Source organism: Solanum verrucosum, unplaced genomic scaffold (assembly GCF_900185275.1).
Source record: "Solanum verrucosum unplaced genomic scaffold, falcon-dt-bn FXZP01000274.1, whole genome shotgun sequence".
In the NCBI taxonomy this organism is placed as follows: Eukaryota; Viridiplantae; Streptophyta; class Magnoliopsida; order Solanales; family Solanaceae; genus Solanum; species Solanum verrucosum.
The window spans coordinates 1178653-1250741 of NW_026020258.1; the positions used below are offsets into that span (position 1 = coordinate 1178653).

Here is a 72089-nt window from a genome sequence, read left to right on the forward strand (position 1 = left end):
ACTCTGTACTCTAATACCAAGTTTGTCACTCCCCGAGCCTACACCCTGGGCGAGACTGGCATTCAAGAATTATTGTTGGCCCTAAGTGAACCCTTGGCCTGACTTACTTACTCAACGGAAGACTTAGACATAAGAAAGAGAATCCAAATACAAGATAACTCAACATGTCTCAAACTAAACTCAAAATGTTTTAAAAATAATCATTTAACTTAGCCAAAATAGCAACTCAAATCTGAACATAAGCCAATAACAAAATGATGACGAATGAACTAACATTTGATTGACTATTTATGAAGCCTCTAAAAAAACTGAGATGGATGTCGGGACAGGCCCACGACATCCTAATGAACTAAAATCATAAAGTAATGAAAAAAAGGGGTTCCTACAGAATGCAAATAGGCTCACCAACAACTCTGAAGCTCAACTGGATCAACGATGCGCTGGATGCTGATCTTGGTTACCTATATCTGAATCATAATAAGATGTAGGCCAACTGGCATCAGTACATTGAATGTACGAGTATGCGAGTTGGAATGCTAAACACAACACAGGCATGAAAAGAATCTGAAAGGAACTGAAGAACTTACCTGGCTCGACTCAACTCCACATAACTGAACTCATTTCAATATAAAGCAGTTTAAAAACAAGTGCAATATAAAGAAAAATTGTTTGAAACATGATGTCAACTCTGTGTGTATGCAACGATACATATAACTCTGAGATGTATGTAAAAATACAAATAAATTGATGTATATAAAAATACAAAATACTATTGTGGGAGTTTCTCTAATCGACAACCATCATTTAAGAGCTATAGTGTGATACAACACTTTACCTAACACTGCCAAGGACCATCTTATACCTTGCCGGGGGTATAAGACCTAACTCACTAAGTGGATCCACTAGTCTATACTAAAAAACATTAAAGGATTCATCTAAAAAGTATGACCCTTTTCTACCCATGTTGGCTACATGGTTTATGGGGGTTGTGGATTCTCTGAACGCTCCCCCATATCGGTGCTCAATACTACTCTCAAAATATGATACTAGCTCTTTATGTTTAAAAACATATTTCTTTCTGTGATTTGAGATAATTGCTCAAAAACTTAGCTCAAAAGCTATCTTAGAAATCAAAGTTTCCCCTCTTGCTTAATTATGAAGGCAATTACTCTTTTTTGAAAACTAGCCCGAAGGCTCTTTGGAAATCGAGGTTTCCTTTCTTTTTTAAATGTGAAAACATTTTAAACTCTCTGGGAATACATAGTCCCCATATACTTTTGAAGAAATGAACTTCAAGCTTTAATCTTTAATTTTTACTCTTTACTCAACTTGAACTTTAAGTCTTAAAACAAAGTTAAAAGCATTTGCAAAAGACTTCTTGAAAAGACTCTAAGAACTTTCAGACTTGGCTCTTGACTTTCCTTGAATTTGAATATATGGATTCAAGGTTATGATTCATGTTTTGGATGATTTCTAGATGTTTAGAAGTCATTTAGAGTAGTTAGAATAAATGGAAAGTGTTAGTACACTTTAGAAGGACTTAAATAGGCTAAATGACGAAAACTGGTGAAAAACGACGCTTTGGGCGCATTCCAGGCGCGCCGCACCAGCCCCAACTTACTGGGGCTCAAATCTGGCGCACTGCTGGTGTGCCGCGCCAGCCCCTCGGGTACTATGGGGGTGCGTCGCGCCAGCCTCCCTTCAGGCGAAATTCTGACGAACTTTTGATCTCGTTTTCTGATCCTAAATAGTTTTAATCCGATTCTTTTTCTCAAATTCACTTTAGATTCATGTACCCAAATTATATACACAAAATCTAACCCAAACTGTCACCCCCCGAGCCTACACCCTGGACGTGGCCGACACTCGAAGACCATTGCTAGCCTCAGGCAAACCCTTGGACTGGCTTACTAACTCAGCGGAAGACTTAACTCATCATATACGCATTTAAGAAGTAACTAAAATGTTATAAAGGAACATTCAACTGGCCATTAAGGCGAACTCAAGTCTTTAACATATGAAATGAAAAACAAAGACAACTGAATTAACTAACTGACTTTCTGACTATCTATGAAGCCTCTAAACAACTGAGATGGATGTCGGGACAGGCCCACGACATCCTAATAAACTAATACTAAAACTGAAAGCAATGTAAAGGAGTCCTCTAGAATGCAAAAAGGCTCACCAACAGACTCTGAAATGCTCACTGGATCAACGAATGTGCCGGATGCTGATCCTAGTTACCTGTGTCTGCATCATAATATGATGCAGGCCAACTGACATAAGTACATTGAATGTACGAGTATGCGAGCTGGAATGCTAAAACAACATAGGCTCGAAAGAGATTATGAAAGAAACACTTACCTTGGCTCTTCTCAACTCCTGGATACTTAAATAAACTTATTTCATTATAAAGCAGTTTAAAACAAACATAATATAAAGAAAACTGTTGAAAACATGTTGTCAATTCATAATCATAATACCATAAAAAGACAAACGATGCTCCCTCTCAAAGTCTACTTGTGCAATGCATGAATGAAGTCTCATATCCCCATTCACACTAAGAAGAACCCCTTGAGGGACCATGCTACTACTGCTGTGGGAGTTTCTCTAACCGACAACCATCACTTAAGAACTATAGTGATGATACATCGCTTTACCTCACGCTGCCGAGGCCCATCCTATACATTGCCATGATATAGAAAGCTAACTCACTAAGTGGATCCACTAGTCTATGCGAAAATGATTCATCTAAAAAGTATGACCCTTTTCTACCCATGATGACTACATGGTTTATGGAGACTTGAGTTAATATGAACTCGCATCCCCATATCGGTGCTCAACTACTCCCAAAAATATACTTAGTTCTTTATGTTTAAAAACATACTTCTTCTGTGATTTGAGATTAGTGCTCAAAAACTTAGCTCAAAGGCTATCTTGGAAATCTCAGTTTCCCTGCTCGCTTCATTTAGAAAGCTATTTATCTTTTCTGAAAACTAGCCTGAAGGCTCTTTGAAAAATCATAGTTCCTTTCTTGCTCAAATGTGAAAACATTTATAAGCTTCTTTGGGAATACTTAGTTCCCTAATAACTTTTGAGAAATGAACTCAACTCTTTACTCTTTGCTTAACTTGAACTTGAGCCTTAAAACGAAGTTAAAATGTTTGTTAAAGACTCTTGAAAACTTTAAGAAACTTTGCTTTGACTTGCTTTTTAACTTCTAGACTTGACTCTTAACTTCTTTGACTTTGATCTTAACTTTCCTTGAATTGGATTATGGATTCAAGGTTCATGATCTCATGATGTTTAGATGAACCTTAGAGTGTTGGAAACAACTAGAAAACATAGGTACATCGCTTAGGAACAAGTACGAAAAGGTGGGGAACGAATGGGGAGAACTGGCGTCCCTGGTGCTCTGAGAGGCGCGGGGTTCCAGCCCTCAAACTTCAGAGGACCAGCTGGGGCGCGCTGGCTGGTGCGTCGCCCCAAGGGGTGAACTTCAGATCCCCTTTTGGGGCGCGCTGGCTGGCGCGACGTCCCACCCCCTTCTCCAGGGTTTTGACGATTTTTCTTCTCCATTTTTCAACTCTAAACCCTCTAAACCTCAATGGTTCTTTCCCCAAACACATAGAATCACTTATACCTCCATTATACATCAGATTCTACTCGAAAAAACTCAACTAAAACATGAATCAATCTCAAGAAAACTCCAACAACTCAACCCACAAGAATTCAAACGAATATAATCAAGAACTCAAGGAATTTACTTTCAAATCAAACATATTTCGCTGAATTGAATCATGATTGGCGCGTGGGCGAAGTAACCCAACGCTATGTGATCTCACATGCCTTGTAGAGATCACCCCCGACGAATTCCACAAGTTAAACTTCGACGATCTTGGCGATTCTTCTTCTTCCTCCTCTTCTTTCTCTTCTCTCAAAACCCTAACCCTTCTTCCAAAAGCATAAACTGATCTAATTCAGCTTAGGCCCCTAATTAATTACAAAAAAACGAATTGAAATAAAAGGGTAAGGAAAAGACCAAACTACCCTTTAAAATTTCGGATTGGACTTTCCTTATTCTAACAGCCCAACTTCCAAAGGGAATAACTCACTCATACGAACTCGTATTTCCGTAAACTCAGCGGATTTGGAAAGATCCTTCCAAGAGCTTTGCAACCATATCTGGAAGTACACCTAACTCATCCTGAGCTAGGAATTATGGCCGTTTGAAGTTGACCAAAACTCAACTTTTCCTTGCTTGACAAATTTCCAGATTTTTAATTCTTTCCAAAAATGACTATTTCCAATTATAAGCTTCTTCCTAGTTATTTCAAATTGCGAGATGTTACACAAACAACTCAAGGAAACAACACTTTAACATCAAGAAACTCCTTAATCCCAACTCATAATCAAGAACGAAATCAATTCAAGAACAACTATCAAGAACATCAAATTCTCAGTCTTTTTAGGACGAAAACACGCTGAATTAGACATGCTTGGCGTGTGGGTGAACTAACCCAACGCTATGTGATCTCAGATACCTTGTAGGGATCATCCCCGATGAAATCCACAAGCTGAACTCGACGAACTTGGTGATTTCCTTGCTTCTCCTTCTCTTTTCTCCTCTTCTTTCCTCTTCTCTAAAACCCTAAAAAAAGTGTAATGAAATCCCAGTTATACACTCCATTCATTCTACGAACCCTTGTTGATTCTGAACTTCCTTCTCTTTTCTCCTCTTCTTTCCTCTTCTCTAAAACCCTAACTCTTTTCCAAAAGTGTAAAACTGACCAAGTTCAGTTTAGACCCTTAATTAATTCACTAAAACGAATTTAATTAATTGGATAAGGAAAAGACTGAAATACCCTTCAAAAATCCGGATCGGACATTTCCTTATTTGAACAGCCCAACTTCCAATGGGCGTATCTCACTCATACGAACTCGGATTTGCGCAAAATTGGCGGCGTAGGAAAGATCGTTCCAAGAGCTTTCCAACCATACCTGGAAGTACACCTAACTAATCTTGAGCTAGGAGTTATGTCCGTTTGAAGTTGACCAAAAACTCACTATTTCCTAACTTAAGTAAATTTCTAGATTTTTCCTTCTTTCCAAAAATGACTATTTTCAATTATTGGCTTCTTCCTATTTATTTCAAATTGCGAGATGTTACAACAAATATGAAAAAAGTCATATGATTTGGGTAAGATATTTCTTCTTTGTTTTTTTATTTTTTATGCTCTTACCCTCACGAAGGAGTTTCATTCTAATTTTACTAAAACAACGGGCATCAACATAGTCTATTGAATTATTAGATTGGATGTTAAATCCACTATTTCAAAAATAGATTTTAACTTTTACTTATAATATGATAATATAGTCATGATAATAATTAATTTTTAATAGATATGTAAGTAAAAATGAACGGATCAAGTAAAGTTTTGGTGGCAAGAGATTTCAATCAAATGGAACACTATAGTGAATATAGCATGAACATATATTTTCGTCTTCCTTTTTCGTTGGTTATGTATTGTTCCATATTTTGTTTCTTTTTTATATTTATATTGACTATAGAATTTTTTTTGGTTTGAATTTCCTCTTATTTTGTGTTCACTTTAATTTGAGAAAATGTTATGTCACAACATACAGTTCTTGCTAGCTATATAAAAATAGATAAGAAAATAGTGATTGATCATAAAATAATCTTCAATCAAATTAAAGATTCTATAAATAATACTGAATTTTATTCATCTATTAACTTTTATTATTGAAAAAGTTTAATATTTTATATCACGATACATCTCCTATTAGATACTAGATTCTTTCATTAGAAAACAACTATATGATATGTATGCGACAAAAACAAGGAGAAGACTACAATTCTACAAAGATAAGGTAGAAATTTAAAGAAACGACAAAAAGTTCACCAAAGGTGATGTGTGTGTGTATATATATATATAACAAAGAATTGGTCATGATAGATATATGGCATACACTCAAACCTCTATTTAACCACCATTCGTTATAACAACGAAGTACCTTTTTTTTTGTTGTTGTAAAATTACCTCTCTATGATAGTCTTACTCAAGTATATATTAATTGAGTAATAATATTTTGTAAAAGATAGATTGCGTATAAACATAAAATATTGAACTATTTATGGTAATCCTTATTAGTGTCATGCACATACTATATTTAAAGTAAGAATATTTAAGAGAAAAATTGTACTTAAATGGTGCCCATCATTTATGTTCATAACCTCAAGAGGAAAAGCTATTGGTGACATTTTCTGTATTGATATTTTTTTTCTAAATTTTGTTGGTTAGATTTGCTTACAAAATTGAGTGAAGTAAAAATACTACTAAAGAAATGTAACTTTCTCCCCACATTAAACTTTGAATGTATTTTGAAATGTTCAATGATATTTGGTCATATTGATCTAAAAATGCAAGTAACTCTAAGACAATTTGTATTAATTACTTAAAAACACTTATCCTGTGTTCTTTCAATTATAATTATTTACTAAAAAGATTTAATTTAGTAATATTAATTCTATTTTACAGTATTGTATACTATATATACAATACACACGTGCAACACACGTGCCGTGAAACTAGTGTGTGTGTGTATATATATATATATATAAAAGAGAACTCTAGGCCTACCTACGTGGCGCCATCACAAATCAGGATTCCCTTTTAATTTATTTATTTCTAAAACTAGCCTTCTTCTCCTCTCAAAAACCTTCGCAGTCGTCAATACCATCTTACAAATTAAGTCTATCTTCTAAATGTATAAATATGAGTTCCCCTTTGAACTTACTTAAGCAATTGATCGTCAGATAGGAACACTGGGCCAAACTTAATCCTATGTATACTTGCATTATTGCATGCATTAGTTTACCGTTTCTCGATAATCTTACTTTACCTTTGTTGATTTGAGTTAATCATTTTTTTTAATCTTGGGGTGGTACAATATATATTGAAGGTCAATTTATATTTATTAGAGCTTTGAATTGATATTGAATTACACGTTGTTGGATTTAAAAGGTGAGAATGAAATATGAAGAGTTGCTACTTTCATGAAAAGTAATAACTTTTATGAAAATTTACGACTTTTCTGAAGAGTTTCGACTTTTATGAAAGGTTAACCTTTCAGAAGGATTGTAACTTTTCCAAAGAGTTGTGGCATTTTCGATAAGACACAATAAGCATTTGTTCACACTACCATTTGCTGTCTATAAATGGAGGGATTTTCTCTCATTTTAAAACATAAAAAATTCTGAACTTTTTCTTTTTTTGCACAATTAAATATTTGTGTACTTTGCTCCTGTTGAGTGGCTCACTGACACCATTGTTTTTGTACTAATACACTTGTGAATATATAATCGTTCTATCCTCAGGGGATCTATTCCTTTAAACCTCGGTACCAGCGGGGACACTGTGCATTTAGTGGACTCAATTTTTTTCTTTCTGCTTCATTCTATTGTTACAGATCCCGATATATATTTTACAGTCATTAATTTATGCTTATGTTATTAATTGATATTTTTGAGTACATGCTTTAAATTTTATTGTTTATGTTTCTGCAAAATTATTGTTATAAGTATTTGTTAGTATAGTTAATTGAGTATTCACCCAAGTTTTCTCTACTGTAATTGTTGAAGGTACAATAAAAAAATCCCTTAAAGATCTATATTACCATCTCTTGAAGACAAAATTTAAATGTGGTATGTTATTGTAAGGAAATAGAGACCTTAAAAACCCTATCATACATTGATGTGCGAAGTGAACCAGTAAAAGAAGACAAAATTTAATAAATTTTTGACATTGCTTCAAGGATGTTGTGTCGGATGACCTATAGTGGAATATGACTAGCTGAAGCCTCTTTTAATTCCAAAGACATAGATAACTACACAATAAATTAATTATCCATTTTCAATATGAAGTATGGATAGATTCTCAAGTTTACTGCAAGTTGTAAATACTTTTCTTTAAGTAATAAATGTGTTTCTCGACAATGCGATTGAAATAGAAGTGTAGTTTCAAATTGAAATTCATCACTCTGGTATGCTGATTTTTAAAAAGTCACCCAAACAAACTGAATATTTTTGTATAATATTTTTCCTTTCAAGTATATATGATAAGTTGAATTGTGGTCCAATATGATACATTTTTCCTTTGATTTTCTAAATTAATAATTTCTTATGATACATTTAAATTAGGAACTTTAAAATGATTATGTAAAGTAAAAGGTAGCGCTGAACTTTCTACACGTCAAAATTAGAATTTTTGTTTACTTTTTTTAGCCTTTTAAAAATTATTTATCCCATCACCAACAATTATTTATTTATTAGAAAATTCAATATCTCAAGTTGATGTTTGTTTAATTCCCCAGAAATATCAAATGGTAACACTTCCAAGAAGCAAAATGATAATTCATAAAATTATTAATGTTCGTTAGTGCATAATCTTGTATGTAAGATAATATAGTGTTTTAATTTTAATGACCGATAGTTTTAAGTATTATTTGATAAATTTCCGCATGAAGCGCAGGTAATTCTACTAGTAATTTATATAATATAAAGTCTTAATTGATTTTAAAGTCCTAAATTGTAGTACTATGCACAAATAAGACATAATTTAATTGAAAAAAGAGTTAGTTAATTTCAAAGTTTTAAATATTAAGAAATTAATAATAAAATGACTTTTATCTAATGTAAAATCAATTTTAAAGGGTAAAGAATGTGACTACAATAATAAGAGTTCCTCTTAAATTTTGACTTGCGGAAATCCCTCAACAACAACATATCCCATATAATCCCATAAGTGGGGGCAGGAAAATAGAGTTATGTACAAACCTTACTGCTACCCAGTAATAGGGAGGTTGTTTCCGATAGACCCTTGTCTCAAGGAAAAGTATATCAAAGGCCAATCGAAAAAGAAATTTCTTAGGGAAAATTTTCAAAAATAGCAAATATTAGGCACTCTATAGCTATAGTTTGCTTAATTACGAATAATCGCAAAATGTCATGAGAGAGAGGAGAGAGGCGAGCTAGATCTGGGAGAGTGTATTTTTTGCAGATTTTGGAAAAAAAAATACAAAAATAAATTGGTTTGTATCAAAATGTATACTTATTTAAGAGGAGAGAGACAAGCGAGATCAAGCGAGGGAGGAGAGAGGATTATATTTATTTTGCATTGTATTCTGTATTTGTTTTGTATCAATTGTATTCAAAATACAATAGATTATATTTTGTATTTATTTTGCATTGTATTCTTTATTTATTTAGTATCAATTGTATTCAAAATACAACTGTATTCTTCCTCTCTTTGATTGGATACAAATACATTTGAAAGAGAGGATGGATGCATATTGTATTCGTATGAATACAAATACAATTGATACAAAATATAGTTTTTCAATACAATAGAAATAAAATATGAAACTATCACCTATATTTAATTGAATACAATTGATACATAATACATTTGAATGAATTTCTTCTTATCGTTAGAAGAGAGACATACATAGAGAGAGAGGAGAGGCAAAGGAGAGAGGGGGGGAGTTTGCTATAAAAACAACATATTGCTCTTTTTTTTAATAATATTTTTAAACAATAGTTATTTTCCATAAATAAATTTTAAATTTCTCAGTGGATGGTAAATATATTCTAGTACAAATTTTAACCTTGCAATCGTGCTAGTTATATGATAGAAGTAGTATGGAGTTGAGCAATCATTCACAAAAGGAATTTAGGAATGTTAACTGACACAAACAATTGACTTACTAACAAGAGAGTTACATACAAAAGTTTAACAACATTAACATGAGGAGGTTAACAAATACGACAATAATGATACAAATGAGTCATCCTGGATAGCACGTAGTACACTTCCCTTCATTGAAGGAACTTTAGTACTCAAGGGCTTGGCAGAGGTGGCAATGGTATTGGCAACTGTGGCAGAGGTAGCTGAGGTTTGGGAAGTTCTGGCATAGGTAATGGCAACTCCGGTTTGGGCAAAGGTGGCAGCTGAGGGTTTGGAAGTTGTGGCAGAGGAAGATTGGGCATAGGTAATGTGGGCAATCCAGGTTGCGGCAGTGGAAGATTGGGCATAGGTAGTGTGGGCAATCCAGGCTGCGGCAGTGGAAGATTGGGCATAGGTAATGTTGGTAGCTCGGGTTTTGGGAGGCCAATGGGGAGATCTGGCAAAGTTGCGTCCAAAAGATGGCGAGCCTCAACTTGAATTACATGGCTGCTGATTGATGATAAGACAACGAGGAAGAGAAGGTAAAGAGACTGATGAGCCATTGTTATAGAAGATGATTTAAACAGTTTCTTGAGCTTCGGTGGATGAAGACTGAGGCTTATATAGAAAGCAGAGTGTAAATTTGTTTGGTGGGGAAAAAAATTGGGCTGGTTTATCAGTAATATTATCAAGAATATTTTTATGGTCTCTGTTTTTCACCCAAGTACACCTGTATAATTTAGGAGGGGGGGGGGGGGGGGGGAGAGAGAGAGATAAAAGACAGCTCACAATTTAACAGCTATGAGAGCCAATAGGAATACATTCATTAAGCAGACATAGACAAAAGCAACCAAAAAGACAGATAAGGAAAAGAGAAACTGGAAGATAAGTTACAGAAAACGAAAGGCAGGGAGCTTATTGTACAAGTTCAGGAATTTCTGAACACAACTATGTTATCCATGAGAAGAGTCTAGAGGTTAATCAATCGTCCTTTCCCCTTTTTCCATGCTTCATGCATCTTCGCATCCGCAATGTGACGAGTGAAAATTTTACAAAACCAATAGTATTATAGTTGATTCTAATAATATTGCTCCCCATAAAATTGCAATTTAAACATTCCAGGAAAGAAAAAGTGGACCTCCCTTTCCCCAATATTATATCTGCATCTATATGAGAGCAAACAATGTAGCCTGAAAAGGGTATAATGATGAATTGGCTCAGTAATCACTGAATGATGAATCAGAGCAACTCTATTTTCAGAATATTTACATGCCAATCATATCAATTGTTTAAATATGGTATCTTCATAATGTTAAAACAAGTGTTGATTCCTGTACTTTCTTGGGAAACCATCAAGCAGTACTCATCTACTCATCAATGTACAGTGGCCTGAGAACTATTTTAGCAGCTATGCAAGGCCTCGTGAACTAAAAGATTACATGCAAGTTCAATAAGTTTAGACTTGAGGAAACCAGACTTCCCCCACAGGGAGCAAAATCATCTGCAGTGACAGGATAGTAGATACAGATGATTTGTGCCCTAATGCCAAATGAAGATCATTGTTTTCCATCAGTAGGAAAGCAAACAGAACAAATTCTTATATTTAATAGGATCCAAGGTCATTCAATCAAACACAACACCTTAAGAAAAACTGCCCATTCAAATTATGATAACTAGAGTTTGCACCTGACTCCACCAGCAATTCTCAAATGAGCATAAGAATGTTGTCTAAACTCTTGATTAAGTTTTACAATAATTTTCCAGCCATAGTGCAGCAGATTTCAGTACACGAAGCTCACCCGTGAGAAGGTATTGAGCCATTTGTCTCCGCATAGCAATTTTTCCAACCATGCAGAGAGTAGGCAGCTCCAATGACTGAATAGGCAAAAGTGAAAAGTTCAAGAGTGTGCCAAATGAACAGACTGATTATTTCTACCATTAATCACACAGTGATGTCTGCCAGGAAATAACTGTTTCCTATAATGTCATGTATCCAAAGAACAATATGCATTTCCATGACAATGTGAGGCATCCATTATTCAGCCAGACATTGGATGAACATAGAAAATGATAAAGTTATTAAGTAATGTCTTTCCCATATACAGGACACATAGTATTATAATAATGAGCGGAGTAATATGCCGGATTGAAGTAATAAGCACACTTCTTACTAGGGGTAAGCAGAACATAAATACCGAAAACTGAAAACCGGACCAAACCAAACTAATTCGATTCTTCGATTTCGGTTTTTCGGTTCTATTTTTCTAAAACTTCGCTATTCGTATCTCTGTTATAGGGTCCAGTTCACCGAAATTTTATTACAAAAATTTATTATTTCTGCCTGGCTAATTAATTCTACTAACAACAACATACCCATTAAAATCCCACAAGTTGGGTCAGAAGAAGGTGGGATGTACGCAGCCTTACCCCTGCCTTGTGAAGGTAGAAAGATTGTTTCTGATAGACCCTCGGCTCAAGTAAAGCATATAAAAATCAAGTATGTAAAGCAAACACAGTTGAAGAAGTCATGCTGAAAACAACGAAGAAAAGGCTAGTAGCAACAACAAAACAATACGATAATTGAAGCAAAGGAAACAACCAGTATACTAATATCAAAGAATAAGATAGTGGGAGAGTAATAATAACAATATTGAAAAGCGAACTAGACAACGCTCAACCTACTACCCTTCTACCCTAATCCTCGACATCCATATCTTTCTATCTACAGTCATGTCCTGGATGAGCTGCAAGTGAGTCATGTTTTGTCTACTACTACTGCTACTGCTAATACAGGGCAGTGAGGTTATTATCAGAAGCCTGTATATTATTGGCTGCAAAAATGGATGAAAACAGAGGAAATGTGCCAGCACTATCAGAATTATCCTATGAAAAATTATTACTTAATTACGAGTGACATAAGGAGAATGGAGTTTTTGGTTCTTGATGTACTCCGTTGGAATATGAGTTGTGCCACTCCTTTTGCTTTCACAAAAAAAATTGTATCAAGATTCTGTAGAGAAGTTTCAAGAAAACACTATACTAGAATTAGAACTGTTGAAATCATCATGATTGTTCTTAAAAGTAATTAATAAATTCCGAGGTTCGTTAAATTCCACTGTTTTCTGATCATCAGTTAATAAGAGTATTAATTCAACTTTTGCCTTATTTTATTGTTGAACTTATTTAACCAGATGTGAGGTTAATGAATCATAATACACAAACCATCTGTAATAGCAGCAGCTGCAACATTATTAGCAGTAACAGTTTTCTTACTTGCTGCATTTGTAACTATCTTTGTGGCCCCTTATTTTTTTTAAAGGAAAAACACAAAATAATCCATTTGGAAATTTTAAAAAAGAGAAAATTAGGCAAGGTGACCATTCGACCATAGTTCTTACCCAAAATAGCCCAATTATTGCTTATTTCTAGATATAAGCGGATAGCCTTATTTTCCTCCTTTGTTTTCTCCTCTGTCTCTCTCTCTCTCTACCGAACAATCTGACCTCTTCCTTCGTCTCTTATACAAAAAACAAACTCCAGTTCCAGTGTCTCATTCCATTTCTTCTTCTTCTTCTTCAATGTCATCCATTGGAGAATCAATGTTTTGGACGGCAAAAGAAGACATTTGACAAAAGGCAACAAGGGTCGGCCTCGCCACAAGGTGAGGCGAGTGGCGAGTGGCGAGTGGCGAGTAGCGAGGTGTTCACCTTTTTGAAGTGCGGCTCCAATTAATACAAAAAAATTAAAATATTTAATTGTATATATAAATAATCAAAATCTCAATTGCAATAACATATTAGCAAATATTTGAATTGAAAAATTAAAAATAGATGGTACATATTATAAGTCTAGAACTTGAATGAGAAAAAACAGAACAAAAGTCAAATCAGTGAGAAAAAATAGAGGTGGAAGTAACTCTGAAGCCTGAAGAAGGAAAGAAAATAGAGGAAGAAGAAATATGAAGAAGAAAAAGAAAGAAATTAGAAGAAAAGAAGAAATACGTATTGGTTGGACTTTGGAGTTGCTGGAAAAGTCCGCCTGGTCACGGATGACTAGTTGGAGTCGGAGTTGCAGTCGCAGTCTAAGAATGTAACTGTACATTTTGAAAAGAAAACCCTAAATTGGTCGCCTGTTTTTAAGAAAATACAAAAGGCGATGCCTTTGTTGCATCTCGCCTTTGTCGCCATTGTCTCCATGGCATCTCCTTTTGAAGATTGCCTCGTCACAAGCTGAAAGGGGATGAAGGGTTGTCTCGCCTCATTGGCAATGAGGCGATCACCTTTCACAACACTGGGAGAATCTAACCAGAAACTCAATTATTTGATTGGCGATGCCATGGTTGCGATTGGTGGTGAACAAAATTGTAGAAGCTGGCGATGCCAGCAATATAAGAGTCTCGCACAACCTTCGCTATTACACCCATTCCGTCATCCAACAAACCTATAATGTAGTTTCGGTGGTGCCAAGTTATTCCTTGATCGTCTGTATGACAAGTTCTTTTCTCCTTTCTCTCCATGTCTGGAGGTCTACTTTGCGAGATAGATTAATGTCGATTGGAAATGTTTCAAATCGATTTGAGCAGTTTAATAGTTGATGAAGAAGACAGTTTCAAACCAATTCGAGCAATTGAATAGTTGATGAAGAAGACAACCTGGTTAGCATTTGATTATGTGTGTAATAGTGTGAATACATTGTTTATACATAAGTTGCTCGGACTCAGGTGCGGATGTCTCATACGGGTGTGGATCTAAAAGTTGGATCCTTCATGATCTAATTTTTAAGATGCGGGGATATGGATCCATGTATGGATACTGGTGTGGGGATTCGCCTCAAAATAATTAAAGCATCTAAATATAGAGTTATAAAACCTAAATTATGAGATATTATGTGGAGAACTTGAGGAGAATCCAAGAAGGAGATTAAAGGAAAAGGAGTGACACAGAAATTTCAATATAAAAGGTATTCCATTTTCTTCAATTTCACCTTAGCTTTTGTGTTGATTACAAAAATCATTAAAATTGTCCAAACTTTCCCCATCAATTTTGGTCAAAGTGCCCAAAATTGGTTGACCAAATCGAACACGGATCTTACACCCATGTCGTGTCGACACGGGTGCAACACCAAAAGTGAAGTGTCAGAGAAACTTAGATTTATACATCATATATACATGGTTATACACTATTTATACATTATATAACAATGTATAAATATTGTATAACAATGTATAAGTATGCATATACATCTCTTATACATAGTTATACATCATATATATACTACAATACACAATTTATATAAGATAGATACATTACATATACATGCGGCCGTTAGCTGAAATTTTGTTGTGCGGTACCCATGTAAGAATCCCTTTAAAAAATAGCCATTTGACAAGAAGAAAAGTAGCACATTAATAAGACCCATACCTAAGAACCAAATTAGAAACGACCGACCTAAACGTATTCACTATTGAATAACTGAACCAATCCGAAGAACCAAATGCCCACCCTACTTCTTACTACACTTGAAGGCTGCAATTTTACTGAAAAAAAGTGGAAGTAGCAGGAGACACCTTAAAAGAAGAAAAAGTCATCTTTCCTTCGCTAAAAGCTAGAGTCATGAAGCCATTGTGGCATTTTCCCTCACTACTGCATAGTAGTTGTAAGAATATGTCAATCCCATACAAAGGGGGATTGAAACTTATTGTTAGCGCAACCCTTCCTGCATGGGTGGCAGGAGATCCATCTAAGGGCTGCTGTCCCCCCTTTAGCGGCCAAGTAGAAATGCACCTTGCATAGAGAACTCAACTTAGTCTTCTGCATCATTTTGTGCTTGTTTAGCATTAAATAATATAATACAAGTTTTTTGCATTTCATGATTTTCATCAGCAGTGCCTGCAAAGTGACTTGCAACTCTGGTGTTTGAAATATCCACTTCTCTCTCGGTATGGCCTGTCAGCAAAAGTACTATCTAGAGCACTTGCACCTAACAAATTCTTATTTGTGGTTCCGTGCTGAATCTATATGAATCTTTCTAAAACATATGAATAAACTATTATTCTTACCTTAATAGATGCATTATACTCATCTATTAGCCCAGTGATTTTTGAGAGCAAAAACTGATGTGCTTGAATCTCTCTGCTCTTGTCCTTTAGTGGACGCCGAGCCACCCGACCATCATTTTCTGCAGCTTCCATGGCCAAATAATTTATCTCTACATGTTACAGTTTAAACAAGGTTAGTATAATGTGAAATAGGAAATATTGACTGTACAAATAGCTGAACAAATGCACGGAAAAAAAGATGACCCTAGGACCTTGTGGAGAATTGGAGCACAGAACACGAGCAAATGCACGAATTGACTGTGGAATTCCCCTACCTTGAGCGTCAGCAAACCTAACTTCCCTGAAGAGGGAGAGGGGGTGAGAGTGGTTATGAAAAAGAACTTAACAGCAGCCATCAGATAGTAAACCAACTATATCTATAATATTGTTTGCTGATACATACAAATATCTATATTATCAAAAATTAAACTTGGCAAGGAGATACAAACTTGAGTACAAACGAATTCTCAGAGGAACTGAATCCATTGACATCTTTGAGAATTGGTATCTGATGTTTGCTCAAAAGCTCCAACTTCAACTGACGTAGTTTGTCTTCATGAGGTATAGTCAGCTCAACTTCAACCTGAGAGAAACTGATGCCTTTTATGTGAAATGTAACCAAATATGACCATAATTTCGGAGGTAATTTGGGAGTGTTGAGATTATTTCCCTACTTTGCATTGATTTAGCTATTGTGATTGTCCCTAGCATGTGAGTATTAGGTGCTAGGACATGTAATCTAGCCTGGAATCTGTAGCTTACCTAATTTGTAATCAATCTAGTTTATGTCAAAACTAACGAAGTTCGATAGAATTCTGACGATGCTCAATCATATTATACCCATTCTCACTAATTATATAGTATCAAAGGTAGAGAAATAAATTTGTAATCTGCAGCTTCCTACGCTGATCAATTCAATTCTAAGAAATTCTATCATCGTAATTGAATCTATAACGTAATTCTAATTCATGATCAGAGGATCTTCAAGGACTCAACAAGGTCACGCCTAGGGTTTTGAATGCCTAGGGTTTTGAACATTCTTATATTGGATATTTATCTGTGATTAGTTACGATTAAAGGCATGTAAGACTATCCCTTCGCGTGGGAACACTATTGATCTTCCCTGTGTCAACTTGTTTTTATTGAAAAACCCGAAAGTTTCTCCTCCATGAGATGACTACGGGGTAGGTAGGATTTTGATGTTCTTTGTCCATGAAGACTCACTACGAACACCATGAATCCTATAAATTTTCTCAAGTTTAATCCCATGCATGTTCTACTAAATTACGATTATGCTCTTTTTGTCAAATATAAACATTATGCTATAATGACTTGATTTTCCCATGATTTTTGTTTCATGAATTATGACATATGAATGCTTATGATTATGAGCTCTTAAAACAATGCATGAGTTACGATTATGAGACTTCGGGCTGAATTATGAACATCAAATGAAGGGAGTAATATGGTTAACCGAGAAGGCATTAGTCTATACGACAAGTGCCCGAAACTACATTTGCCGACGTAAGATTTGGATCACACCGTAGAGTTGGGCGTATCCTCTAGGTTGCCCAACAAGGCATATTATCGATCTTTTGCTAGCAAAACTATGTTATGTATGTTTCACACCCAACAAGGTATGGAAAGGCCTAGCTAATCGGGCCAAGATCAGACTCCATGTGCTCCCCTGGTGGATTATGTCGATTATACTAATAAACTGATGAATGATGAACTACGAAGTACGAACGTTAAGGTCAACTTAATTATTTTCGATCGCTTGATTGCCCCATGTTTTGATTATGTCTCCATTGGTTGTCCTGTTTCTCTTTCAGTTATGTTTCATCCTTCCCTTACATACAATACAATTTCATATGTACTTCCGTCCCTTAACTTTGGGGCTTTGCATTTCAAAAGGCAGGTTCTGGTACTCAGACAGGAGATCAGATTCACATTAGAAGACCTGTCTAGTATAACTCTTTCCTATGGTTGTGAAGCACACCACACTTATTGTACATTTGTAACTGTAAGTTTTGGTACCAAAATTGTACAATTTTATTCATCCATAGAGATACAAATTTATAGTATAGAAAAATAAACTAGTTAGCAATCAGATTCCTTGATTCTAGGAGATTTGAGAATCAAGGGATGATTCTAATATCCTAAATAACATATCAGATACGATTTTGTTAGATCAATTTAAACGAAACTATATCTAATCACACTTAGATATTTACAAATCAACACTCCCCCTCAAGTTGACATGTAAATATCTTTCATGCCATACTTGCTTACAAGAATTTCAAGCTTTGGTTTAAACAAGCCTTTTGTGAAAATATCCGCAATTTGCTGATTTGTTGGGACAAAATGTATGCACACGTTTTCTTCTTCAATCTTCTCTTTTATGAAGTGTCTATCCACTTCAACATGCTTTGTTCTATCATGTTGAACTGGATTGTGAGCAATACTTATGGCGGCTTTGTTGTCATAGTATAACTTCATTGGTAACACAAACAGTTTCTTTAGTTCTTCCATCATCTTCTTGAGCCAAATCATTTCACAAATCCCGTGGGCAATAGATCGATATTCAGCTTCAGCACCAGTGTTTTGGACGGCGAGAGGCGACAAAAGCAGCAAGGACCTGCCTCGCCACGCGGCGATTTTGAATCGAGGCGCCAATTAATACCAAAAATTAAAAATATTTAATTGCATATATAAATATCCAAAATCTCAATAGCAATAACATAACATATATAAATATCCATTAAAAGTACTCCCACAAAAGTTACAATTAACCGAAATAATTATAGAAGAATTTTTTTAAAAAATATGTAGGCAGCGGGCAGTGGGCAGTGGCTTTAGTAGTTCAGTTCTTATTCAGAAATCAGACTTCAGTCTTCACAATAAAAAACAGAGGGACTGAGAGAGTACTAAAAACAGAGCAAAAGAAGAGAAGATAGATTGATTCGAGAAAAGAAGAGAAGAGAGATTCCTGTCGACTTCAAGCAGTACCTGAGCAGCAGCAACAGTCGCGACATTCGACTTCAAGTTTCCAGTCGCAGCAGCAGCAGTCGCGACATTCGACTTCAAGTTTCCAGTCGCAGCAGCAGCAGTCGCGAACTCTAATTCCAGCCGAGGGATTGATTTCAAGTCTCCAGTCGCGAAATGAGAAGGAGCAGTCGCGACATAAGTTTGAAAAAATACCCAAAAAAACCCTAATTTGATTATTTGGCTTTTAAATTATTAAAATTCAGACTTTAAAAAAAAAAAAAAAAAGGCGACGCCTATTGCATCACCAATTCCACGTCACCCCTCACCTTGGCTTGCCTTTTTGATCTTGCCACGCCTCGCCTGAAATAGGCGCAAACCCCTCACCTCGTCGCCAAAGGCGAGAGGTGCTCACCTTTAAGAACACTGTTCAGCACTGCTACGGGCTACAACATTCTGTTTTTTACTCCTCCAAGTCACGAGATTTCCCCAGATATAAGAACAATATCCTGATGTAGACCTCCTATCAATAGTAGAACCTGCCCAGTCTGCATCTTTAAAGCTTTCAACGCCTTTATCTTGACCTTTTCTGAAAAACAATCTTTTCCCTGGTGAGCTTTTCAGATATCTTAGAATTATGTAGACCGCTTCTTGGTGCTCTTTCTTCTGAGAGTGCATAAACTGACTTACTAAGTTTACAACAAAAGCTATATTAGGTCGAGTGTGTGATAAGTAAATCAACTTCCCTACTAGTCTCTGATATTGACGTTGGTCAACTAAATTTCCTTCTTTGTTTCCGAATTTTATATTCGGATCAATAAGTGATTCAGCTGGACGACAACGTTTTATAAGATCTAGTACATTCCTTTGTGACACCATAATGCCTTCTTTTGATCTTGCTACTTCCATGGCAAGAAAATATTTCAATTGACCCAAATCTTTGATCTCGAATTCTGAGGCCACCTATTTCTTTAAATTCTTCATTTCTGGCAAGTCATCTCCCGTAAGTATGATATAATCAACATACACTATCAGGATAGTTGTTGATTTGTAAATACCTAAGTGTGATTGGATATGATTTTGTAGGATTTAAATTGATCTAACAAAATCATATCTGATATGCTATTGAATAGGTTAGGATATTAGAATTATCCCTTGATTCTCAAATTTCCTAGAATCAAGGGATTTGATTGCTAGCTAGTTTATTTTTCTATACAATAAATTTGTATCTCTATGGATGAATAAAATTGTACAATTTTGGTACCAAAACTTTCATGGTATTAGAGCAAGGTTATTCTTGTAACTAAAGCAACATTGACTGGGCTACATCACCCAACAACATCAATAGAAGTCGAGAGTTCTATTAACAAAATTTTGACAGAGAACAATGAAGCCGTGGTGTAATTTTTGCAAAAAATATGGGCACACTCGTAAGACTTGCTGGAATATCCATAGGAGACCACCTAGCTGGAACAAAAAAATGGCAGGTCAGACATTTCAGCAGCAGGGCTACAATCTTCTCTAGAAATGCGTCCTTTCACTAAGGAACAAGTAGAGCTACTACAAAAATTTCTCCAACCTCAACTCCAAACCAATAAATCTAATCCTTCTACTCCCACTTGTTCTTATTCCCAAGCAGGTAATGTACCATCCATTTTTGTGAGTACAGGTTCAACTGGTATAAGTCCTTGAATCATAGATTGATTCGGGGGATAATGATCACATGACATGGAATTTCCATTTTTTCTCAACCTACAGTCCTTTATAGCAGGAAATAAACAAGTCAAAGTTGTTGATGTTCCTTCTCAACAATTGATGGCGATCAAACTAACCCCTTTCTTGACCCTTTTTTATGTCCTTCATGTTCCAAAATTATCTCATAATCTTTTGTCCATCAGCAAATTGACTCAAAACCTTAATCGTGGTGCTATATTTGATTCTATTTCATGTGTATTTCAGGACAAGGTCTCGGGGAAGATGATTGGCTATGCTAGAGAGTCTGAAGGTCTCTATTTTCTTGAAAACATGGACAACTCAGTAAATTTTAGTTTAGCTTGTTTGAACTTTGTTCAAGTTGATAATAAAGTCATGTTATGGCACTATAGACTTGGTCATCCTAGTTTTCATATTTGAAACTCTTTGTTACCTCAGTTGTTTATGAATAAAAGTACATCTTCTTTCCAGTGTGAATTTTGTGAAATGGCTAAACACGGACGTTCATCCTTTTCTTCCCAAAAATACCATGCCACAAAACACTTTAAGTTAATCCATAGCGATGTTGGGGGACCTTCTAAGGTAACAACTGTAAATGGGAAAAGGTGATTTGTGAGTTTCATATATGATCACACTAGACTAACTTGGTACCTATTGAAAGACAAAAGTGAAGTAAAACATATGTTTGAGGCTTTTTATGTTATGGTCGAGATACAATTTCATGAGAAGATTCAAATATTTCAGAGTGATAATGGGAGAGAGTATTTTAATGACCATTTAGGCAATTTTTTCACTTCCAAGGGAATATTGCACCAAAGTTCATGTCCTAATACACTCCAACAAAATGGAGTAGCTAAGAGAAAAAATATGCATCTTATGGAGGTAACTATATTCACAAGTGGAGTCCCTAAATTTCTTTGGGGAGAAGCTCTTTTGACATCCACCTATCTTATTAATAGGATGGCTTCCCGTGTTCTAGGTTTTAAAACCTCTTTCAGTATGTTCAAGACATACTTACCTACTTCTAGATTGACCACTGATCTACCTTTGAGAGTTTTTGGCTGTAGTGTATTTGTGCAGCCTTAATATTCACAAGTGCTAGGATTGACAATTCGATCACCTGGTTATTCGTTTGGATTTTGTGTAAATTTTTGTGTTTCAAAGCTTCTGAAACTTGAATGGTTGACTTCGGTCAAAAATTTAGAAAAACGGCCTCAAAATGCAACACTATCGGTTTCATTAGCGCTGAAATGTCGAGTTTGGTCTAGAAGGACCTTTTGTGCAGATCCCGAGGCTTCCAAGCTAATCTTGAGCCCCTTCGTGAAATTTGGCTTAAAATGAAGGTTGGGTGGGGGACCCACTTTTTGTCAAGACAACCTCGGTTAAAAGTTGTGACAACTCCGTTGAGTCTGGAATATCGAATTTGGTGGGGTACCATATCTCATTTGCGCGCACAGGGTTTCGAATGAATCCTGAGCACCCCGTCAGGAATTTTCACATTGGCCAAAACCAGTTGATGTGCATCATCTGGTGCAGGCAATATTTGCCCTTAGCATTCGCGTGCTTCAAGTCGCATTCGCATGACCTGGTCTATGTGTTTACGAGGCCTTAGCCGCATTCGCGGAGGCCTACTAGGTTAGAGTGTTGTATTGGTTACCTGGGAGTAGACGTCGTTCCACAGTGATTCTATGATGACGATTTGGCATGGGATTCTTCGAAAGCCCATTTGATCGCAGATTCAAGGTCTTGTCATGCATCATTATTGATCGTGGATTCATGGTCTAGTCATGCTACTCTATTGTTGGTCGCAGATTCAAAGGTCTGGTTATGATGAGCTATTGTTAATCTCAAATTTGAGGTCTGTGCATTTCATCTTCCAACCGCAATCCATGATTTGGGCTCATTATCCTCTACGAAGTTGATATTTATTAGCTTGGCTCTATTAGTTACTTTGGGAGGCCTATCCGCGTTCGCGCTACGCATTCTCTGGCTCTGGATTCACCGGGTCCTATTAACAGTAGTTGTAGTTCTTTTATGTACCTATCAGGCTTATGAGGGTCCGTTCGGGTTTTTATTTAAACTTGCGCACGAGTGTACCTTTTGGGCTTATGGGGTCCAGTTAGGTTTTAGCTAGCTATTTACTTACTTTATTTAAGTTTGTCCTACACTCGTGTGCATTTCTGTTAGATTTTCACTTTTGACCTTTATTATGTTTAATTCTCGCATTTCATATTGCCTTTACTTTTCTTGCTCAGGCGGCCAATGATGCCTACTGAGTACTTGGTGTTTTGGCATTCATGCTACACTCTGCATCTATTTCGTGATGCAGAGCACTAACTATCAGCATTGAGTTTGAGCCGATTGCCGCAGTATCTAGAGGCAAGGGTAATCTTATGGCGTCTTAGATCATACATGTCTCCTTCAATACCATTTGACTAGTCTATTGTATTTTGAGACAAGTTTGTTTATTTGTGGTCCACCTTTGGGACTTGTACTCTTTTCTATAGTAGCTCTGTACTTGTGACTTTCAGGTTTTGGGAGAGATCTTTTTGTTATGTATATATTATGTTGCTTCCGCTTTCTCCTATTATCTCTATTAAATTGTTTATTCTTGCTTAGTTTCTACCCTTATAGACATTACTTGACGTTCCGGGTTACGGGTTGACTTACCTACTGGTGGGTATAGTAGGTGTCATCATAACCTGAGATATTGGGTCGTGACACGTAATTATCTCTTAGGAAAATCCCTCAAAGACTTTGCAGTTGAATATCTTTAAGGAAGATGCAAATCTATGTAGTTTGCTTCTAGATTTTCTAAAGAACAAAAAATAAACCACCCAGCAAAACATGTGTATGCATGAGTGTCCTATTGAGGCAATTAATAGATGTAGAGTCACAGCTGAATCAGTACCTCTAACAACGTCAGCAAAGGGAAGTTGTTAGCAGTTTGCCCCCAAAATGTCAAAGTAATGAGGTTTGGAATAAAGAATGTGGTCAAGCTTGAAAGGACTCGTGACAAGCAGTATCTACCAACTTTTCGGATGGAATTGAAATGAGGGAATGTACATAAATCAATAAAATGGAATTGCATATGCAAAGAGTGCATGATCTCGGTGATAATTCAATTTGGTTCATCCATTCTGAAAGATAATGCAAAACATACAGTGAAAGTTTGTCATCTTACCTGGTCATACACATTACAAGGGAGAGTAAATCCAAAGTCCAAAAGGAGTCTTGCATTTGAAAACTTTCCGTATCTTATGAGCATCTGTAGGAAAATTGTAACTAATATTCAGTAAGAATCCTTATTTCACAAATATATGTATGCTACACCATAGTTATCACCGGCAATAATTTGTAGCAATTCAATCAAATGGATATGTCGTGATATGAACATCTATGCTTGTGGTTAATAAGTACCCTTTCCTCTTGATAATTTGAAAGCTTTCTAATATTTTTCTAAAATTCCTTTCAAAACATCATGCTTCTGAGTACAATCTGATGGATTATGCAAAGGTGAGGTTAACTATGAGAATGTGTGACATCAATGTTTCATGCTTTTATCATTTTATCTGCACACTCCACAATGAATACTTCAAGCTTGTCCTATCTGGGACACTACTTTGTACAATAATATACTAGCCTATCTAAGATTACCCCTCAAGTAGATGACTACACATTGCATATGCCGAATTTATTACATATTTAATTAACTCAAGGGCTTGCAAGATCCGGCAAATATGTTTGCAAGCTAATCATTCGACATTATAGTTCTCGAATTCTCATGACAATTGAGAGTATTCTCTCTAATAAAGTGACAATCAACCTCTATGTGTTTGATCCTTGTTGAGATGTCCCACATCGGTAGAGGGATGGGAATTTGATCTCCTAATATGGACTTGGACAAACCTTCCTTCATGAGCTAGCTTTTGGGGTTGAGTTAGGCCCAAGTGTCATATCATTACATGGTATCAGAGCCAGGCCTATCACAATTTGTTGCTCCAGAATGATGGGGCCCCATTTAGAAGTGTTCACGCTTCAGTAGAGGTTTGGACGTGCGACAGAGTGTTGAGATGTCCCACATCGGTAGAGGGATGGAAATTTGGTCTCCTTATATGGACTTGGACAAACCTGCCCTCATGAGCTAGCTTATGGGGCTGGGTTAGGCCCAAGTGTCATATCTTTACAATCCTCTCAGAGTACACTGGATCTGAAGAAATATGGAGTAACTTCATTACATAAACAAGTTCCATCTAAGTGGTTTCTCCAAACTTAAACCCTCTTCGGTAGTCAACTGATCCATATGAACTCGCAAGTCACAGTTTTCATGGCTCAATATTCAACTCAATCTCCCACTACATACAAAAACTGCTTGAACTTGTCAGAATTTTTCATTTAGATACCTAAACAAAGTTCCTAACCGGTTAAACACCTAATCCATGCTCAAACTGTCTATTAGACACAAGGACTGATATGACATACAACATCTTGAGCGGTGAACTTGTTAAATTAAGATGATCCAGCACATTATTGACCATCAACCCAACCCAAAGAGTCATCACGTTCCTCCATCATTTGACCTCCTCCATTTCCCAGTCAATACACAAGTCCCACTCTCCTTTTCTTCGTTCCACCTTTCTCATTTCAACAAAAATTACATACACTTTCACTACAGAACATCAGAGGATTCCCACTCTTTCATCTATCCACTAGTAGATGCCTCAACTGGATCTTCACACAATGAGAGATGATGACACCAAATCCATGATTGAGAAGAAATTCTTCATAAATTTCAAGAGAAGAGACAAAGACCAAATTGAACTTCTTGGAACTAGCTTAGTGATGGTTTAGGTTGCATTGCAGAATAGAATATTTGGAGTTGGAGAGCCACATTTGCCAAAATTTTAAAGAAGGCAAGATAGGTGACAATATTAGAGGGTAAAGTCAAATTTTCGAATGATAAATATTTGCTCTAATCTTTTTTTAAGATGTCTCATGCAGGTGGTAGAGATGATGAAAGAAGGGCTCGTTTAGAAGAAAAATTGAATGGAGGAAATGATTTCACCCTGAGTGCTATGTTTCAACAATTTCAAAGGTGGACTACACAATTTGAGATGAATGTTATTATAGCTACTAGAGCTCCTAATGTGCAACAAAAATATCCGTTTGATGAATTAGAGGATGATTGTGACTAAAGTTATGAAAGGTAGTGCTTCTATTTGGTAGAAAAGGGTAAAAAGTTTGTTAGGGACAAAGAATTGTCAGGAGAGACACCTATTGCTACTTGAATCAAGATGAGAAGGAGAGACACCTATTGCTACTATTGTTATTACTTTAAACTGTTTCTTCCACATCTTGTGTTGGGTTTAGGCTTGTCCACTCGGTGGGTTGTAGTGGACGCCATCATGGCTCATTTTCGGGTCGTGACACAGGTATAGGGAATTTGTCTTTAATGGTTAACTTATTTAGAGCCCTGTAATTAACAGTCTCCAAGAACCATCCTTCTTACTAACCAACACTATACAACAAGACTAGCATAAGGGCTAGGACTGGCATCCACTGTAACTAACAGTCTCCAAGATCTTGCATCCACTGTTTTTAGCTTAGTGGTCTCACTCTTCAACATGTGATCTTTACCCCTCATACTTGAACTACATGGTCAGCTTGCTGAAATTCATAATGATATCACCAATGGTTCCAACCATTGCATTCCCAGAACATCACAGGACCCCAAGGGTAGCACCAACATATCATTTTTTTTTTTGAGAAGGTTAACTGGTATTATAAACAAAAGGAGTACACCTATAGTGTGCTCCTACATAATTACATCAAAAGTATGAAGGAACAGCCCAAAACAAAATCTATCACCTATATCCCTTATAAACTGTCTAAAAATAGGGTAATGTCCCCTATATCCTTAGGTACAGAATGGATACACCAAAAGTAAAAGGTTGCTAAACAGTTCATCTTTATACTTTGGAAGGGAATGCTCTTGTCCTCAAAACATCTCTAGTTTCTCTCCTTCCAAATTGTCCACCAGATGCAAGCAGGGACAATCTTCCATCTCTCCTTGTGTCCTGACTAATTTCCATCTCTATTCCAACATGCTAGTACTTCTGAAGTATGCCTTGGCATGTCCCATCCAATACCCCTCAGATTAATGAACCATTGCCATAATTTTCAATCACTTTACAATGCAGAAAAAGATGATTTACTGTCTCTATTTCAGCTTCACAAAAAAAACATCTAGAGCATAACTGCCTTCCCCTTTTCATAAGGTTGTCCTGAGTCAGGACTGCTTGATTTGCAACTAGCCAATTGAAACAAGCCACCTTATGAGGTATTGTCCCTTTCCAAATCATCTTCCATGGACACCATTCCTTGGTTTCAATTGAGATATCCAACAGCTTGTATGCTGCTTTCACCCTGAACTTGCCATCTTTGTCCAACTTCCATAACAATTTGTCTTCCTCAAAATTGAGACTCTTAGCTTGTTCCAAGGTATTGTAGAACTGAATCATTCTCTCCACTTCTCAGTCATTGAGGAGTCTTCTGAAGGACAGATTCCAACCTTGTGCATTTTTTACCTCTAAGATAGTAGCTAGCTTCTGTTGATTGAGGTTGTAGATGTTTGGAAATTGTTGCCTCAGAGGTGTTTGCCCCACCCATACATCATTCCAGAACATGGTCTTTCTGCCATTACCCAATTTGATCACAAAATTACCCCACATTTTTTGCCATTGATTTCTGATAGTCCTCCATAGTCCCCTTTCATAAGGAGTTTTTACTTCCTGAGTAGTCCATGGTCCTTCTCTACCATATCTTGCAATAATGATTTCCTTCCATAGGCCCTGCTCATCTGCTGCCAGTCTCCATAGCCATTTTAACAGAAGGCTCTTGTTTTGTGCTTTCAAATTCTTAATTCCTAGACCTCCCTCTTTTTTAGTTGTTATGACAGCCTCCCACTTGACCAAATGATGCTTCTTCTCCCCTTCACCATTACCTTGCCAAAGAAAGTTTCTCCTGATAGCATCCAACTTTTTGATGATCTTCCCATGAATGAGGAAAAGAGACATCATGTAAGTTGGCATGGCATCAAGAACACTATTGATCAGTGTGACTCTGCCACCCAAAGATAAGTATTGACTTCTCCAGTTAACTAGCTTATTTTCACACCTTTCCACCACAGAGTTCCATATGTTCTTGGACTTACACTTAGCTCCCAAAGGCATTCCAAGATAGGTGGTGGGAAGCTCCCCTATCTTACCACCTAAAATGTTTGCCAAAGTACTGATTTCTGGAACTTCATTCATAGGATAGATAGAACTCTTTCCCCAATTTAAATTAAGTCCAGAAACTGCTTCAATCAGGATGAAGATAGCCCTTAGGTGTTGTAGTTGTTCCTTCTCTACTTCACAAAATACCAAGGTGTCATCAGCATATTGTAAATGGGAAATAGACACTCCCAGAGAGTTTCCTTCATTCACAGTGAAACCCCTGATTCTGTTATTCACCTAAGCACTCTTCAACATATCACTTAAACCTTCCATGGCCAAAATGAAGAGAAAAGGAGAAAGGGGGTCTCCTTGTCTCAGTCCTCTCTCAGAGGGAAAGAAGCTAGTTGGAGAGCCATTTATCAAAACTGAAAACTTCACTGTAGTTAGCAGAACCTCATCCATTTTATCCAGGTGTTGCGAAACCCCATCCTCCTTAATGTTCTCCACATATGTTCCCAATTCAAGTGATCATAAGCTTTTTCTATGTCTAGCTTGCATAGAATCCTTGGAACTTTGGATATGTATCTCATGTCCACACATTCATTAGCCACCAGTATTGCATACATAATTTGCCTGCCCTTTATGAAGGCCATTTGTTGTTCATCCACTAGCTTTGGCATAACTTTCTTGAGTCTCTCTGTTAGAATCTTTGATATGATTTTGTAGTTACTCCCAATCAAGCTAATTGGCCTAAAATCTTTCAATTTGGATGCTCCAAACTTCTTAGGGATCAGGGCTATGAAAGTGGCATTGAAACTTTTTTCAAAGTAGCCCTGGTCATGAAAATTCTGGATGGCAGCTACCACTTCCTGTTTTATCTCTTCCCAGCACTGTTTGAAGAAGGCCATTGTGAAACCATCAGGGCCTAGTGCCTTATCCCCTACACATGAGAACACACAGTTTTTAATATCCTGCTCTTCAAATTGGGCTTGCAAAGCTGCATTATCTTCTTCATCTATCCTGGATTGACCTCTAGGGTTGAACTGAGGTCTCCAGAATTTTGTCTCAGTGTAAAGTTTTTGGTAGAAGGTAGTAACCTCATCTCTGATCTCAGCTGGTTCAGTCACATTGGAACCATTTATGATCAGTTTATCAATGTTGTTATACCTCTTGTGACAATTAGCAGTTCTATGGAAGAACTTTGTATTCATGTCCTCTTCTTTGAGCCACAATGCCCTAGATCTTTGCCTCCAAGCCACTTCCTCTCTCTTGGCATTTTCTTCAAATTCCACTGTCAATACTACTCTTAAATAGGACTCATCATCTGATAGGATTCTCTGATCTTGCATCAGGTCCAGCTCAGCTAGCTGGTTAAGGATGCTCTGTTTTTGCATACCTAGGTTTTCATGTATTGCTTTACTCCATTCTTTCAACTTGACTTTCAGTAACCTCAGCTTGCAAGCTAAAATATAATCCGGTTTTCCCACATAAGTTGCAGAGTTCCACCACTCTTTAACTCTTTCTTTAAAGTCTTGAGTTTGCAGCCACCAATTCTCAAACTTAAAATTAGAGGTTGATCTCTCCCAATTACCACATTCCAACATCAGTGGATTGTGGTCGGAAGTTACTCTAGGTAAGATTGATTGTTTGATCTTAAAGGCTACTTCCCATTCCTCAAATATCATAAATCTATCTAATCTTGCTGCAATATCATATCCATCCCCTTTCCTCCATGTGAATCTGCCACCTACAAGAGGTAAGTCTTGCAGTTCCATGTCCTCTATAAATTCAGAAAATTCTTCCATCTCCTTGTTGAATCTGCTGCAGTTTTTCTTCTCAGATGGGAATCTCACTACATTAAAGTCCCCAGCCACCACCCAAGGTCCATTAAATAGACCCCTCACTGCCCCAACTCTCCCCATATTTCTTCTCTTTCTTCTCTACTATTTGGGGCATAGACACCTGAAAAATGTCATCCCAAATCTTGTGCTTTCCCTGTGAACTTACAAGTGATGTTGTAAACCCCTACTTCACCCTCCCAGATACTACTATCTCACAGGATATGATACCACCTCTTGTCCCCCGTGCCTCTAGTTGTGCATATTTCACCTTCCTATTTGCCCACAAATCTGTTACAATCCCGCTTATATCTCCATTGATTTTTGACTCCTGGAAACAATACACATCTGCCCTCTGTGTATTCATCAAGTTTTTGATTTGCAGCCTCTTACTTGGGTCATTGAGTCCCCTTACATTCTATGAGACTATGTTAACCTTCATTAAGATCATCTATAAAGCATCCCCCCTACTCCTTGTACCATAACTCACAAAATTACTCTTTGGTTCCAAATTCTTGAGTTCTTTCGGGACCTTTCCTACTGGAGTTATAGGAACTATTGCTCCCTCCGCCTTCTTAATAGTTTGTCTTTTACTGTTGATTGCCATAAAGAGGTTCAAAGCCACCTCTTCGCATCCAATGAAATGTACCCCAAATTATTTGCTGAGTCTGATTATGTTTTCTTGGACCCCTGAAGAAATTTCATTCTCTGTTGATGTATCAATTCCATGCTCATTAGAGTTTAGTGGTAAAATATCTTCAATTATGCCTTCCCCCTCTGCCTTTTGATCCAATTTCATATCGCTCACTGTTTGTATCTCTTGATCTGTTCTTTGTTCTTTCCTCTGTTTGGATAATGGACATATCGTCATCATCACTCAGGTTTGCAACAAACTCGAGATTGTTTCCCTCATCTCCCAATTCAAATGGAGTTAGGGCACCTTCTCAACCCTATTCCATTAGAATTATGCAATTTGCTTCTATTTCATCACGTAAAGGCTCAGAAAACCTTTCATTGTCACTAGGCTTCTTTTTTATTTGAGCTGCATCTTTATCCGTTGCTTTTCTTCCCTCCTTGTCTCCGTTGGACTTGTTTGAAACTCCCGTATCTTGATTTCCAGTTCCTCAAATCTGTTATTTGTTGTTATACGAGATAGGTTTGCTTGTATCTCAATGTTAACTATGTCAAGACCTTGGGCTGCATTATTCTTTTGTTGTTGCCTTTTTGGGCCTAAGAAATTTGGGCCCAAATTATCCTTTCTCTTAAGCTGGCCTACTACAGCTGATAAAGGCCCTTTTCCTTTTCTGTTTGCCTCACGTGGAGAGTCGCGTGATCTCTAATTCAACTTTTCGCCAGCTGTTGATGTACCCACGTGGTGGTCCGACTCTTCCACATATTTTAACACTAAAGAGGGAAAGAAACCCTTGTTGCCCATCGGTCCATAATGTTGTTCCTCTCTCCTCGTCGCCTCCTTTCGAAAAGTCACCGGCGCTTCACACCAGATCGGCACTATATACACAAAACCCTCACTGGTGACTTCAATCTCCTTCGGAACCATCTTCCCATCACCCTTCACCTTGATGTGTGCCCAGTGCATGTGATTTTTGAGGGTTGCTTCTTCCTCTGCTTCGATGAAACCCCCACACTGATCTCTGATAAGCTTGAAGACTTTATGGGACCATAGGTTTAGGGGTAAACCCAACACTTTTATCCACACCCAGTCTCTTACTACAACTTCCGGCCAGCAACCTGTGATTGGACTCCACCACTCTAGGTTCAGATGCATCTTCTTCCAAACCCATGTTCCTGCCATGACGTGCTCTGCAACCACTTTTGTGGGTAGCTCGAAAAGGAAGTGTCTGTCGTTCATAGCGAAAACGCTAACTCCTATGGCTGACTTCCAAGTATTGCAAGCCCACCTTCTTACATCATTGAGGATTGGTATCTCTCGAAGTGTGCTTTGGAATTTACCGACAATACATCTCTTGGGGAGATCTGTCTCCGATGTCAGTGTTACGTTCACCACATTTAGGCGGTCACCTTCCACCAGTATGTGTGCCTTCTTCGTGGATTTTGTCGTCCATCTATTGTTCCTTACTGCCTCCTTAAAAGATACTCCTAGTGCCTTCCCTTTGTTAGATTGTGTTTTCTGCTTTGTTGTAGGCTCATAGGTGAATTTTGCTATTTTATGAGCAATGTTTCCCCAACCCGTGTTGTAAGATGATTCCGGTGTAATGATGACTGCTTTGTTTTGTCCTTGAATAGCAATAAAACTGATATATCTGCCATTTTCGTTGTATTTAAGGGTGCAAAAGAAATTCGAGTACAAGTCCTTTACTTTCCATCTTTTGACAGAGTCCCCTTGGACCTTCGACGCCTCAATAAATACTGAAATCAGCCATCTCAGGACTTTAATGCTAATCTTCACTCTCTTCATTAAATTCCTGCTACGTTCAGTCCACTCGTACCATGTTTCTGCTCCTTCTTTACATCTGGTGATTTCATAAGACTTGAAACCTGCGTTATAAAAGATGGTGTTTTCCCCCATTGACATGATCATAAGGCCGAAGTCATATAGAATTGATTTTAAAATGCTCTCAGACACGATTTTCGAGGTTAGCCAACTTTCAACATAAAGTCGTACTTTATCACACCTTTGGGGGGCCAACATATCATATGTAAAAGTAGTTTCCCCAATAAGCCACTTGAATTTGATACACTTCTGATTTGGGGGATGTTAGCATGATGGACAGCTCACAGATCATGAATTTAATAGTGAATAATTGTATATATTAATGTAACTATATAGTGATGTATATAAGTGTAATATTAGAGATTTGTTGTAGTAAATCAAAGAGAATAAAGTTGTGATAGAATAGCAGATTTGGAGGGGTAGAATAGCATTTAAGAGGGATAGAATAGCAGAAATTTGACTAGTTCCACATTTCACTTTACACAAAATAAAAGAAGAGTCATTTGACAATTAAATATTCAAAGTGAAGGCTTGAGATCAAAAGCTAGCACAAAACTTTAAGTTAATGACCAAAAAGGCAAAAAGTTGCAAATGACACTTAGATAAAGATGGAGAAAGAATAGTATCATATGGAACCAAGAAATACATTCAAGTTGCATGAGTGATGAGACCTGATCACCAGGAGCGTAACTATAATCAACAATGACCTGCAAATGCTTAAAATAGGGCGGGTCAAACATAAAAGAGAAACCTGAGCAGAAGATACACTCCATAAAATGGCAAAAGTAACATTTTTTAATCAAGTAATAACATTATTAAAAAGGGAAAGAAACAAGCCTATATACAGCAAGTATACTAAAAGGTAGAAAACCTCACAAAAAAATGGTTTCCTATGAAAGACCCAGTCTTCTATACCTATAGGGAACCTAGTGGGTGCTCCAAAAAGAAATAAGAGATAAACCGCTTTTCCTCAATAGTACAAATCCTTCTCTAACTCCATCAAAAGCTCTCCTATTTCTTTCTCTCCATATGGTCCACATAAGTGCTAAAGAAGAAACATCTTATGCCCTGTTTCTTCTCTTTAGTATTCTAAAGGGGCCTTTTGGTACGAGGGATAAAGAATAATTATTCAGGGATAAAATGTGCAATTATTGTATCCTATGTTTGGTTAGGGGTATTAGTTAGTTTCGAGATTATTTATCCCACCATTTATACTATAATGATGGGATAAGTTATCTCATATATATGGCGGAATAACTTATTGTTGGTTTTTAGCAAAGATATCAGGGAAATAGCAAAGAAAAGCTTTGAGAGAAAAAAAATACAATGTTATCAAAGAGAATTATTTTATTAACAACTCAAAGACATATATTTATAGCTACAATTCCTACTAACAAATAGAAAAATATGCTAATGATTAAATCCAATCACAAAAAAGTAGAAAATTAACTCTTATATTCACTTAACAAAATAATCAGAAATACTAAAAACTAGCTACCGATAGATTTACTGCAATCTTTTAGAGATAATCCAGCTATCTATTTTATTTCAAATATCCCGAGACATATCTTCAACACTCTTGCTTGGATCGGGAAATGTAGATGGTAGTCTTGACTAGTATTTACCTCGGAGCCTGTCAATTCATCTTTGGTCTTGCAAGGCTTGTGCTCATCTTCTGTTGGATTAAATAAGAAGTTTTTACCTCCCATTTTAACTCGTAAAATCTCCTATTTTGTGGAATCAAAGATTCGACAATACTTGTCTGAACTTGTTTTGATTGAAATAGTCCTTTTCCCTTTTGCAGGAATATAGTCATCATTCCCAATTTTGACTTTATTATTTTCCATAGACATGAACTCTTTAAAAATATTTTTGTCATAGGTCATGTGGTTTATACAACCACTATCAATTATCCAACATTCTGACTTCTTGGTTGAAAATATGTTGCCACAAATAAGCGGTCTTCTTAATCTTCATTGGTGACTTGGGCATCTGCTCATATTTCTGAGATTTGCTTTTGCAAGTCATATCTTCATGACCAAGTGGGTTGCACATCTTGCATTGTGCATCTTGCCTCTTTCAACATTTAAATGGAGGATGACCTTTTTGCCACAGCACTGACAAGGTGATGATATTTCCTTGAATTATTACCCTTGCTTTGAGTCATGTGGTTGACTGTCAAGGCTCCTTCAACCATACCAACTAGAAGATGTCATATTTACTAAGGTTGATCTTTAGGCCTGACACCACCTGGAACCATGTCAATACTTATCTCAAGAAGATCAACTGAACACTATCTGCATCACAAAACACATAAGTCTCATCTACAACCAAAAAGTGAACACCCTAACAAAACTTTGTCCACCAACAACTATAGAGAAACCCCTCAAGTAACCTCCTGCCATAATTTTATTTGTCATCTTGTTCAATGCTTCCATCACTAGAAATGAACAGCATAGGGGACAACCGGCACCTAGTCTTAGTCCTCTTGAACTACCACAAAAGCTGCATGGACACCATCACAAGGACCGAATACCTTATTGTTGGATGCAAAATTTGATCCATTTCCTCCATCTCACACCAAAACATATCCGGTGAATGTTTTTAAAGTAGATCAAACTCTAACACTGTCAGGAGGATGAACATCATCAGAACTATTGTTCTCTTAGACTAACATGAACATACTTAAAGCACATGTCATCATGTGCAGCACATACACATACACAGAGGGGGAGAAATAATATGCAAAGCAAGTGTTATTATTTCATAGGCAGAGCAGGTGATAATAATAACTTTTTTCTGGCAGATGCATAGATGGAAAACCATGTGTTAAGCTGGTGGATCATACCTCTGAAAGTTGCTTCTCTTCATTACACAAAACAGTTGTGTCAGAGAGATCACAGTGATTTGCAAAATCAGCAAAGGGAATCTACAATGTGGTGAACAAACTATCAGGCACTTCATGCACCCAAAAAGTAGTCATCCTTAAAACAGTCGTAAAAGATTTAACCTCTCTAGAAGTCAAAATAAAGGAGCTCGCTGAATGAATGTCCTTCCAACAATTATCATCAGACACAAAACAAACTAATATAAGATAGAGTTAAAACCTCAAAATCACCTTTAACTATCCACGTTTTGTCAGTATAATATTTAAACTTTAGGGTGTTGTTACACCACCACCCACCTCTCTACCACATCCCAAACTATAACATTTTGTATCAAAAGAACTCCCAAAGATGAAGGGTTTCTCGAAATAAGTGTCCTTTTTAATAAATAAATTATATTTTTCATGTTTATTATATTCTCTCTCTTCTTTAACAATTATACTCCTTTTATTTTGTATGCAATTGTACCAAAATATGCAATTAATCATTATATATTTTTTACAAATATTTTTAGTGATATTTTATATATATATATATATATATATATATCCACTTATTTGATTATACTAGATATATTATTATTGTTGTTATTGATATAATTTATTTTTAGAGGTACGCTAAAAATAATAAGCAATTATACCAAGTATATATAATATTACACCTTATACTATATATACCGGGTATACCAATTAGCCGTATCCCCGCACCCGTATCCATACTCAGATTCGCACCCCGAATCTTAAAATTTAAATTTTGCCAAATCCGACTCTCAGATTCGCATACGTCTCGAATACCCGCACCCGATTCCGAGCAACTTAGAAGTAGTTTAAATATTCAAACTTTTCAATTGAGATTATTATTATTAAGTAAATTTTGTTCTAAATTGCAATTAAGTTTATGTTATTGATTATCTTTTTTATTTTCCGGTTATTTTTAAAATATGAGTTTTCAACTGAATTTACTATGATAAAAAAATTATTGAATTTTTTGAAGAGGGAAAAAAAGAAACCAATAAATTTAGATAAGCCAAGAAGAACAAATAAGAAAAAATAAATTGTTTTACGCTTTAGTGTAAGATATCTTTTGTTAATTTTGTATTACTGTTATTTTAGAGTTATCTTTAACAATTGAGTTTACTGTTATGGTAAAATACAGTCGTGATTTTTAACTAGATATTTTTTCTGATTATTATATTTTTATTTTACTACTCCTTTTATCCCAGCTTATATGACTCACTTCCCATTTTAGTCAGTCCCAAAAAGAATGACACATGTCAATATTAAGTAACAATTTAACTTTAGAATGTTATTTTATCCTTAATGAAATGATTAATAATCACATAAACATCTATCACTTATTTTAGATCACAAATTTCAAAAGTCTTTCTTTTTTTCTTAAACTCCATGCCAAGTCAAACTAACTCATATAAAATGGGACGGAGGGAGTATTATATTAGGTTGTGTTTCAATCAGTTCTCAGTTATTACAAAAGATAAAATTTAAAAAAATAAAAAATGAATAAGAAAAGAAGAAAGCAAAAAGAAAAAGTAAGAAATAAGAGATATAAAAATAATATAAAATACCACATGGATCCTCTTGTTTGCCTATTTTCTAGCTCCTATACACTACAAAGAGAGTAAAATCACTATCCATGCCACTTGACACTGAAAGGAGTTTCAGATAGAAAAAGTTATAATTCAAGAGGGTAACAGCAACACCCCATAATTTAAGTATTAAACTGATGAAAAGTGGATATTTTAAGGGGGGTTTAAGGTATAAACTCAATACAATTATTGTTCTGATAATGGTAACTTACTCAATATAATAATTAAAGAAAACAATAAAATCCCCTTAACAGAAATACCATGGATACACCTCTGGAACTTTCCCATGCTCGCGATGTAACTGAAATGCAGACAAAGAGTTTTCCATCAATGTGGGCATCCAAGTCCATAATCCATGATACTAAAGGATATGTTGAAACACAAGACCTGCTCCATGAAAAGGAAACAGACTACTTTTCCAACATGCTGCTTTGCTTCTTTGGAGCACAGCTGATAATAAGGGTAGGCAGTTTCCGCATAAGTTAAGACGGTGTTCAGGCATTTAGTTCATACAGACTGGAATTGCTGGTTTATTAACAATGAGAACTACTTCCTTTAACGAAATCCACATCACTAATATGAAACTCACGTCATGAGAAGATAGATGTGTGCTTCCAGCTTCCTTTATGTTTTAATCTTAAGTGGTTTAGATGAATTTCTTCAACAAAATAAATCATTCTAGAGAAAAAGGCAAGGAACACAAGGATTCTTGCAGCTTCAGCTAAACTGCTGAAGTAAAAATGGAAATTTTAATCCTGTCTACTTCTTGCCGCTTATTAATCATGTAGGAAGCTAGAGTTTAAAGATATAAAATACCAACTATGTCATTTGTGAATATTTAACGGTAAGAAAACACTGCAATCATAACAAAATGCACAACAGGTCTGGATCAAATGGCGACCATCTTAGGAGAAGCATTTGAAACTCCAACTAGATCATATTGAAACGGTGTGCACATATTTGCAAGCCTGTAAGAGACAACTTAATTCAAGTAATTTGTAATTAAAAAATTCTTTTAAGAAAAAAATGTATCTACATTGAAAGATTTTACCTAAAGCACATGCATATTTGAAGTTCTCTAATGTCACATCTTGGATAATTTCAGAGAATTGGAAGGAAGCCTGAAATCAAGAAGATAATAATATTTTAGGAAATAGCTTGGGTTAAGATTTATTGTTTTTAAGAGAGTAACAACAAGAAATGTTATCAGGCACATAAACCAAGGTTAGTTAAAGTCTTCTAGTTCCGGGGTACCCGTACATCGCCGGTAAGCTTGGTAAGTGTGTTTTACTTCCATCAAACAATACAACATACCCAATATAATCCCACAAGTGGTGTTTGAGCAGGATAGGATGTACATAAACCTTAACCTTACCTTTGTGGTAGAGAAACTCTTTCCGGTAAACCCTCAGCTCAAAAGCAGAGTAATCAAAGTAGGAATGAAAGGAAAATAACGTCGGCATAATATCAAGAAGTACACATCATATATAGCAACAGGTACTAGTAAAGATCGGAGAATAAGATACTACTTCATCCAGTAATTGACTAAAAACATGGACAACAATATTAATTTTAGAGTTGGAGATAAGTCATAGATATCACCAAAAATGTTATTTTTTGGGAACATGTTATCACCAGATGGAAACAAGGAACAACTTGCTCCAAAGAATGATGATCACCTGGAAAGTTATGACCTGGATATGCCATTTATTACACAAGGTATCAGAGGTTAGAGGCAAGGAAGTCAGAAGGTGGAAGCTCAAGGACCATCAAGCCAACTACTTTTGTGTAAAGAAATTTAATGACTTCGGCAGATTTATATTAACTGTAGAAAGAACAGGGGAGTAAAAGATCCACTGTTATACTACCAGAAACAGCACTCAATACAGGATGGGACGAGCCAGCATACAAAATTAAAAGTCATATTTATAGAAGGGATCACATTATAACAGAATCACAACCTCTAGTGGTGGACTCAACCGATGTTGAAGAAACTAATAGATACAGGTGGACAGCTAGTGCTGGAAAAATCATTGAAGATCCAGGGGAAAGGAGCAACATCAAGCTAATGGAGCAGCGGAAATTCCTGATAAAGAAATTCAGAGCATGCTTAGTGGGACATTTTGACAGAGAGGAGACCCGAAACCAAACAGTTATTTGAAGATAGGCTTAGGGCAAATGGGGAAACTCAATCGGTGTATTTAAAAAGTGTGACCATCAATTCCTGTTTTGAGTTTCCAACCAGGAAACTGGCAGAACACATTCTGATTTGGCACTTGAAGTGGGAGCAAAAATCTCTGCAGTTGTCCTGGTGGTCACCATTGTCTGGATGTGTGCTGGAAAATTCCAGTTTGCCGGGACTTAGATAAGAGTTCCAGGTCTTTCCTTTTAGTCTTACCTCATGCAGTTTCTGCTTTCTGGTTGGCTTGGCGGTGCTTTCCTTCCTCTGTGGAGAGAAGACAGAAAAAGAATGTTTCCTAACTTTCCGTTTTTTGATGAAATAAGAAGGATATCATTAACAAAAAGCATCAAGAAGATGCAAGCATTACAAAGAGATTACCAGCTCCCAGGAAGGCAAAAAAAAGCTATCATAACTATCAAGATCTATGGAGCTGATAAATTCTAGGAATGATTTAACCGTAATTACAGAGGAGTGGTTGATCCAACTAAAAAGACTAATCAAACATCTAGCCTTAAGAGAGGAAAGGGGTCACTTTTTGAGGCAAAAACCATTAAGACTGACCCAGCTGAAACAGATCACTTTTGGAGGCATCTTAGTTCTCCAGAGAAGTTTCCAGAGCCACAGATCAATAAGTGTCTTCCTTGAGCTTAGATGTAAGTAGCCTTCTTTGACCAAATAGGTGCCATCCCTGTTACTTCCCCAAGTGAGTCTATCCTTGCTTTGGCTGTGGACTGAGCTGGTCTGGATGGTGGCCATGAGGGCTATAAATTCTTCCAACTCTCCATCGTTTAAATTTCTCCTCAGAGTCACACATTCTTCCCAACACTAAGAGATGGTTGATTCTGGATTGGAGGCAATCTGAAATACTCTAAGAAATACATTCATAAGAGAGATGTTACCAGCCATGTGCCTTTCCAAAACTGGATGTACTCCCCGCATCCCACTTTGAGAGTAGCAGTGCTATAGAAGACCTCCCACAACTTCCTCGTGGCTTTCCAAACCCCTGTGCTAACGGATTGTGACTTCATTCGAGCACCAGTGACGAGTGCTAGCAAATTTTGCTTGGATCACCTCCTTCCATGGACCAGTTGTCTCCTGATTGTACCTCCAACGCCACTTCTTAGTATACACTTGTTATGTAATGCCAGGTCTTTAATCCCTAAGCCTCCAAACTGCTTTGGCCTGGTAACTTTGGCCCATTTCACAGGGTGGAATTTGTGGTCCTTACTATTACCTTCCCAGAGGAAGTCTCTCCTAATCTTGTCAAGATGTTTTTGCACCTTAAAAGAGGGACATAAAATAGGTGGGAACACTATCCAAGACACTATTGACGAGCGTTACCCTACCCCCTATTGAGAGATATTGTTGTTGCCAGGAAGTCAATCTTCTTTCAAACTTTGACACAATACCACTCCAAGCCCCAACTGATTTGTAACTAGCACCCAGTGGTAACCCCAAATAGGCAGTGGAAAAAGATCTAATTGAGCAGCACCTGATGTCTGCCATATTCTCCAAGTCAGGGACCTCATTAACAGGGTAGATAATACTTTTAGACATGTTAATGTGGAGTCCTGACATGGCTTCAACAAGCATAAGAGTGAGGTTAAGGTATTGCACTTGGGATTTCTCAGCTTCACAGAAGATCAGTGTGTCATCAGCAAACAAGATTCTGATTAACTCTAAATAAATCCCCTTCCTCAGTCGACCCTATCTTCTGTAGAGGTCCCCGACACCTCTGCATGCTAACTTCATCACACTGCCGACCCATCTGAGAAAGTCTTCGTTGATCTTGATCTTACTTATAAACCAACTGTTGAACTCTTTGAACAAGAACCACCTGAATGGACCTTCACTAATATCGATTGATTCAAAAGACTTCACTAGAAATAAAGAAGCACACCCTATCACCCATACCGAAAAAGCTAAACCTTTGATGAGTTGGTATTTTACCGACTCATTAGACCCAAATTCATAAAGTATTGTCGACTCATTAGACCCAAATTCATAAAGTATTGTCTTGTTTTAATGCTGTTAAATTAGGTCTTAGGCCTAATTCACACCCCAAAAGCTAGCTCAAAGGGAGGAGGATTGCCCAAGCCTTATAAGGAGTCCACCCATCTCATTAACCACCGATGTGGGACTTTTGTCATTCTTTAACACCCCACCTCACGCCCAGTGCTTAGCATCTAGTGCGTGGGCAATTTTGATTTTGAGGGCCCCAACATCGGGTGAAACAAGCCCTGCTTTGATACCATGTTAAATTAGGTCTTAGGTCTAACTCACATCCCAAAAGCTAGCTCAAAGGGAGGAGGATTGCCCAAGCCTTATAAGGAGTCCACCCATCTCATTAACAACCGATGTGGGACTTTTGTCATTCTTTAACAAACGCAATTGAAGGGGTTTTAGGCCCTAGTTCTCTAGGATGCAGCCATTCCTTGAAAAAAGCAAGTTTGATGGATTTGAAGCCCCAAAAAAAGCACTGAAGCACACCGGCAAAGGAACTAACATCCCGCAGGAACCAACAGGCATCTTGCAGGAAGCAGTTCTGGATGTTGAGTCATTTAATGAAAGACGTCCCCAACATATCAACTCAAACTGAGAAACGTGAGTGGATCACCATCTTAATTCCTCGGGATCAATATTTTCCAGAAATGGTAGGGGAGTTCTATGTGTCATATCGAGCCAAAATGGACAAGCAAGGACAAAAGGAGGATACAGAGACAAGACCATCCATAACATTTGTGGTTGTAAGAGGAAAGGAAATTCCTTAGTACTCTTACATACTTTTTGGGGTTAGAAGTTCATTATAATTCTTTAGGTGTGTTCTTGAACCAACACACTACTCAGGAATTGATTGCTTTGGCTGGTCTTCAAGAATCTTCCTCTGTAAATACTCCATTGGAATTGAATGTAAAATATTGTCGTGCGGAAGGAGATCTTCTTCCTGATCCAACTTTGTATCGGCAATTAATTGGGAGCCTAAATTATCTTACTATTACTCGACTTGATATCTCTTTTGCAGTCAACAAGTGAGTCAGTTTATGTAGGCTCCCCGCCATCTACATTTGGTGGTTGTCTGTCGCATCATTCGATATCTCTTGCGAACATCTACTCATGGATTATTCTTTCCAAGTGGTTCTGAGATTCAACTTAATGCATTTAGGGGTCGTTTGGTAGTGAAGGTTTTAAAAACCTGTTTAAGCTAAATAATACAAAGGGAAATCAAAGATTGTGCGTAAAACAAAAAAGACGAGAGAGAGAAAAAAGAATAGAAGCAGAAGAAGAATAATTTTTATTAATGCTTCAGATTAGATATATAAGAGCCTAGAATGAAAAGTAAAAAAAAAACAATAACACACGATTTAGCAGTTCACTTAACAACTCCTAAATAATAGGAAAGCATGACTAACAACTAATTGACTAAGTCTTACTTAAAACATAGGCAGTAAAATTAAATTTACTGCAGTTCTAAAGCAGAATCCTAACACTCCTCCTTGCTTTGGATACTGCAAACTCCAATTTTCTGTCTAAGAAGCTCGAATTTGTTGATCGGTAAAGGCTTAGTAAACAGATCTGCTAGCTGATTTTCAGACTTGCAGTAGACTAGAGTCACTTCTCCCCTTTGCTGCACTTCTCTCAGGAAATAGAACTTGATGTTGAAATGCTTGGTCTTCTTGTAAATCACCGAATTGTTTGAGATTGCAATAGCTGCCTGGTTGTCGACAAGAATGAAAGTACTTTCCTTCTGTTCCAAATGTAAATCATGCATGATCTTTCTAAGCCACAAGACTTGGTTTACTGCTCCTGTTGCTGCTATGAATTCAGCTTCTGCAGTTGATTGTGCAACAATTTCCTGTTTCTTAGATGACCATGAGAATATTCCAGAACCTAGGCTGAAACAATGGCCAGAGGTACTTCTCATATCATCTGCGGATCCAGCCCAATCACTATCTGAGAATCCAAGTAACTTGAAGCTTGGACAGTTCTCAAACTTTACACCATAGTCAATAGTACCTTTGATATATCTTAATATTATTTTTGCTGCTCTTAAATGCATTTCACTTGCACAATGCATAAAACGAGATAGGAGACTTACAACAAATAAAATATCAAGCCTCGTTGCAGTGAGATACATTAAGCATCCAATCAAGCTTCTATAATAACCTTCATCAACTTTGTCGGCTCCATCTTCTTTACAGAGCTTCTCTTTTTGATTCATCGGCGTGCTCATCGACTTGCATTCCTCCATTTGAAATTTCTTCAGAATTTCCTTTGCATATTTCTTCTGGCAATTGAACACTTCACTTTTGCTTTGCTTGATCTCCATTCCAAGAAAATAGGTCATAAGACCAAGATCTGTCATTTCAAAAACTTGCATCATTTCTTCTTTAAACTCCTCAACCAGCCTTGTATTATTTCCTGTTACCAGAAGATCATCAACATAAAGCGACATAATAAGTATATCAGTGTCTTTATGTTTTACATACAAAGTGGATTCAGATAAGCTTTTTTCAAAGCCCAAGCTTAACAGATGATCATCTATCCTACTTTACCAAGCTCTTGGTGCTTGCTTTAGGCCATACAGAGCCTTTTTTAGCGGATAGACTTTGTCTTCATCACCGTGTTTCACAAATCCTAATGGTTGCTCGACATATATTTCCTCCTCCAGTATGCCATTTAAGAAGGCAGATTTGACATCGAGTTGGAACACCTTCCATTCCATTTGTGCTGCTATTGCCAGTAGCAATCTGATTGTGTCTAATCTTGCAACAGGAGAAAAAGTGTCAGAGTAATCAACACCATAAATTTGTGTGTACCCTTTAACTACAAGCCTCGCCTTGTATTTGTTGATGGAACTATTTGAATTTAACTTTGTTCTGTAGACCCATCTCACACCAATGACTTTTCTATCTTTAGGTTTGTCGACCAGCACCCAAGTTTTATTTTTCTCCATCATAAAGATCTCCTCCATTGCTTTCTTCCATTTTGGGTCTTGAAAAGCTTCTACGGGACCAGCAGGTTCATAGATGGTGACATTACACCTCTGATAGATATCTGACAACAATCTTCTCCCCTTGACTGGATGATCATCTTCTAGTTCTTGCTGTCAGTGTTCTGTTTTTTGCTCTTCAGGAGGGCGGATGTTTGCTTCTAGAGAGCATTTTCCTGATTTCTGAGAGTTCTTCCAGTCCCACTGTTCGTTCTCACTAAAATGAACATCTCTTGTAATTGTCATCTTTCCTGTTTGAGGATGATAGACCTTGTAGGCTTTAAAAACTCCACTGTAACCCACATGGATGCCTATGATTGCCTTCTTGTCAAGTTTGTCACGTTTAACCTGAGGAACATGAACAAAACAGACACAACCAAACACTTTAAGAAAACTTAGTGAAGGCTTAAACCCGTACCAAGCTTCAAATGGTGTTTTATCCTTCAAAGCTTTCGTTGGAAGTTGATTCTGCATAAAAACTGCGATATTTGTTGCCTCTGCCCAAAATATCTTAGGCAACTCCTTCTCATGCAACATACATCTGGCCATCTCCATTATCCATCTATTTCTTCTTTCACTAACACCATTTTGTTCTGGTGTGTATGGTGTTGTAAGCTGATGCACAATGCCGGCCTCCTCACAGAATGAATCAAATTTCGTTGAAGTGTATTCCTTCCCATTATCAGACCTCAAACTTGAATCTTACAATTACTTTGATTTTCCACCAATTTCTTGAATTTCCAGAATACACCAGCAACTTCTAACTTAGATTTCAAGAAAAAAATCCAACACATTCTTGTAAAATCGTCAATGAAAAGAACATAATAGATGCTACCTTGTAGTGATGGAGTTCTTTGAGGCCCTGCGACATCAGTGTGAACTAGTTGTAGCTTTTGTGAGGCTCTCCAGGTTGATTTTGGAAATGGCTTTCTGTGTTGCTTACCAAATTGGCAGGCATGACATTCAGTGGAATTTGCTTCCAGATCAAGTGAGCTTTCCACCATCTTCAACTTTTGCATCTTGACAAGCCCTTGATAATGATAGTGCCCGAGTCTCTTATGCCATAACTCAGCGACATTTTCTTTTGCTGAATACAGCATCTGCTCTTCCTCAAATGGATCTAATGAGAAACTTTTTCCTCTCATTTTGACTTTAAACAAGTCCTGCCTTGAGGGATCCTTGATCAAGAAATATTTATCTTCAAAATAAAGTTTGAAACCTTTTTCTAACAATTGACCAACACTTAACAAGTTTCGGTCCAAGTCTGGTACATAAAGAACATTTGTTATTGTTTTTGTACTTGCTTGTGTCTCAACTGCAATAGTTCCCATTCCTTTTACTGGAATGTGACCACCATGGCCTATTCGAACATTAGCAACTCGAGTAGGCTTCAATTCTTTGAAGAGTTCTTTATCATGAGTCATGTGATTTGTGCATCCGCTATCAATCAACCACGACTCGCTAGAAACATTGCTTGCAAAACATGATGCAACAAATAGTTGATCCTCCTCCTGTTCATTTACAACTCGAGCATCTACATCCTGCTGCTGAGTTTTGTTCTTACAAATGATTGCTTCATGCCCAAACTGATTGCACTTACTGCACTTAGCTTCAGGCCTTCTCCAACACTTGAAAGGTGCGTGTCCGATCTTGCCGTAATGTTTACAAGGAGGGTAGTTTCCTTTGAAGCTACCTGTTTTGTTTTTTGTTTTTTTGATTTGCACCGGGTGTCCGAGTCTCTTTGAGCCCCGACTAATCCCGGGGGTGCACAGGCCCTCGGCAAGGAGTTTCCCGCAAGTGCACCACGGTTAATTCAGGTTTTTACCCAGTCCGATGGCCCTCAGAAATTGTTTGCACCCAGTGGGTTTCGAACTTGAGACCTTGAAAGGGAGCAAACCCCAAGGCTCAAGTCAATGCGTAAAACAAAAAAGACGAGAGAGAGAAAAAAGAATGGAAGCAGAAGAAGAATAATTTTTATTAATGCTTCAGATTAGATATATAAGAGCCTAGAATGAAAAGTAAAAAAAAACAATAACACACGATCTAGCAGTTCACTTAGCCACTCCTAAATAATAGGAAAGCATGACTAACAACTAATTGACCAAGTCTTACTTAAAACATAGGCAGTAAAATTAAATTTACTGCAGTTCAAAAGCCGATTCCTAACAGGTAGAGTGTATTAGGAAAAATAATGCATGTATTAGCCTTGTGTATTACTAGTACCTTGCTTGGTACTCTTTTTCAACCTATGTATAACTAGTGCTTGCATTAGTTATACACTCTATTGTGTATTAAGGAGTGCATTGTTAATACTATGGATTTCTAGGTATTAGCAAAGCAATGGTTTTAATGCATGCATTAATATGATAAAAGACCCACTTACCCCTCAAAACCTTTTTTACATCTTTTCCACCATAAAAGTCAAGGGTATCTTTGTAAATAATTTTTTTAATGCCATACATACTATTTTTAATGCATCAAACCAAACAATGCATAATCTATGTATAATTAATGCAAGCATAACTAATACATGCATTGCTAATGCAAACATTACTAATACACTCTATTTAGCATTATTCTTATACACTCTACCAAACGACACTTTAGGGATTCTGATTGGGCTGGATGTCCTAATACTCGTCGCTCTGTCACGGGTTGATGCATGTTTCTTGGAGATTCCTTGATATCTCGGAAGAGCAACAAGCAAGACCGTGTATCAAAATCTTCCACCGAATCTGAATATCGAGCAATGTCTACTGCGTGCTTTGAGATTGTTTGGCTTCGTGGTTTACTTGCAGAAATTGAATTTCCTTAATCTAATCTTATTCCTCTCCATGTTGACAACTCAAGTGCTATTTAGATTGCTACTAATCCAATTTATCATGAAAGGACCAAACACATTGAAGTGGATTGCCATTATATCAGAGAAGCTATAGATAAGAGAGTCATTACTCTTCCACATGTATCTAGTGATCTTCAAATAGCTGATGTGTTTACAAAGTCTATGGCCCGACGTCATCAGTTTTTGGTAGGCAAATTGATGCTTTTTGATCCACCGACATCAATTTGTGGGGGGGATGTTAGCATGATTGGATAGATTCTAAATATCTGTACATATCTATGTAATAACTCTAAATATTTGTGTAATGATGATAGGAAATAGCATAGGTTAATGTAGCATATTTTCAGAGATACTACAATTAGGAATAGCATATATTTAGGGATATATAGCAGATTTTTAGGCATGTAGATCAGAATTCTCTCTATTTAATGGAAGAATTCTCATTTGAGAGCACTCATTCAGCAAAACTTACATAGCAGGTATTGTTATTTCTCTGCGCAAGTATGCCTTAGACATTCTTGAGAAGACAAGAATGATGGAATGTAAACCCATTAGCACTCCTAAGGATCTGAATGTTAAACTCCTTCCGGGACAGGGGGAGCCACTCATAATCCTAAAAGGTATAGTCGTTCAGACGGCTGGTTGGAAAGTTGAATTATCTCACAGTGACTAGACATGACATCTCTTGTTCTAGGAGTGTTGTAAGTAAGTTTATGACTTCCCGTTGTGATAGTAATTTAGATGCAGATGTTCATATTCTACGATATATAAAGTCAGCTCCTGATAAAAGACTACTCTTCGAGGATCAAGGCCATGATCATATCACTAGATATACAAACGCTAATTGGGCAGGATCACCCTCAATAGACGTTCGACATCTGAATATTGTGTTTTAGTAGGAGGTAATTAGTTGTCATGGAAAAGTAAGAAACAGAGTGTGATTGCTTGATCTAATGCAAAATCAGAATATTGGGCAATGATTGTAGCAACTTGTGAGCTAGTTTGGATCAAACAGTTGTTGAGAGAGCTAAAATTTGGAGAAATCGATCAGATAGAACTTGTGTGTGATAATCAAGCGGCCCTTCATATCGCATCAAATCTAGTGTTTCATGAAAGGACTAAGCACATTGAGATGGACCGTCACTTTGTTAGAGAAAAGATACTCTCGGGAAATATTGTTACGAAATTTGTGAAGTCAAATGATCAGCTTGCAATTATCTTCACCAAGTCCCTCACCGGTCCTCGTATTAATTACATATGTAACAAGCTAAGTACCAGCTTGAGGGGGAGTGTTAAAATAGGAATAAGTATTATAATCCTATTTAGAATAGAAATAGGACTAGAAATTCTAGTTGGAAAATGAGTTTAATGTAGTATCTAGGGCTATTCATGGTCATGGTTAAAAAACCAAATCGAACCGCAATCCAAACCAAACCGATTACAAAACCGATATTGGTTGGGTTTGGTTAGGTTTGGTTTTAAATTTTAAAAACCGATACGATTTGGTTTTGTTTTGGTTTTACTAAAAAAAACCGCAAAAATAACCGAACCAAACCGAGAAATTATATATATAAATTATATAATTATTTATAAATTATTCATAAATAAAATATAAATATTTTGTTAAATTTTTAATTAATTTACGTCTTTAACTTTACCATTTTCTCAAGCCCAACAGTTAAATTTTAGCTCAACTATTACAACCCTAAGTCCAAGACCATCAAAATTCATTACTTTAGTCTTTACCTACCCTACCTCACATAAGATAGTCACACTTTCTCTTAATTGAATCACTTTGTTCGTGTAATAATAACTCTAGTATTGTTTAGTTGCTTAATTAAATCCACATTAATTTTCTTGTGGATTGTTCATGTACTAAGTGTCTGTGTCTATCGAGTTACGTATGTCCTCAAAAAATTTATTACTTTAAAACTGGAAAAAAAAACGAACCAAACCGACAATAACCAAGCTGGTGGTTATTTTTTCGTTTGGTTTTAGAAATTTAGAAACCAACTAAATTGGTTTGGTTTTCGTTTTAACTAATAACCGATCCAAACCGAACCATGAACACCCTAATCTATAAATAGGGTCTCAATGTAATAACGTAGACACAATTCAATAATATTTTTCTCCTATATTTCTCACAGCTTCAATGCCGCACATGTGGTACTGATCCTAAGAAGAGTGAGGCCAAAGAGCTAAAGGATTCAAACCTATTAGCTTAATTGCCAATGAGTAAAAGATAATCCCAAAGCTTTTGGCTGAAATTTTTAAGAAAGTGGTGCATAAAGCAAACAGCAGATGCCATTTATTAAATGGAGGCATTTAATGGATGTTGCCTTAATTGCAAATGAGTGTGAACTATATAATGAAGGGATAGGTTCCAGGGTTAATATGCAAAACAGACATACAAAAAGCTTTTAACCATGTTAATTAGGTAGTCCTATCAAATATACCAAGGGACATGAGATTTGGCAGGAAATAACTGGATTCAATTGCTCCGTGCAAATCAATTGAAACCCCGAAAGGTTTCTTTCCATCTTAAAGGGAACTCACGGAAAAAACCTCAAAATTTTGAAAATGCTCTCAGGCACAATTTACGAGACGTAGGAGTTAAAGGTTTTTACTATAGTTTTGGTTGTTTCCTGGGTTCTTTTCCCGACGACAGCGCCGGATCCCGAGTAATGGGGGCAGTGACGGACCCAGAATTTTCGTTCAGGGGGTTCGAAAAATAAAAGTATAAATGTGTAAATAAGCCTTTAGAAATGGGACCCTTGAATTCTTTTGGGTTTAAAACCACAGTTTTAGCACTTTTTTAAAAAAAAAACTTGAAAAACAGAACTGAAAATTAAAAAAAAAAAAAACTAAAACTAAAAAAGAAAAAAATAAAACGCTATCATAGGGAATCGAACTGGAGACATGAAGCTTAATTTCAGGGGGTATTTGCCACTGCACCATCAATTTCTCTTTGTTATTGAGGGGGTTCAAAATATATATATCTACAAAAATACAGAAAATTTACCTTATATATACCGTGTAATTTTTTGCCGAGGGGGTTCGGGTAAACACCCTGGAACCCACGTGGGTCTGCCCCATAATGGAGGGCAACACAATATATTACAACGCATGATTCAAGTCACACGATATCACTAAATGCAGCTCGGGGGCAGATTCTTGGTACGAAAGGGTGGAACGTAGCAGGAACTTAATGCGGAGAGTTGAGATTAGCCTTAAAGTTTTAAAGTGGTTGGTGGCAATTTTTATTGAAGCTTCAAGAGTACATGGAAATACAATTAAGAGATGGAGAATGAAGGATCACTTCTCTGAATTCTTCCGCACACTCAAGTACAATGAGAATGGTAGATACATAAGCTTTATTGCTATTCAAGGTCAAAGAAAATCAATATTACACCAGAGAGCACATACAAAGGGGGGTGAGGGAACATAGCACATAAAGTGGCAAATTTCGTATACGAGCCAGAGAGAACGCAGTAGATTCAGACATCAACAATGCCTAAGTTGACCTCATCCTTCAAAGAGGCCTGCTCCAACAACAAGTGGACAACTGATGCTTCAAAGAAGGCACTGCTACACACAAACCATGATAATATAAGGATCATCGGAGGCTCAGCAGCCGGAGAAAAGGACCTTCTAAGCAGATTTGTTTAGTCAACAAGTTTCAGGCAACACAGGAACTGCAAACTCTAAATGATGTAAGGAGGTGGGCCTGCAACACTTGGAAGAATGCCCTTGGAGTTGGTGTTTTCGCAATGAATGATGGACAATTCCTCTTTGAACTCCCTTCAAAGAAAATTGCAGAACATGTCCAATCTGGAGAGTGGATCTCGAAAAAGATGAAGCTGAAGCTTAATTGGTGGAACCCAATGATCTTGGGCGTATTTGTATGTTTAAGAACCAAATAACACCCGTGTTTTGGCCAAGTTTGGAACCATCTTTACTAATTGTTAGTAGTGTCGAGTCATATGAATTCATGAAGACTAACCAATATGATTAGTTGTGTAGGTGAGATTAAATAAAGAAACGAGCACTGAAGCAGGCACTGGGAAGCAAGAGAGGATCCAAGCAAAAGGGCAACAAGAAAGGAGAACGAAAATGAAGAACAAGGCATCTACGTATCCCCTCCGCGTCGCGGAGAGGGAATTTATTATTTGTTCAAGAATTGAAGTTGGAGGCAAAAGACTCTGTATCAGGCACGCGTCGCGGAGAAGAGATGTTCGTCAACAACTAGATTTTTGAAGGCTCTCCACGTCGCGGACCTCTTTGCCAGATTTGGCCAATTTCGATTAAATATAAATAGACTCAGATTTTTATTTTATCATTATTCTTTTTCTGGGTTTTGAAGAACGACGACTTTGGGAGCTTTTTCTTCTGTTTTTAGGGTTCATTCCTAAACTATTCTCTATTCGATCTCTTTATGTTATTTAAACATTGCATAATTGAAAATCTTGATATGAGTAGCTAATTTCCCTAGTTCTAGGGTTGTGGCTACTGGATGATTGTGTTTTATTGAGTTTAATGGATTGAGGTTAGCTATCACATGAATCAATCTTTTGTTCTTGTTTTAGTATTTCGTGCTTGACCACCACAGAAATAAATGCCTTGTCTGAATTGAACTCGGAATAGGAGGATAGAATGTGGGGGCAAAAGGAGCAATTTTCTCTTAGATTTAGAGTTGATTTGTATCTAGGATAGGGATATACCTAGAGGCCTTGCTCGGTTATTAGACAGGACGAAATCGTAATGCTCAGTAATTGGTTCAGCCTATCGCCACTCAACGATGTAGTTAGGCTGCCAATTATCGTAGGCGATGAGAATCGACAAACAATAATCATATAGTTACCATTGTGATCTTTGATTCGATAGTTGATCAATATCCTTTTTACAAGATAGTATGCATCAATCCTTAAGTCAGTTGCAGCCCTGGAATTCTCCTAGTCATTGTTTGAACCCTTTTTGAAATTGAATCGCATTATTTAGGTTTATAAGTCGATTATTAATTACACAAAAATCCGCTTCACTAGTTTTGATAACGCTTGTTCCAAATTGAAAGTATTGGAAAGATTGAATAATTCTAATCTTGAGTCCATGTGGGTACGATACCCGGCTCTTAAAAAGAGTCACTTTAATACTTGCACGACCACGTACACTTGCGTGTGTGTTTGGGCGCAACACCCAACCACGGGAAGCTGGCCGGAAAAGGTAAGGAGGGACTGGGCATGGATAAGGATCTTAGGGCTACCACTGAATATGTGGTCGAACAAGATGTTCAAGCAGATCGGCGACCGGTGCAGCGGTTTCATCGAAACAGAGGCAGAAACAACTCTTAAGAACCATCTTCATTAGGCTCGAATCAAGATCCATGGAGACGGGAAGAAAGTTCCGAGAGAGATAGAACGTACTAGTGATGGTTATGTATACACAATCCCGATCTGGGTGGAGTCACCGGTCACCATCAGATCAGAGAAAGTGATGAGACAGAGAAAAGCTTCAGACCAGAGGATAGTGGGAGGATGGAAATCCTAATTAGGGTTGATAAAAATCCAACAGATATAAGGGGGGACACATGGGAACATCAAAAAGTGGATTAATTTCAAACTCAATTTCAAGTGGGCAGCAGGGGAAGGAGAAGGGCCCACTATGGGCAGTGGCGGGTTCTATTAGAAGAGTTGAACGAACAGGCCAAACTTTAAGCACAATTAATTTGAATCAGCAAGTAAAAATTCCCAAAGCCCATAAAGAGGACATAATAGACATAGAAATACAGGCCAACATCTGCAACTCACAAAAGAATATTCTCAATAAAGAAAGAGCGATACAACACAAGAAGAAGGTTGTTACGATTATTTCATTAGACCAGTTTGAAGAACCAATAATGGCAAACCAGCCAATGCAAAAAGGAGAAGGAGACTTGGCAGCCATGCTGATAAAAGACTAGACTAATGCAACAGAGAGAGTGGAGGAGGATGCAATTCCTCTAAATATGCAAATTCCAGCAGAGAATCTTTTGTTAGGAGAAGGAAGTGCATACGAAGTCACTACTGAGGAGTGGATTCAGCAATATATAATCCAACTGAGTACAAAGCTTGGGGTGGACTTTAAAGGTCATGAAGAAAAGGCAAAGGAGTTATTCTTGAAGGTGGGAAAAAACAAGTCACTAAACAAGGGGACACATGAGACTGTAAAGAAGAAGGGGATGTATGAATTAAAAGGGCTAGAATTAGATAGTCGTTTTTGGAGCTATGGTTCTAGAAGTAAAGGGGGTTCTAGAAGTAAAAGGGGATATCTGGCAATCAAAGATCAATGATGATGAAGGTTGTGACATGGAATGTGAGGGGATTAAACTGTGGCAGGAAGAGGGCTCTCATAAGGAAAATAATGAAGGAGTGGAAGGCAGATGTTGTTTGTCTACAAGAGACCAAACTGAGCGGGGACATCACAGAAGCTGTTAGAGATATTTGGGGGAATAAGTAGGTAGATTATGTTCATCTGGAAGCTAGCGGGACTAGAGGAGGCATTGTGATAATGTGGGATATAAGGGACTGGGAAGGGAAACTGAGCAGTGTGTGAATGTACTCGGTTTCTTGTAGTCTTGTAGGGAAAACACAAGACTTCAAATGGCACCTAACAGGCATATATGCTCCAAATAATAGACAAGAAAGGGAGGAAACTTGGGGGGAAAATAGGGGCTGCTAGGGGTCTCTTTTCAGGTCCTTGGATTTTATGTGGGGACTTCAACACAACTAGGCATCCATCAGAAAAGAAGAATTGCAGAAGAATCAACAGAGCCATGTCTGACTTATCAGAGTTCATTGAGGACATGGAACTTGAGGATTTGGATTTGAAAGGGGGAAAGTAAACATGGAAGAAAGGAGATAGGCATGACAGTGCAGCAAGATTGGACAGAATACTCATTTCTGATGAGATGGATGATAGCTTCAGATACATTAAGCAGTACGTTCTACAAAGAATCACCTCAGATCACACCCCCATTATGTTGCAATGTGGAGAGTGTAAAGCATCAAAGTCTTATTTCAAGTTCGAGAACTGGTGGTTGCAAATAGAAGGCTTCAAGGAAAGTCTTATGTGCAAGCTGGACATTCAGAAGGCATATGACCACTTGAATTGGAATTTTCTGCTAAAGCTAATGGAGAAGATGGGATTTGCATTTAGGTGGATCAAGTGGATAGAGCATTGCATTAGCACAATCAAATTCTCAGTGCTAATTACCAGGGAACCAAACGGATTCTTTTCATCCTAGAGAGGTTTGAGACAGGGTGATCCCTTGTCTCCATTTTATTCATAGTGGCAATGGAGGGCATGAGCAATTTACTGAATAAAGCAAGAAGGAAAAGGTGGATTAGAGGTTTCCAATTGAGCGAGACAAACAGTTTAGAAGTAACACACTTACAGTATGCAGATGATACCTTAGTATTTTGTGAAACAAAAGAGGAACAAGTTCTGATACTGAGGGTCATCTTCATAATTTTTGAAGCAGTCTCTGGGTGGGGAAGAGTTTTATATATCCTATCAACACAGTCAGTGAGATAGATGCTCTAGCAAGCAAATTAGAAATTAGGAGGAAGAGTAGGGGAGCTTCCAACTACATATCTTGGAATGCCTTTGGGTGCTAAAAGTAAGTCCGCAACACTCTAAGCCAGCAACAACAAGCCACAGTTGCCATGATGTGGACTGGACAAGGATGGAATCTATATCTAAGGAGATATTTGAATGATTGGGAGATCGGGAGGATAACAGAATTCTATAACTCAGTAGCAAGATTCAACAATCTAACTGAAGAAGTGGACAGACTAGAATGGAACAGAAACAGTAAGGGAATTTTTTCTGTCAAATCTGCATACAGGGAGCTAAATGTAGAAGTGGGGAAGGAAAGAGATTGGCCTTGGAAGATGATATGGAAACCAAAAATTCCCTACAAAGTTAACTGTTTTATCTGGCTTTTGGCCAAAGAAGCAGTGTTAACTCATGATAATCTGAACAAAAGGGGTCACCAACTAACTGCTGGGTGTTTTTTATGTGGGGAACAAGCTGAGACAATCAACCATCTTTTTTTGCACGGTAAATGGACAGACCAGCTTTGGAGGATGTTCATCAGTTTGAAAGGGATTAGTTGGGTGAAACCTGGAAGCATTGCAGACGTTCTAAGATGCTGGAATATGGATGGTAATGTGAGCAAGGAGGAAAAATGGAAGATCGTCCGAGCATGCATTTGGTGGTCAATTTGGATTGAGAGGAACAAAAGGTGCTTTGAGGGGACTCAGAACAACATTCAGAATCTTAAAATGAATTGTTTAGGCCTTTTTTATTTTTGGTGTGAGCAAAAACTATTAGCTCAAACAGAAGATATTTGTGATGTTTTAAACTTTTTGTAAGGCATAGAATTGAATTATAAGTTGTAAGTTGTAATACTTTTAAAGGGGAACTACACTTTGGTTGTAGTACACCTGTGGATATATAGAAGTAAAGTTACCATTATCAAAAAAAAAAGAGGGAACCCAGGCAAGGAGACCTCTTGTCCCCTTTTTGATTCATTATTGCCATTGGAGGGGGCTAAACAACATGATGGAGAAAGCTACTAGAAATGGTTGGATCAGGGGATTTCAGATAAACACCAGATTGACAAATAGCTTTAGTCATCACCTACCTCCTTATGCTAATGACACATTAATTTTTTGTGAAGCTAACCAAGGGAATGTCAGACACAAAAGATTAGTATTGATCTTGCTTGAAGTTGTTTCAGGGTTATATATAAATTCGGAGAAGAGTAAGGTATATCATGTAAATGAAGGTGCAGAAACTCTTATTTTAGCTGGTGTCCTAGGGTGTGAGGTGGGAACATTACCTACAAAATATTTGGGATTGGCTCTAGGATCAAAGACAAAAGCAATGGAGATATGGAATGATGTACTGGTAACTGTGACAAAAAAAATTCCAGACAGAAGGCACAGTATCTATAACTTGGAGGCAGAACCACTCTGATAAACTCAGTGTTCGATGTCTTGCCTACATATGTTGTGGTTCTATTTCCACTCCCTTCCAAGGTGGAGTCGTGGAGAAGAGGTTGGATGCTACTAGGAGAAATTTCTTGTGGCATGGTAACACAAAAAAAAAATACAGTCTGGTGAGATGGAAAAGACTAATCACAAGCAAGCAACACGAGGCAAGGGAATAAGAAACTTTAGATTACATAACAAGAGCTTAATGTCCAAATGGTTATGGAGGTCTGGCAAGAAGAAAATGGCTTGTGGAGGGAGGTCATAACACAGAAATATGGGAAACTGGGACACTGGTGCCTAAACCTATCAACACAACTTTTGGGGTGGATAACTGGAAATTCATCAGAGCTTTATGGGAGATTTTGCAGCTAATACTGATTTTACCATGGGAATGGTACGAGAAAAACTTTTTGGCCTGATAAATGGGTAAGAAATGTGTTGATTTGTAAATATCTAAGTGTGATCAGATATGATTTTGTAGGATTTAAATTGATCTTCTAAAATCATATCTGATATGCTATTTTTTTTTTATGACAAGGGAAACCCGCAGCCGCTACCCTTTGTGTGCGCACAGGGTAAAACCCCCGTTCCTATGCAATAGCTCTCAAACCACATAGGAGAGGTAACCCGCACTAGGCAAGCCCGGTGCGACGAGCTCGACCCAGAAGGCAAACCTCTTGCTTTCACTGGCAAGGGGTTTCGAACTTGAGACCTCCAACATGGAAGTCCCAAGCCCAAACCACTGGGCCACCCTTGATTCTCAAATTTGATATGTTATTGAATAGGTTAGGATATTAGATCAATAAAATCATCCCTTAATTCGCAAATCTGCCAGAATCAAGGGATCTGATTGCTAGTTAGTTCAGTTTTCTATACTATAAATATGTATCTCTATGGATGAATAAGATTGTACAATTTTGGTACCAAAACTTAAATGGTATCAGAGCAAGATTATTCTTGTAACTAAAACAACACTGCTTCCAAGAAAATAGAAGCCAACGGCATCAATATAAGCCGATAGTTCAATTAACAATTTTGACAAGAGACAACAATGAAGTCGTGGTGTGATTTTTGCAAAAAATATGGGCACACTCGTGAGACTTGCTGGAATATCCATAGGAAACCGCCTAGCTGGAACAGAAAAATGGCAGACAACCATAGTCAGGCCCTTCAATGTACCAGCAAAGAACCAGGGCTACGATCTTCTCTAGAAAGGCGATCTTTCACTGAGGAACAAGTAGAGTGGCTGCACAAATTTCTCCTAGTTCTCCAACCTCAACTCCAAACCAGTAAATCTGATTCTTCTACTCCCACTTGTTCGTTTTCCCAAGCTGGTAGCGTACCATCCATTTTTGTGAGTACAGATTCTGGTATAAGTCCTTAGATCATAGATTCAGGGGCTAGTGATCACATGACATGGAATTCCCATTTTTTCTCAACTTACACTCCTTTAGCAGGAAATAAAAAAGTCAGAATTGTTGATGGTTCCTTCTCAGCAATTGTTGGAAAAGGGACAGTCAAACTAACCCCTCTTTTGACCCTTTTTGATGTCCTTCATGTTCCAAAACTGTCTCATAATCTTTTGTCCATCAACAAATTGACTCAAAACCTTAATTGGCGTGCTATCTTTGACTCTATTTCATGCGTATTTCAGGACAAGGTCTCGGGGAGGATGATTGGCAATGCTAGAGAGTCTGAAGGTCTCTATTTTCTTGAAAACGGGGACAGTTCAGTAAATCTTAATTCAGCTTGTTTGAACTCTGCTCAAGTTGATAATAAATTCATGTTATGGCACTATAGACTTGGTCATCCTAGTTTTCATTATTTGAAACTCTTGTTACCTCAGTTGTTTATGAATAAAAGTACATCCTCTTTTCAGTGTGAATTTTGTGAAATGGCTAAACACAGACGTTCATCTTTTTCTTCCCAAAAGTACCATGCCACAAAACCCTTTAAGTTAATCCATAGCGATGTTTGGGGACCTTCTAGGGTAGCAACTGTAAATGGAAAAAGGTGGTTTGTGAGTTACATAGATGATCACACTAGACTAACTTGGGTGTACTTATTGAAAGACAAAAGTGAAGTAAAACATATGTTTGAGGCTTTTTATGTTATGGTCGAGACACAATTTCATGAGAAGATTCAAATATTTCGGAGTGATAGTGGGAGAGAGTATTTTAATGACCATCTAGGCAATTTTTTCACCTCCAAGGGAATAGTGCACCAAAGTTCATGTCCTAATACACCCCAACAAAATGGAATAGCTGAGAGAAAAAATAGGCATCTTATGGAGGTAACTAGAGCCTTAATATTCACAAGTGGAGTCCCTAAATTTCTTTGGGGAGAAGCTCTTTTGACATCCACTTATCTTATTAATAGGATGCCTTCCCATGTTCTAGGTTTTAAAACCCCTTTTAGTATGTTCAAGACATACTTCCCTACTTCTAGATTAACCACTGATCTACCTTTGAGAGTCTTGGGGTGTAGTGTATTTGTTCATGTTCATGATCATAATTGGAGTAAACTTGATCCACGTGCTAAAAAATGTGTTTTTGTTGGCTATGCCCCTAGTCAAAAGGGATACAAGTATTATGACCCAAACACTAGGAAGGTTATTGTCACAATGGATGTCACCTTTTTTGAATCTCAACTATTTTTTGGAACTCATCTTCAGGGGGAGAAACATAGTGAAGATTCAATGGATAGTACGGATTCTCGCGACCTCACATGCGAGAAACAAAAGGATCTACCTTTTATGATAGATACGGGAAATAGTACTTTTGGTAGTAGCAACCTTGATAAGGTAAGAGATCCCAACTTATATAATGAAAATAAGGAAACTGAGACAGTAGAGCCTTTTCATGATACAAATGATGACAAGGACATGGAACAAACAAAGGAATTGCAGGTTTACATGAGAAGAAACTGGAATCAAGAAAAAGAGACTAAGGACGCTCATCAGAACCAAAAGTCTACTCCGCAAGATCCTACTAATATACAAGGTAATTCTCAAGAACCTAATTCTGATTTGCCCCTTGTTATTTTAGACCCTGATCTTCCAATTGCCAAACGTAAAGGAGTAAGAAAAGTCACAAACCATCCCATGTCAAATCTTGTGTCATATAGAAACTTGTCTCCTTCCTATATAGCTTTTCTTTCTCAATTATCTGGAATGGAGATACCGAGAAATGTGCAGGATGCTTTGAATGTTCCCAAGTGAAAAGAGGCAATTCTAGAGGAGATAAATGCTCTTAAGAGAAATGAAACCTGGGAAATGGTGGAACTACCACGTGGAAAGAAAATAGTGAGCTGCAAATGGGTGTTTACCATCAAATAAGTGGGTGTTTACCATCAAATTTGATGGGTCCTTGGAGAGGTATAAGCCACGTTTGGTAGCAAAAGGGTTCACTCAAACCTATGGAATTGCCTATCTTGAGGCATTTGCTCCAGTTGCCAAGTTGAATTCAATCAGGGTTCTTCTGACCATTGCTGCCAATCTTGATTGGCCCCTTCAACAACTAGATATGAAGAATGCATTCTTGAACGGAAACCTCGAAGAAGAAGTCTACATGGATCCTCTTTCGGGTTTTGAAGAAAGGTATGGAACTAGAGTGTGCAAGCTAAAGAAATCTCTCTACGGGCTCAAACAATCTCCAAGAGCTTGGTTTGAGAGATTTACTCAGTTTGTAAAAAAACAAGGGTACACTCAAGGGCAAGCAGATCACACCATGTTCATTTGACAGTCTCTTGAGGGAAAGTCAACTATCCTGATAGTGTATGTTGATGACATTATACTTACTGGAGATGACTTGCCCGAAATGAAGAATTTAAAGACACAATTGGCCTCAGAATTCGAGATCAAAGATTTAGGTCAGTTGAAATATCTTCTTGGCATGGAAGTAGCAAGATCAAAAGGAAGGCATTATGGTGTCACAAAGAAAGTATGTACTAGATCTTCTAAAAGAGACAGGCATGAGTGGTTGTCGTCCAGCTGAAACACCTATTGATCCGAATATAAAATTTGGAAACAAAGAAGGAAATTCAGTTGACCAAAGTCAATATCAGAGACTAGTGGGGAAGTTGATCTACTTATCACACACTCGACCTGACATAGCTTTTGTTGTAAGCTTAGTGAGTCAATTTATGCACTCTCCAAAGGAAGAGCACCAAGAAGCGGTCTACAGGATTCTAAGCTATCTGAAAAGCTCACCAGGGAAAGGATTGTTTTTTCAAAAAAGGTCAAGACAGAGGCATTGAAAGCTTTACAGATGCAGATTGGGCAGGTTCTACTATTGATAAGAGGTCTACATCAGGATATTGTACTTTTATCTGGGGAAATCTCGTGACTTGGAGGAGTAAAAAGCAGAATGTTGTAGTCCCTAGCAGTGCTGAAGCTGAATACCGATCTATGGCCCATGGGATCTGTGAAATGATTTGGCTCAAGAAGATGATGGAAGAACTAAAAAGGTTGTTTGTGTTACCAATGAAGTTGAACTGTGACAACAAAGCCGCCATAAGTATTGCTCATAATCCAGTTCAACATGACAGAACAAAGCATGTAGAAGTGGGCAGACACTTCATAAAAGAGAAGATTGAAGAAGGAAACGTGTGCATGCCTTTCGTCACAACAAATCAGCAAATTGCGGATATTTTCACAAAAGGCTTGTTTAAACCAAAGTTTGAATTTTTTGTAAGCAAGTTAGGCATGACAAATATTTACATGCCAACTTGAGGGGGAGTGTTGATTTGTAAATATCTAAGTGTGATCAGATATGATTTTGTAGGATTTAAATTGATCTTATAAAATCATGTCTGATATGCTATTGATTAGGTTAGGATATTAGATCAATAAAATCATCCCTTGATTCTCAAATCTGCCAGAATCAAGGGATCTGATTGCTAGTTAGTTCAGTTTTCTATACTATAAATATGTATCTCTATGGATGAATAAGATTGTACAATTTTGGTACCAAAACTTACAAAATGAACCCTTGAGAGACATGTTCCCTGATATCTTAGGTTATTACTGCAACATAATGCAACTACCAGTAATGTACGGAGCCAGCGTGGATGGGATCTCACTTTCAGGAAAGCATTAAATGACTGGGAACTGGGGATAGTGGCTGATTTCTATCAAGCTTTGGAGGCAAGGGCCAAATGATAATGAAGATATCATGGTAAGGGAAGGCACAGGCAGGAAGGTTCTCCCAGTCAGAGAGGCATATGCATATTATTCAAATATTGGACAACAGTACATCAACTGCCCATGGAATCCGATTTGAAAGCTCAAGATACCTTGCAAGGTTAATTGTTTTACATGGCTAGTAGCAAGAAGGACTTGTCTAACTCAGGAAAATCTACAGAGAGTGGGTATGCAGTTAAAATTAGATGTTTCTATGCAAAGTTGAATCTAAAAACAACAACCATCTTTTCCTTTCACTGTATCTTCACTTCCCAACTATGGAATCTGTTTGTGGCCCTGGTAAACTGAAAATGTATAATGTCAGGAAATGCATGTGATCTATTGAAAGATCGGAACTATGCTGGAAAACATGTCAAACTGAAGAAGTACTGGAGGATTGTTCCAGCTTGCATTTGGTGAACCATATGGCAGAAAAAAACCAACAAATGTTTTGAAGATATGAGTAGCTTCATACAAGTAGTTAAAGTGAATTGTATTTTAAATTTCTAACTTTGGTGTAAAGAGTCTTCTTTGTAGAGGATGCAGAATCTATTCTGCAATTTTTGGAAGCCATGTAAAGTACTCAAGGTTGTAGCTTGTAAATATTGCTACCATCAAGTTTTTATGCTGATGAATAAAATGTTACCATTATTGAAAAAAAAAATTGACTTGGGTTAAATCTCCGGCAGCTAAATATCCATAACTGGCTTCTTATATCACTTCGGGTTTAATTCAAGATGTTGAACCAATCAAGGCGAGGGGTAGGAGTCACAAAGCACAATCCAGATGAGAATAAAAATTCTCAGTTGGAATGTCAGGGGTCTGAATGACAGTAGGAAGCGGAGTACCATTAAGTCTCTATTAATGAAGTGGAAGGCTGACATAGTTTGTCTTCAAGAAACTAAAATTGAGGATTGGTCACAACAACTAGTCAATTCTCTTTGGGGGAATTGATGGGCCAGCTGGGCAGAATTACAAGCAAACGGTACCAGGGGGGAATCATAATTTTGTGGGATAAAAGGTTCTGGAAAAGTGTCAACATCGAACCAGGAACCTACTCAGTCTCTGTAATTTTAGAGAGTATCCAGGAACAATTCAGATGATGCTATACAGGAGTGTATGGACCACATACAAACAGCGAAAGGGAGGATCTTTGGTATGAACTTGCCTGGATTAGGGGCACTTGGGATGGTCAATGGGTGTTGGGAGGAGATTTAAATGTGTGCAGATTTGACTACGAAAAATTCAATTGTCATAGAAGGACTAGAGCCATGGAGAACTTCTCAGAAACCATACTAGATTTAGGACTCATGGATTTACCTCTGCGAGGAGCGCAATATACATGGTCAAGAGGAACTGGGCTTTTGCAGGCATCGAGAATTGATAGATTCTTGATCTCATCAGAGTGGAATGACACTTTTAAGACAATAAAGCAAGTGGCCCTTCCTAGAGTAATATCTGACCACAAACCTTTGATGCTTGAATGTGGGGAATAGGACTCTAGCTCATCCTACTTCAAGTTTGAAAACATGTGGTTACAGGCTGAGGGGTTCCTTGATTCAGTTAAAAACTGGTGGAGTAGCTATGAAGTAGAGGGCAGTCCTGATTTCGTTCTAGTACAAAAGTTGAAATATCTAAAAAAGGATATCTCTACTTGGAATAAGGAGGTATTTGGGAAGTTGGAAGAACAAAGAAGCCAGGCTTTGAATGACCTCACTAATCTAGAACAATCTTCTGAAGGCAGAATCCTTTCCGAGGCTGAAAATGCTCAAATGATTAACTTGCAAACACATTTAGAACAATTAGCAAAGATTGAGGAGGTTTCATGGAGACAAAAGTCAAGATGTTTATGGCTTAAGGATGGGGACAGGAACACTAAGTACTTTCAGAGCGTGGCTAATGCTAATAGAAAGTACAATTGTATTGATAAGCTAAAAATAGCGGAGCATGTAATTGAGGATAAAAGAGAGATCAAGGAGGAAATTTTGAGCTACTATCAGCATCTGTATACAGAAAATGAACCATGGAGACCATTGGCTAGATTTGAGAATTTAGCTAGAATCTCTGAAGCAGAAAGTACTTGGCTGGAAAGGGAGTTTGAAGAGGAAGAGATCTTCTCAGTTATTAAAAGTTGTGCTCCTGATAAGGCTCCGGGGCCGGATGGTTTTACCATGGCATTTTTCCAACATGCCTGGGAGATTATCAAGTACGAGATCATCAAAGCTTTGAGACACTACCACCAACACTGCCACATGGTCAAATCTGTAAATGCCACTTTCATATCCTTGATTCCTAAAAAGAAAGGGGCAATTGAGCTCAGAGATTATAGACCAATCAGCCTTATTAGCAGCATTTACAAGATAACATCAAAGCTTCTGGCAAACAGGCTCAAAACAGTGATTGGAAAATTGGTTTCTGGAAGCCAAAATGCATTTGTTCGAGGAAGCGAAATATCAGATGCAACCCTCATTGCTAATGAAGCTCTAGATTGGAAAATAAAGAGTGGAGAACCAGGGTTGCTAGTGAAGCTAGACATTGAGAAAGCTTTTGACAAAGTAAGCTGGTCATACTTACTTACTATCCTGAGGCAAATGGGGTTTGGCGAAAGATGGATAAGATGGATGAAATTCAGTATCACAACAGTCAAGTATTCTATCTTGGTGAATAGATCACCTGTGGGTTTCTTCCCTCCCCAAAGAGGGATTAGACAGGGTGATCCTATTTCACCATTCTTATTCATCTTGGCAATGGAAGGCCTCAGCAAAATGATTCAGCAAGCAAGTTCTTTGCATTGGATTGAGCCATTTAAGATAGGAAGAGATCCGACATCTCAAGCTAATGTATCGCATCTGCTCTATGCAGATGATACATTGATTTTCTGTGGTGCTGAAAGATCACAAGTGATGCAGCTTAATCTAACTTTGTTTATTTTTTAAGCTATTTCAGGTTTACACATGAATATGCAAAAGAGCACTATCTACCCAGTTAATGAAGTTTTAAATCTGGAGGAGCTGGCTGATATCATGGGCTGCAACATTGGCTCATTTCCTTCCACTTATTTGGGTCTTCCTTTGGGTGCTCAGCATAAATCCACTGAAATTTGGACAGGGGTTATTGGAAAGTTTGAGAAGAGGTTGGCAACATGGCAAATGCAATACCTCTCCTTTGGTGGTAGAGTAACACTTATCAATAGTGTTCTAGACAGTTTACCTACTTATTACATGGCCTTGCTCCCAATGCCAAGTGAGGTTATAGAACAGATTGACAAGATAAGAAGGGACTTCCTCTGGAAAGGCAACAGGGAGAAACACAAATTTCATCTCATCAAATGGGAGAAGGTCACACAACCAAAATACCAAGGAGGTCTTGGCATTAAGAACCTTGCAGCCCACAACAAAAGTATGATGATGAAGTGGCTTTGGAGATACAACTTGGAAGATGCAGGGCTCTGGAAAGAGGTCATCATAGCTAAGCATGGAAGGCTGAATCAATGGTGCTCAAATATTACTACACTTCCTTACGGAGTGGGACTGTGGAAGAGTATTAGGATGTTGTGGGATACATTTGATCAGAATGCTTACTTTGAATTGGGCAATGGTGTACTCCTAAAATTTTGGACAGACAAATGGCTTGGAAATATCACTCTTCAGGAGGATTTCCCAGATCTGTTTAGAATTGCTCAAGATCCCAATTCTATTATTGCTGCTAATAGAGAAGGGATCAATTGGGATATAAGATTTAGAAGAAATATGCACGATTGGGAAGTGAATGACCTGGTAGACCTTTTTGCTAGACTACAACATTGTCACATTAATCTCCAGGCAGCTGATAAGCTCAAATGGGGACACCAGAAAGGAGTTTATACAGTCAAGGAAGGGTATCAACAGTTGTGCTCTAGAAACCCCGTGATAGCTAACTGGCCCTGGAAACTCATTTGGAGGACCAAGCTACCACCTAAGGTAGTTTTTTTTACCTGGATAGCTTTATATGAGGCATGTCTCACCCAAGACAACATAAAGAAAAGAAAAATCCAATTCCCAAACAGATGCTATATGTGCAAAAAAGAGGTTGAAACCCCCAGACACCTTCTTCTTCATTGTGAGGTGGCCTCAGAATTATGGAGCATGTTTTTTTGTCTCTCTGGCATCAATTGGACCACACCCCTCACTGTTAAGGATGCATATGAGAGTTGGAGTCTATGGAAAGTTGACAAAGCCATCAAGAAGATCTGGATTATGATACCTGCTTGTATTTTTTGGTGTATTTGGTTAGAGAGGAACAAGAGATGTTTTGATGGAGAGTCAACTGCTTTAGGCATTTTGAAGACTAGGTGCACTGAAAATTTGTTTAGTTGGACCAACTTGTATCCTGCTGTTAATGCAGAACAACTTCAGGATTTTACTAACTCATTAGCTCTGGCTTAGATAGTTTGTATAGTTAGCTAGAGATTTTTTTTGTAAGCTCAAATGCCATATCTTGTAAATTATGCATCTTCCTGATGCTGTTATTAATACCACTTATCTTATCAAAAAAAAATATCACTAATAACAACATTCTCTGTTACTTTTATCAAAAAAAATAATAACATTTTGGTATAAGAGAATAAAGGTTTGATATCTTCATTTTTTTTCTTCTTGATGGTAAATGTGTCTCAACAACTTCCTAGATAAGATCAACATCACTGTTGTTGGGTACATAAAGTGACTATAATCATTTACTGATCAGTGATCAGTTAGGTTAACATTTAAATCAGGATAGCACTACTGAGATTTGAAGTGGAGAAATTGGATGTTGATACTGTTACACAGGCAAGTAAAACTGCAATGAATTTCAACAACATGTGAAGTAACAAACCGACAAAGATATAGATACCTTTCCAACCTCCTTAATTGTTGAGAATTCTTGTTCAACAAACAGCTTATGCATAATTGTTTTTTTATGTAAGGAACTTCGTTGAATCATCTCTAACTCACTGTCATCCCAGAATATCTGCAAATTTTAAACCAACTAATATCAACTTTGCTGAAATAACAACTTTCCAACATATGATTCTGGAATCAGATTCCTTGCTCGCAAACATCAACATATATTTTTCCCCTTTCTCCACAATCTCTTTCCAGTGAATACAGCCTCTCAGTATGACTCAGATGTCACAAAGAAATGGAATGTCTTCTCTCAAATCCATGGATCCCTAGAACTTAGTAGAATAATTCAAAAATTCCTTTATCCTGACTCTTATTGACACAATTCCATCCCGGGTTTTATTCATTTAGAGGGGTATTCCCTCTTCCAATCTATTTGTAGAAAACTAGTTGTACCCCCACCAAGTTGAAGAAGAAGTGTTAAAGAGGGATGAACTGAAACTAGAATTCATAATAAGGGAATGTTCACATATTATCAATAAAATTTACTGTGTTATGCATATCTTCAGGCCGGGGAAGACGAGTAATGTAAGGGTCCCATTCCGATTTCTGCAAACAACACGGCAGGACAGAGGTCACAAATACTCAAACAACAGAGGCTCTAAGTTTACAATCTGAGCCAAAGTCATGCAAAATCATGGTACCTTGCCCAAATTTTGCTCGTATAAAATCAACAAGGCAACTTTAGCAACATTGCCCACATAATCTCCTAATAATGAATTGATTCCTCTAGGAAGATCATCAGGGGCCAATTGCTGCAATAAGAATGTAAGTTCTGTCAGGTACAGTAACAGAACCAATTAAACAATTGCAAGAACTCCAGTTAAAGAATCACATACCACGTTGTAAGGAACCTTCAACAAGCAATCGCCTGGGTTTATAAGGTGACGAGCAACGAGCGACCTGCATATAGAAGGGAAAGTGACTTGACTTAACCATCAAAGCTATTAGAATGCTTCATAACACAGTACAATGAATCCAATATATTTTCCCGGTCAGCAGGATTTTGAACTCCTTTCCGAGAAAAACAAGGATTTACTTTTTGCAAAAGACAGTAAAAGAAATCAATCACAAGAATACAAACAGATGGTTATCATAGCAAATGCACAATGTCCTGTGTCAGATAAATAGAACTTAACCTTCCATTAGCAGACTTTCCAATTGAAAGCAAGGAAGATATCTCCACCCCTGCCTTGTGTTCCAACCACGGTAAAAAGTCATTACACTCTTCATCAATGTAGCACTGTACCAGAAGGGAGTACTAAAATTAGCAACTTGTTCAAGTCTGCAATAAAAATACTCAACAACAGTGAACTGAAATTGGGAAAATTACAATAACTAAGCAAAACCGATTGATAAGAGCTGAGGGGAAGAGTAATAAGTATACAGAAACTAGAGAATAATAAAGTAATCAATAGAGAGGAGACAGAAGGAATTGTGGATGCGAAACACACACTTTGGCTAAGCATAATCACAATACGCATAACCTAGATCCCAAATCAACATTTGCTTCTTGTCATCCATGTACAATGATACATTTTCAACTCCAAAAGAACATTTTTGATGGAAGATAACTGAGTTTGGAGAAAAACCTTAGATACACAATTGGAGAAACTGAACTGGCAGCGGAGCCGACGGATGATAGAGAGGAGTGAGCATGGTGGCCGCCAGGTGTTTGAAAATATGACTCTATGGAATATTAGCATTTTTAAAGAGAATCAAAATGCAAAAAATTTCGCGCGTTGCCTTATAAGGTCGCGTTATAATGTTATTTACTTGTGGCCTAATTACTTGTACGCTCTTGAATTCATACACTTATTAAGAAAATAATTATTAACATAGTTAATTTATCATTTTACTCTATTAATTATGAAGGGAATGAATTAAAAATTTAAGGTTTTCGAAAAGTTCTATCTTTTTTAAAGTAATTAATTGAGGGTATAATAGGTAAAAATAATTTGTCATTTCTTGATTTGTCAAAATTGAAGTAATTAGAGACACTAAAAAGGAAAAGTGGACAAGTAATTAGGGACAGAGGGAGTATGTCGTAAGGGGCATGTTCAACCATACACTCTATTTTACTCTTCAAATATACAGTTCTCTATTTTTTCAGACAACCAACTCCAACTCAATTCTCTATTTTACTCTTTAAAAAAAAATCTTATCTTTCCTCAATATTATATTATTATTTCTATTTCTATTTCATTTTCTTATTTCATAATATAAACTCGATCTTTCTTTTTTTCAAAATAATTACCCTATATAATTTTCATGTAATATAAAATTATTTTTAAAAAAAAATCTTTATTTAGTATAAAATTATATTTTATTCTAAATTTTAAAGAACAACTACGAAAAATTGAAAAAAGAAATCAACAAGCACAACCGCAATCACAAACACAACAACTCTCTAGATCATACACTATCTTTTTTTCGAATATTGTTAAATCCGAAAATGGCCTACTAAATAATTAAATTATTGTTGTGATTTTAAAAATCATTATGTTATGTATTATATTGTTATCTTGTATTTAAATTATTATGTCATGCATTAATAGCATTATATGAAAAATAATATGTTAGTTACAAATATTAGAAATGATATTCAAATAATGAAAAAGTGAAAATAGAGAAATTTGGAGAATTATTATTCACCTCTCTATAAATAGAGAACAGAGAGCTTTTTAGAGAGTGGTTGAGACCCATATATCTATTTTACTCTCCAAATATAGAGAATGGAGAGTAAAATAGAGTGGGGTTGGAGATGGTCTAACGAGGAAGGACACCATTCAGGGAATGCACAAATAACCAAATTTGGACCCCCATTTAAGAGTTTGTTTGGCATTACTGTTAAAAACTACTTATTTTTAGAAGCATTTTTTTAAAATAACTTTTTTTAAAATTGCTTTTGAAAAAAAGTAATTTATGTTTGGCTAATTCATTTGAAAAGTGTTTTTGATAAGCAAATCGTGTTTGACTAATCTTTTACTTTTGAGAGTCAAATTACGAAAAAAATGTAAGTATCAATGTATTTTTATTACTAAGATTATTTTATAGAGAGAAACTATTTTAAATATCTATTAGAAATTTTTTAATGAAAATATGCATATTCAAATTTTCAATCAATATTATACATAAATAAATAAATAAATAAAATATTAATATAATATTAACGTGATGACTTAAATATAATTTAAAATATCAAGAAAAATAAATTTAAAAACTATTCCACAAATTAAACCACTATATACAAAAAATTCACCACAAAAATAAATAAATCCTTCATATTTTTAATCCTACAAAAATGTTGTTGTTACATTTATTTCTTTTTCTGCAAAATAAGACATAAAATAATATATAAATTATAAAATAATAATAGTATATAAACATAAAATGAAAAATTATTATACAAAAATAAAAATAAAATTCTTGTATGAAACTTAACCAAATTTATGATATATGTTAATTAATTAATAAGGGATATATTGGTAAATATTTATATATGGGAGGAATATTTTAGTCTTCAAGAAAATAATTTTCTACTTCTGCTTTTTTTAAGCAGAAATTTTAAGCTTCTTCCCAACAGCAGAAAACTGATTTTGCTTCCATTTAAAAGCAGTTTTGAGAATTTGTCAAACACTAGTTTTTTTCAAAAAGGGTGCCTTTATCGGAAAAAAAATACTTTTGGCCTCCCAACAACAATGCCAAACAGGCTCTAAATCATGATAGTACTCCCTTCTTTCCATATTAGACCGACATTTTCTATTTTACATGATAATTAAGAAATTATTAATAGATTGATCACAATTACTATTTCGCCATTTATTCATATTAATTAGCCGGCATAATACATAATGTCATTTAGCTTGGTCTCAACTCACATTTATGTCCTTCAACTCTGGGTGTGCACAATTAAACACTTAAACTTGTATAAAGTTAAACAAATAGGCACACATATCCTACATGGCAATGTTTGTCCTACATGGTTTCTATGTGTATTATGTCACGTAGGACTCATGTGTCTACTTGTTCAACTTTATACAAGTTAAGTGTCTATTTGTACACATCCAAAGTTAGAGAGCGTAAATATGAAATGAGGCCAAGTTAACAAACACATTTATGTATTATGCCTAATTAGCCTCTTGAAAAAAGAAACTTTAGATCTTCAAAATTTGCTTAAACTTCAAATGGCATATTAATTGTAGAGGTAAAATAGGAAAAAAAACTATATCATTATTTAGTGAGAGAACAATTAATATAGAACAAATATTTTGAGTAAAATGTCCATTTAATATGGGATAGAAGGAGTATAAGTTATTCCACTTCAAACAAATGCAAAAGTTGCAAATTTCATGTCTACACTTTGCCTCAAGTTTGGCATATTAGTTGTGCAAGCAAACTTCACATCTTTTATGTAGACTTTATAGGAATTTGACTTACCAAAACCAAACATTGTGTAATTTCTGACCTAATCAAATTACTATCCAATTCTCAATTTATATTGGACTAAAGTTTAACTTCACACATTGTGTGACTTTAAAATTGTCTACATCATGAACTTTACATTTAATATTGCTAAGTAAGTAAACTTGTAGAGACTGAAGCTCTTATCTTCATGCCTTTGTATAAGCTTAGGAACACTCTAGTGGCCACAAGTATATTCAATAGACCCTTTTTTGGCTCATAGAAAGTTTAACTTATGTGATTATAATACAAGCAACTGAAAGAAGACTTTATTCATTCAAGAGAATCAAATATAGTGGAAGATTGATCGGTATTTTAAAATTACAACAAAAAGAAGAAAATGATTCATCTTAATTCTTAGCGCTTGATTAGCCCTGCAATGGCAAACACAAAAGTGAGTAGAAAGATGACGAAAAATTGATAGTTTATTGCGACCTATTGTTAGTGTAAAAAGAATTCAATTCTTGTTTGATTAGTGTAATACCTAGGTGCTTATGGTTGTCTTTTGTCCCGTGTCGAAGGCTTACGAGCTTAAATTTGAGAGTTTTATAGTAACATCGTGCGTGATTCGGTAACATCAAATTTAGATCAAAATTTATTAATCATTGTGATTTATATTACTTTTTAACTCATTTTCAATAGATATATGTAACTTCCTCTGACGCAATTTATGCGGCACTCATGAAATTTCGAGAGTCAACCAAATGTTTTATGTTTTTTAAATATTTTAAATTGTTAATTATTGTGATTTATAATATATTTTACTTAATTTTCAAATAATATATGTTACTTCTTCTTTTCCAACTTATGTGGCTCTAACAAAATTTGAGAGTCAATAGAACTTTATATATGTCTTTTTAAAATATTATAAGTTGTTAATTATTATAATTTATAGTACTTTTTATGTAATTTTAAAATAATATATATTACTCTCTTTGTACCAATGTGGCACAAATAGAATTTCAAGAGTCAACCAAAATTTTTAGATGTTTTTAAATATTTCAAGTTGTTAATTATTAAAATTTACACTACTTTTTACATTGATTTCAAATAATACATGTTAATTACTTTATTTGTCTCATTTATATATATATATTTATATGTGTGTGTGTGTATTACGGTTAAAACATGAACTCCTAACTTGAATGTTAAATTACTATAATACCCCTAACTTAGGTTGTGACTTTTCTGATAAGTTATGACTTTTTTCAAAGGGGTGTGATTTTTCGATGAGTTGTGACTTTTCCAAAAAGTTGTGATTTTTTCCAAGAGTTGTCACTTTCGAAAGGGTTGTGACTTCTTAGAAAGGTCATGACTTTTCATATAAGAAACAAAAAACACTTGTTCATACTACCCTTTGTTTACTATAAATAGAAGGATTTCCTCTCATTTTTCAACCACAATTTTTTTTTAATCTTCTACTCTTCTTCTTCTTCTTGCATTTTAAAAAAATTCGTGTAATTTATTGTCGTTGAGTGAGTTCGAAGTTTAGCGAAATATGAGGTACCACTATTCTGATTAAGTAATTTGTTCAATCCTAAGAGGGTATATTCCTTAACCTCGAGTACTTGAGAAAAATAATTCTGATAATATAATAATTATTTTTTGGTTTGTATATACATTAGTATGTAATGTTCCAATATATGAAGTTAGCATGATGTAGTCTAAATTCATTTGTTTTTGTTAATAATTTCTCTTGTGATGTAGATATATGCTTCTGAATATCTTTTTAAAAAATTATTAAAATTCTCAAGAGTAAGAGAATTATCACGATTTTTTTTTTTTTAAAGAATGACTTTATTTATAATTGCTACTTATGTGATTTACGTTGTCAGAAAGTTTGCTTCAAAACAGTTATTATTATATATACATTGCCCTTTTGTTTTACTGATTTACTATTTCTTAATATCTAAGT

General features: G+C 36.7%; 3 protein-coding genes and 1 pseudogene across 4 annotated transcripts; all 4 read right to left on the reverse strand.

The window, feature by feature from the left end:
• Positions 1-9766: 9766 nt before the first annotated feature.
• LOC125833333 (protein PELPK2-like) lies at positions 9767-10573 on the reverse strand (annotated as a pseudogene). The gene is made up of 2 exons (XR_007443301.1): positions 10536-10573; positions 9767-10476 (listed from the first exon to the last, which is right to left on the reverse strand). The product of XR_007443301.1 is annotated as a protein PELPK2-like (transcript).
• Positions 10574-10727: 154 nt separating this feature from the next.
• Positions 10728-38020, reverse strand: LOC125833334 (uncharacterized). The gene is made up of 10 exons (XM_049512475.1): positions 37872-38020; positions 36818-36944; positions 34918-34998; positions 32741-32776; positions 23726-23809; positions 16293-16426; positions 16056-16144; positions 15805-15953; positions 11546-11621; positions 10728-10936 (listed from the first exon to the last, which is right to left on the reverse strand). The coding sequence occupies exons 1-10, from the start codon at positions 38018-38020 to the stop codon at positions 10728-10730; spliced, it is 1134 nt and encodes a 377-aa protein (XP_049368432.1).
• Positions 38021-39806: 1786 nt separating this feature from the next.
• On the reverse strand, positions 39807-41300 carry LOC125833335 (uncharacterized). The gene is made up of 3 exons (XM_049512476.1): positions 41246-41300; positions 40081-40370; positions 39807-40019 (listed from the first exon to the last, which is right to left on the reverse strand). The coding sequence occupies exons 1-3, from the start codon at positions 41298-41300 to the stop codon at positions 39807-39809; spliced, it is 558 nt and encodes a 185-aa protein (XP_049368433.1).
• A 24288-nt stretch (positions 41301-65588) lies between these two features.
• LOC125833338 (ribosomal lysine N-methyltransferase 4-like) lies at positions 65589-67424 on the reverse strand. The gene is made up of 7 exons (XM_049512477.1): positions 67303-67424; positions 66850-66953; positions 66550-66613; positions 66355-66465; positions 66200-66259; positions 65661-65777; positions 65589-65606 (listed from the first exon to the last, which is right to left on the reverse strand). The coding sequence occupies exons 1-7, from the start codon at positions 67414-67416 to the stop codon at positions 65589-65591; spliced, it is 588 nt and encodes a 195-aa protein (XP_049368434.1). The 5' UTR covers positions 67417-67424.
• Positions 67425-72089: the final 4665 nt, after the last annotated feature.

What these genes read in the sequence shown, in the direction of transcription:
- LOC125833334 (XM_049512475.1), bottom strand. Translation starts at nt 38,020, where the DNA reads ATGCCGACGTTATTTTCCTTTCATTCCTACTTTGATTACTCTGCTTTT. An exon ending in GTTACGCTCCTGGTGATCAG is followed by an intron (nt 23,810 to 32,740) that starts GTCTCATCACTC and finishes ATTTTCCTACAG; the next exon opens with ATGCTCATAAGATACGGAAA. An exon ending in GGCTCAATACCTTCTCACGG is followed by an intron (nt 10,937 to 11,545) that starts GTGAGCTTCGTG and finishes TACCCTTTTCAG; the next exon opens with GCTACATTGTTTGCTCTCAT.
- LOC125833335 (XM_049512476.1), bottom strand. Translation starts at nt 41,300, where the DNA reads ATGACTCAACATCCAGAACTGCTTCCTGCAAGATGCCTGTTGGTTCCT. An exon ending in CCTGTTGGTTCCTGCGGGAT is followed by an intron (nt 40,371 to 41,245) that starts GTTAGTTCCTTT and finishes TCTTCTGTGAAG; the next exon opens with CTGAGAAATCCCAAGTGCAA. An exon ending in ATCTCTCAATAGGGGGTAGG is followed by an intron (nt 40,020 to 40,080) that starts GTAACGCTCGTC and finishes CCCTCTTTTAAG; the next exon opens with GTGCAAAAACATCTTGACAA.
- LOC125833338 (XM_049512477.1), bottom strand. Translation starts at nt 67,416, where the DNA reads ATGCTAATATTCCATAGAGTCATATTTTCAAACACCTGGCGGCCACCA. An exon ending in GGAAAGTCTGCTAATGGAAG is followed by an intron (nt 66,614 to 66,849) that starts GTTAAGTTCTAT and finishes TTCTATATGCAG; the next exon opens with GTCGCTCGTTGCTCGTCACC. An exon ending in CTGAAGATATGCATAACACA is followed by an intron (nt 65,778 to 66,199) that starts GTAAATTTTATT and finishes TAAAATTTGCAG; the next exon opens with ATATTCTGGGATGACAGTGA.